We start from the raw sequence: 72089 nt of genomic DNA on the forward strand, positions 1-72089 counted from the left end.
GGGCTGCTCTGCTCTTCTGCTCTCTTCCACTGTTCTGCAAAGACTCACAGACTGACTGACTGACTGTGGCTGACTGACTGACTGTGGCTGACTGACTGACCCTGATCTTAGATGGTGCCCACCTTAAATACTCCCTCTATGTGTGAGCTCAGGTGACCAGCACCCAATGAGCTCCTAGCTTTACCCAGGCTGCTCCCCCTATCTGCCCCTACACTACTGGGATGATCCACCCCCCTCCCACTCCAGCCAAGGACAGACTCGGTCGTACCTGCACATTTCTAAGTGGGAGTACCGTTGGTCTGCCCTCCGGAAATGGGATGTGTGTAGTGCATGCAGCTGACTGAGCTCAGTTCCACACTCCATCCTTACCCGGGAGTGGAATATCACACCTCTGGGTTGAGGTGCAATACCCCTGTAGCAGCCGAATCCTCAGGGTGCTACATCTACTCACTAACCCTGCCTCAGCCCTAGGTTTTTATAGGGGAAGTTCTTCCCCTCCCAAGACTGGGCAGGAGGTGTGGCATGCACAGGATCCCTGACCAAAGGACCTCCCACCTGCTCTCAGACATAACACTACATTACTGTGGAAACCAGACCCCTGGGGTGCCACATATCCACCAGACTTCTGCACAACACAACTGATGGTCCCAACCCCATTTATAAGGCAAGAAATTCCACTTATTAAACCTGACAGGGTACACCTGTGAAGTGAAAACCATTTCCGGTGACTACCTCTTGAAGCTCATCAATAGAATGCCAAGAGTGTGCAAGGCAGTCATCAAAGCAAAAGGTGGCTACTTTGAAGAACCTAGAATATAAGACATATTTTCAGTTGTTTCACACTTTTTTGTTAAGTATATAATTCCACATGTGTTAATTCATAGTTTTGATGCCTTCAGTGTGAATGTACAATTTTCAAAGTCATGAAAATACAGAAAAATCTTTAAATGAAAAGGTGTGTCCAAACTTTTGGTCTGTACTGTATACAGACAGAAGTTTTAGTAGGGTAATGTCAGCTCGGCCTATGAGAACATAGAGTTTTTGGTGAGCATTCAGAGGTCTGACCCTTCTGAGTTGAGATTCAGTTCAGATATAAGGTGAGGTAAATGATTTAAAGAAAGTGCGAGATTACAACAATATTACTTTAGTCTCATTCCTTTTCATGTGCTTTGAAGTAGTGAGGCGGCTCACTGCGGAGAGAGGAATCCGGAGACTCAACTCTCATTTATTTGTTGGTTTACGGATCTGAGTCACGCGAACAGACGGCACAGCTCGCTGTCAGTGAATTATCTGACAATATTTGGCTCACGTTTACATAAAAAGACACCCTTCTGGACTAATCAAATGGTAAAAGGAATGAAGCAGTCAAATTGTGAATATCACACCAGATGCGCATATCCATAGATGCATCAGTAACAGCATTTATCTGGATATTCCCATATATCTGTCTAGATTATCATGTCTAATTAACATTATTGTCCTGCTAAATGCTTAGGATTTAAATCAATACTACCTAAAAGGGTTTTCCAGTTTCGGAAAACATCTTTGCCTCTGCTGTAGTTTTCTTAAAAGCAAAATAAACTCCTTTACTCACCTTCCCCCGGTCCAACTCTGAGTCTCTGTTGCTATACCCAGTCTATGTCATTGTCTGCAGTGCTGACATCACATTGACAACGCTGTAGCCAATCTGTGAGCTCAGTGACTCATGCCGTCTACGCGGGAGAAGCCTCTGAGTTCACTGACTGGCTGCACTGCAGTCAATAAAAGTCACCGGTAGCAGCAGCAGCCATCTTGTGACCGCATCTTCACAGAAGTGTAGGTCACAAGATCTCAGCGTAAGTCTATAAGGTCCTTGTTCTGGCCTTGTTCTAGCTCTCATAGACTTACATTGAGAAATGACCTCTGGCTCACCCAGCAAACACTGGAGCAATCCGGCAGGTCACAACCTACAGAAGACTGACCGGAGCAGCGCCGATAATGAAGACGGAGGCTGGTAAGTATAAGACTAAGGGCAGGAATCTTACATTAATGGCACCACTAAAAGTGTGAAATAAAAAAGACTGCTGGAGTGGTGCTTTATTATAATACTAACTGTAGGATATGATATTCCTATGTCACCGTACTTAAGAGATGTCTGTGATGGCCCATATGTCCCTGCACAATGAGTGGCCACTTAGCCAATCATACAAGTGTTTAGTATGCTTTGTAGGTCATGTTTTTCAATATCTCTGCTTGTAGTCCATGAATGGAGCATTCAAAGTTACCTCCCAGATGCTGATGCTCATGTGATGAAAAGATTAAAGAAGTCATCACCCAGGTATCACAAGCGAGGACCTTGCAATATAGGATGTGGATACAGTTGAAAGTGTGCTGCCTGACAGGAGGGGCCCATTGCTAGAGCTGGCACAAGCCCCCCAATTCATGGGCCTCATAGCGGCTGCGTAGTCTCTATTAGCGGTACGTCACTGCCATCAAGATACACACAGAGCTAACATGTAGTCTATATTACTGGGGAGACACTTGTAAACGCTATGGGTTCATCAGGTAAGGTTGGTTTGCTAAGCCATAAGTCAGGGTGAAGAGCATGGACCGAAGTCCTTGATGTAGCTAAGCTGGACAAAGAGCGTGTGTAACAGGACCAGTACAGTCATGGCCAAAAGTATTGAAAATGAGACAAATAGTAATTTTTCCAAAGTTTACTGCTTCATTTTTTGTAATGGCAATTTGCATATACTCCTGAATGTCAAAGAGTGATCATCTTAACAGCAATTACTGTACTTGCAAAGTCAATATTTGCCCAGAAAATGAACTTTAACCCCCAAAACACATTTCAACATCATTGCAGTCCTGCCTTAAAAGGAGCAGCTAACATCGTTTTAGTGATTGATCCATTAAGACAGGTGTGGGTGTTGATGAGGACAGGGCTGGCGATCAACCAGTCATGATTAAGTAAGAATGACATCACTGGACACTTTAAAAGGAGGCTGGTTCTTGGTATCATTGTTTCTCTTCAGTTAACCATGGTTATCTCTAAAGAAACACGTGCAGCCATCATTGCACTGCACAAAAATGGCCTAACAGGGAAGTGTATCGCAGCTACAAAGATTGCACCTCAGTCAACAATCTATCGCATCATCAAGAACTTCAAGGAGAGAGCTTCCATTGTTGTCAAAAAGGCTCCAGGGCGCCCAAGAAAGACCAGCAAGCGCCAGGACCGTATCTTAAAACTGTTTCAGCTGCGGGATCGGACTACCAGCAGTGCCGAGCTTGCTCAGGAATGGCAGCAGGCTGGTGTGAGTGCTTCTGCACGCACTGTGAGGCGGAGACTCTTTGAGCAAGGGCTGGTTTCAAGGAGGGCAGCAAAGAAGCCACTTCTCTCCAGAAAAAACATCAGGGACCGACTGATATTCTGGAAAAGGTACAGGGAGTGGACTGCTGAGGACTGGGGCAAAGTCATTTTCTCTGATGAATCCCCTTTTCGATTGTTTGGGACATCTGGAAAACAGCTTATTCGGAGAAGAAGAGGTGAGCGCTACCAGCCAAGGGAATCGGCTCACTCACAGTCTTGCCTAAAACACAGCCATGAATAAAGAATGATACCAGAATGTCCTCCAAGAGCAACTTCTCCCAACCGTCCAAGAGCAGTTTGGCGCCCAACAATGCCTTTTCCAGCATGATGGAGCACCTTGCCATAAAGCAAAGGTGATAACTAAATGGCTCATGGAACAAAACATAGAGATTTTGGGTCCATGGCCTGGAAACTCCCCAGATCTTAATCCCATTGAGAACTTGTGGTCAATCATCAAGAGACGGGTGGACAAACAAAAACCAACAAATTCTGGCAAAATGCAAGCATTGATTATGCAAGAATGGACTGCTATCAGTCAGGATTTGGTCCAAAAGTTGATTGAGAGCATGCCAGGGAGAATTACAGAGGTCTTGAAGAAGAAGGGGCAACACTGCAAATATTGACTTGCTGCATTAACTCATTCTAACTGTCAATATAACCTATTGGTACTCATAATATGATTGCAATTATATTTCTGTATGTGATATAAACATCAGACAAACACTAATAAAAACCAGAGGCCAGCAGATCATGTGAAAATATAATTTTGGTGTCATTCTCAAAACTTTTGGCCATGACTGTAGAGCTAGTTATAGGCTGGCGAATAAGTGGATCTAGATGCAGGAGAGTCAAATGTACAGGCAGCACAGGAACAGCAGAGTTGATTAGGCAGTCTGGCACCTTAGTTCAGCAGAATTGAGGTTGCAGACAGCACTAAGAAAAGCATAGATGAGTTGGTTATCAGGTACCTTGATAACTGAGTTGAGGATGTGGACAGAACCAGGAATTGCTGGACTGAGTTTGTAGTAGAAAATGTTTGTTGGCAAGCAGCCAGGATCAGCTGAGAAGATTACAAGACACATGGCTGAAGCAAAACCAAGTAGAAAGTGAGTCTTGACTCTTTGTGGTAGCCGAGTGCACTACTAATACTAATACTCTGAATACTCAAGCGGGGCACATCTCTATAGATAGGCCTATCCACAAACTTCACTAATTTAACTCTGCCCTGTTCACTCTTCCTACATCTTCCTCAGAATCTGGTCCCTCCTATTCATTTGTCTCCACATCCTCCATGAACCCAATAGCCCTTAGTAACTATACTTAGACGATACTGGCTGATAATCGGATCATGTGGCTTATTATAAAACCCCTATTTTTTATAATGATGGCTGGACCATACATGATAAGAACGTTCTACCTATTGTGTCTCCCCTATTTCCTTATATATTTCATTATAGATTGTAAGCTTGCGAGCAGGGCCGTTACTCCTAATGTAACTGATGAATTATGTGCTACTCTGTAAAGTCTTCATTGTCTGTAAATGTCCCCATTCAATTTTAAAGTGCTGCAGAATATGTTGGAGCTATATAAATAAAATTATTATTATTATAACAAAATTAGAAATCTTGCAATTTTTACGGTGAGGCACTGGGTCTTTTTTAGATTCTTACTTCCTGTCCTTTCAGGATATGTTTTCAGCAGGCTCCTAATCATCAGAGGCAAGATTACAATGACAGGTAACACCACTATACACAACTGATAACACAGGATGCACCATTCAGAATAAGCAATGTCACAGCTGGCCTGCTCCCACTTCCTTCACATTAATCTTTACACACGCTCATTAGATGCCTCAATACAAAACATAGGGTCAGAGTATGTTCCTAATGTGTATGTGTTTATTTCCAGAAACAAAAATAAGTTAAAGTATAAAAAAGTGTGTCCATTCTGAAAATTGCAAGATTTTTGTTTTTAATACAGATTGTGATATAGGAAAAAAACATTGACAAAATAAAAAAAAAATTGAAATCAAAAACCTGCTTTAAACAATAGGTTATTTTCCTCCTGATAGATTCCCTTTAAGAAGGGCTGAAATTATTTCTGCTTGTTTGCTTTGTCCAATACCATGAAATAGAGGTGAGAAAGCTTTTAGCCAAAGTGAAGGAAAGGTTATCTTAAGACAGCAGGACAGAATGTGTGGCATCAGGGTCATTCATCCATTTCCAGTGCGGCCCATCATTCACCTAAGATAAATAAATGCCTGCTGCAAAAAAAGGTCATTTATTAAAAGATAATGGCTGTACAGAATGTAGCTGTTCTCCTATACTGTGCCTGTCGAAGCAAAACTCCTGCTAAATACAACTCTCTGTGAATATGGTGCTAACCGCTATTCAGCATATCAACAAGAGACCAAGTTAAATTGTTTAATAGAAAAGCAATCGTGTTCACTCATAAATCCTCCAAAAATCCATTGAAATTTGTTAAAAGGGAATTTGTGTCTGGAGTTGATAAGTTCAGGTATTCATACATTTATTGTTATTGTCACAATAATATAATGTCTTTTCCTTGGAATTAGGATGAACCCATTGTGATTTCATTAAAATGTATATGGGATCCATTTTTTCCCTCTGCATTGTTTTTTAAAGGGCTTGTGCCATCAGGAAAACTCCTGCCCATATACCCCATTCAGGGCTTCCTGAACCAAAGCAAAGAGCAGCTAATCACTATCAGATCTTAATTAAGAGGACACAACACGTCCAAATATTACATGAACAGTAGAGTTGAGATTCATGCTGCTTTGGTTTGGTGTCCAGACCTCCGTAGCAGCAGGGACCAAGGCAGATTTTTACTTGTTCAGCTCTCATCCTTGGCCCAGCATCTCTGGTGCGTACTACACCCTGCGATATTATGACATCGGGATGCAATGCATGTCTAGATGTTGTGTGTATAAGGCCTAATGACCAAGGTGTGGAGCCAAGTAAATGCCAGAAGTCCAGGATTCTGGTCCGATGATTCCTCCGCAGTAGTGAAGGCTGCCTTGTTCCGGCTGCCACAGAGGACCGGACTTAATGTCCAGAACAGCACAAATCTTAGTGCATCTTAGTACCATCTCTTCCATAAAGGTAATCTATTAGTAGGATCAACCCTTCTAAGCTGTCTAGATGGGCATGAAGGTCAATGAAAGGTGAATAAAATGCGCTCTGAGGTTTTTTTCCCAGAAAATTCCATGTTTTTCTTAATGTATAAATGAGCTATTAAGAACCATGGGGCGGACATAGATCTATCTGAGAATCTGTCTCCAGAGCTTATTGTAAATGAAAGGAGGCATTGCCAGTGTGAGACATGTAGATCAGAAGAGCTGACTGTCAGTCATTACATGTCTCTTTTACATATTTTTACACAGTCTACTTTCACTCATCTCTACTCCCAGATTTCCATCAGTGAGAATTAATCCATTGTTACATGTGGAGCACGACATTGATATTACAGCATGATGTATTTCTATGGTGTTGCATTGCAACAGAGCAACCTATCACACCTGCAACACAGAGTTGCAAATGTTTCCAATTGTGTTCAAATTTCTATTGCGTCACAAGCGGCTCACGTGTCATAGACTTCAATGCATGCTGCATGCGTTTTGTCTGGGATTTGGCTAATTGTTTGTTTTTTTAACAGCAAATTCGCAATTTTAAAATACCACTCCAGCTTTTATTTTTATTACAGAGCTGGAGTGCTGCTTCTAATTTAAATTCCCTGACCCTAGTCTTATACTTACCAGTTCTCACCTTCTATCGCTGCTACTCAAGTTGGTCTCCAGCAGATTGTCACCTGCCAGATCACTCCATTGTGTTTGCTGAGCAAGCTAGAGGTCACTTTTCAATGTAAGTCTATGAGAAACTCGTTCTGGCTCTCATTGACTTGCATTCAGAGCTTGTGACCGTTAACTTTGACTTCTGGTCAATCAGAAGATGGAGCCTCCGGGAGCAGAACGGCAGTGATAAAAGTTGAAGACATGGCAGGTGAGTATAAGACGATGGGCAGGGACCTTAGATTAATAGCACCACTCCAGCGCTGGAAACAAAAACCGCTGGAGTGGGGCTTTAAGATATGTGCGCAACAGGACCCAGGCTGTCGGTAGTCTGTGACGTGCTCAATAGGGAAGGTCTGGCTGACGTTGTCCCAAATAAAGCTGACATTTCTGAACCAATAGAAACATTATTTGTTTGTAGGAGGTTGATGGCACCTAGGAATCACTCTCGCTGGCTGGCTGCCATTTTGCTGTTTTCGCTCAAATCAAATCTCAAAAATTTTGGCTTCGCTAGAATCTAAAATTTGTAGAAAATTCATAACAAATTATTTTTGTTCTTAATTAATTGACTTCGCTCAACTTCAGTGTTTTTATTTTTTTCTGTGATGACATAAACTTGCACATTCCAATTAGGTTGGGGCTACACGGCAACATATGTTGGCCGACAGCAGTCCCCTGACAAATCGCACAACCAGGAACATTTGTGCAACTTGTCTGGGACTTGCTGTCACACAACTACTGTATTTTAGAGCTTTGACTTAGCTGTCAATAAAACAGCCAAGTCGCACACAAGTTGAATGTCGCGTGTGAATTGCATTGAAGACTATGGCAATTATGTTGTGTACGACTTGCAATCAGCGACAGAAAATCCAACACATTTGGAAACATGCAATTTCTTGTCGCAGTTGCAGGATCTTGCGAGTCGCAACTCGACACCGTAGGAAATCATTGCAACCAATGTCACAATGTGCCGCTGCAATTTCAGTGTCGAGTGACATATGTTGCTGTGTAGTCCTATCATAAGGCTAAGGTCACATGACCCTATTTTGTGAAATGCGCCTCATGGAGACTATGTGGCAGCAAACAAAATTCCTAAGACTCTCTACTATTATAGAATGAACCAGTAGGAACTTAGTAAACCATTATATGGTGGTACGTGTTTTTTTCTTTGATTTCTGTATGAATCTTTGTAGAAAAAAAATCACTTTATGTAGATATACCAAGGAACAGTATGGCTGTATTTAACGTCCAAATCATACAAGACCCTAAGGCTGCATTCACATGCAATTGTCACGCTGCAGATGAAGACGCCAACAGCCCAGTGCCGCTGAGGTCTTTCCACTGTTTTCCTAGACAGTCACATATTCTTGCAGGGAAACAGTTTCACCTGAAGGACCACACGGTAAACTGAAATGGCCCCATGGTTTTGTAGGTGAAACAGGTGTGTCTTTGCAAGATTAATGGGGCTTTCTGACCATGGGGTACTAATCTGCAGATCCTCCGGTGCCGAGAGAGGGCTGTCATGTGACCGCAAGTATGTAATCTGCATACTTCTGGCCACATTCCAACTAGATGTGTTCAGCCTCGCTCAATACACTTGTATTGTGTGCGCGCTGTGAAAACTCGCAAGTCTGCAGTCACATAGAGTCTGCAGTCATGTAACTCCAGGTCAAACAACCCCCTTTAAGCCCCCTGATTCATCATTGCCTTTGCGCCTGTTTTTTGTTTAGTTTTGTGTTTTGTGCCTTTTTTTCTCTGCCTTTTTTTTTAAGTCTATTTTGTATATGCTCGTCTTTCTTTTTTTTTTTCCTCTTTGTTCGCGAAGTTGAGAGACTCCAGATGCTTTTGGCTCATTCTTTAAATTTGGCTTTGCCAGTGTGCCAGTTTTTGGTGCTACTTTTGCGACATTTTGTGAAATGTGCAAATTTACCATACAGAAAAAAAGACCATTTTTTTGTTGTGCACAAAATTCATGAACCACATGTGCTGGTTAAAGAATTTGGCGCAAAAAAGGCAATGAATACCACTAGACAAAAAGGAAAAGTGACTTAAAAAAATAAACACAAATGTAGAATCGTGCATGGAAACAGAGGAAAGAACCACAAGGCTCTTGCGGTTTTCAGCTGCTGTGTGACCTCTGTGTATGAACACAGCCTAATGCTCCTTTATAATATAAATACCTACAGGATAGTAATTAATTGAAGCCAAATTTCAAAAACAAGGCAAACTTCAGATTAATATCCAACAGGAACAGAAGAATTTAGAGATGAACACACAAATCAGTTCCCTGTTCTGACTCCACAAGCAGCCAAGCCCCCAGAGCAAACACATCGGCAGATTGCTGACATTTTGGTGATTTATGGAATCTTCCTTATTGTTCAGGGTAATTCTGAAACAAAGATTTCCTTTTCCATGAGGAAATAATATGAGTAATTAACATTTTCAGGCTGAATTGCTTTACAATTTTTCTTAAGTCTCCTAGATGACTTTTTGTGCCACTGCGGATGAGTTTTTTTTTTCTTATTCTTTACCTTTCTACTATAAGATAGATATACTTTTGTGAAATGTCAGTGAAGTTAAATGGCATCATTTGTTCCATCTGATAAGGATAATTCATTCTGTAACATCGGCTTTCTTTACGTTTGATTGCTGTCGCAGTTTAAATGTGCTGAACCAGTAAATCATTCAAGAGAGCAAATACTTAGTTTGCATTCTTGATTATTTCACTTCATAAATAGCAACTGGAAGTAGAAAGCTATTATGAGGTAATCAAATCATGATTGCAAGTGATTAAGTTCTACTAAATGGACAAGTTCCCGGCATTTATCACTCTTTCTAAACTTCCAAATGCTTCCTCGTAATTGTTGGTGTATTATACGTGCCTCGACGTTGGTGTAACCATAGGCTGAGTGGTTTAACGACTGCTTTGCGAATAGTTCCTTATCTGCAGAAGTCTACAGTATCTCAGGCCAAAATACAAAATTAGTTTCCCCCTGCCCAAACATAAGTGTCAATTTAGAGGCATTAAAAAAATGCTACAAGGAAGAAAAAGAAAAATGAAAAATCAGTTAAAAACATATGCTGAAATAAGACAATAAAATATGAATATCATTAAAACAGTGTTAACTTGTACTGATTTACTATGTAATTAAAAATGGAAATGAAATACTGTATATATATGTATATATATATATAAATATTAGTTATCACTAGTGATGAGCGAGCGTGCTCGTTTAACCCTTTCGTCGAGCACGCTCGGGTGCTTTCCAAGTATCTTCGGCGTGCTCGTATATTAAGTTCGAGTCCCTGCGTCTGCATGATTTATGGCTGTTAGTCAGCCTCAACATGCCAGGATTCCCTAACAAACAGGCAGTCTCTGCATGTGTTGAGGCTGACTAACAGCCATAAATCATGCAGACGCAGGGACTCGAACTTAATATACGAGCACGCCGAAGATACTCGGAAAGCACCCGAGCGTACTCGGCGAAAGGGTTAAACGAGCATGCGCGCTCATCACTAGTTATTACCAACTGAAAGGGAATCGGGCAGTAGATTTTAGCACACTAGACCAAGACCATTTATAAATAAGTGTTTATAAGTCTACAGTCACACGACCATATTCTTTCCATCCGAAAATCGGTCTGATCATGCTAATCACATTCTGATCAGACTGTGATCAGACCGTGATCAGACTGTGATCAGAGTTTGATCAGAGTGTGATCCGATTTTCTCGAAGGTGGAGAGAAAAAAAGTTTTTCCATTTTCTCTATAATGTCAGTCTGTGAAAATTGGACCGCACTCGGATATCTTCTGTATGTGGTCCGATTTTTTTTTTACAGACCCATAGAGTTGAATGAGCGAGTGACATCTGATTCTTGGAGGCAAATCGTGCATGCTGTTGGTTCGAGACTAAAGATCGCACAGGTGCACAGACCCATAGAATAACATGGTAATGAATGCACTGGTCTGAGTTATACGTTCTGCACCCGCTCTTAGAGTGCACTGTATACAAATGACCAGAGAAGCATCCAGTTGCTTCCGTGCAAACCGAGGAAAATAGGGCTGAATTCAGATGTCCAATAAACATGGCTTATGTTTGGACAGTGATATACAGACTGGCAATGGGTCTCCGACTCACTGTCAACAGCCTCATGGTCATAGTATTCAGATAAGAACAGAACTGCTAATTTCAGGGAATTTGACTCAAATTTGATCATTCACGTATCGACTCGCTGATCCTTAGGACTAACTATGGCTTCATCTGCCCATGTTCCAGATGTCGTTGGAACTCTCTAGAGTCTTCTGTTATTTACATACATTGCGTACTATATTGTAACTTCAAAAAAAGCCAATATATACACTCCCTTTAATTAAAAAATTATATCTTTATTGAAAATATAAATCAACACAGAAGAAAGCACATTAAAATCAAAAAGCAAGATTGTACTGCAGTAAACACAGGTAAATATGCATACAGATATTATGTCAGTCCAAAAGATATTTCTGAATGTTACCTATTTCCTACTAATGACCCATATGAAGAAAATGCATTACATTTTATACATAGTATATACTTCAGATAGAAATGTGTATGAGAGCTCCATCTAGTGGCCAAAAAGAGTACATACTACAACAGGTAGGTAGAGCCATATAATCTCCATATCATAAAGTGCATGTGCTAAATAAAAAAGGCCACTACGAGGAGTGTTAAATAATAGCTAATCCCAATGAGCAGAAGCTCCAGTACCTCAAACAAGCATGTATATTAACAATAGGGTGCAAGTGCATGAAAACAGGTGGGTAGAGGAACAAGAAGCATTAGACCAGAAGGGAAAGGTTATTCAGCCAACATTACACATTGCAGAGGACAAAAAAAGACATTTCCATATTTACCACGTATAAACCCTTTATATTGTAACCTCTTTTCGTACATAAAGCAAGAATGGACCCTTTGCCAGAAGAAGAATAAATATATTCCCCAGCTTTCCTAGCAGTATTTTGGTGTAGTAGTTTAGGGGACAAGAATCCAGTAATAATTTTCCTTTAACCCCTGAAGTGTCCAAATTCCTTCTTTTGTTTTTGCTTTTTCCTCCCTTTCTTCCAAAAGCCATTTTTGTTCATCCGCATAGACGTCAGAGGGATTGTTTTGTTGTGGGATCAGTGAAGATTTGTTTAGCTTTAGCATACAATGCACTGTAACAGAAAAAAGTTCAAGAGAAATGGAGTGAAAAGCGATTTTTTTTGTTTGTTTTTACGTTGATTGTGCAGTAAAAATGACCAGGCAACATGATTCTGAAGATCAGTACATTGATTACACTTATATATATATAAAACATTCAGAAGTTTGTAAAAAATGTTGTTCCTGTGGCCAATTTCTAAGACCCATACTTTTTTTTATTTTTCTATCGCTAGAGCTGTATGAGGTCTTGTTATTTGCACAGCGAGCTGCAGTTTTTATTGGTACTATTTTGAGGTGTATGTGACCTTTTAATCTCTTTTTATTCAATTTTTTGGAAAGCGAGATGACAGGGGAAAAAACTAAGTCTGATGTTTGACTTTATTTTTCTTTACAGCGTTTGTTGTACTGGTTAAATGCTTTTATGTCGGTGTAGCTATAGCTCAACTCATTGATCTTAATCTGTAGAATACTGTCATAGGCTAAAACATGAAATAAGTTTTCCCCTGCACAAGAATGTGAGCTCATTTGGATCAAAACAACACATACTACAAGGAAGACAAAAAGGAAGAAAAATTAAATCCGCGAAAAAAATATCTTGGAAATGGTAATAAAATAGGAATAGAGTTAAAACAGTGTTAACTTGTACTGATGTATAAGGATGATTTATAGGTCCAAAGTTAGGTTCGTGTACCAGAACTTGACCTGAATTTGACCCCGAATCCAAAGCCCATAGAAGCTAATGGGGACCCAAACGTTTGTGCTGTAAAATGTTTGTAAAATAGTAAGTGCTGAAAAAGGAAGAAAAATGGGGGTAAGATCAGGACAATAGCCCTACAGACAAATGTGGATAGTTAAATGACTTAAAATAACATAGAATAAATAAAATAACAGTCTTCAACCAGGAGGCAGAGATCCAAGAGGTGGAGGTGGATGGGGAGGAGGTAACCAAAGCCAACACTGTTTTTGTTTTTTTGTTTTTTTTATAGAAATTGCTTAAAATAACATAGAATAAAAAAGAAATAAAAAAATAACAATGTTGAATCAGGAGGCGGAGGTCCAAGTGGAGGAGGAGGTGGACGTGGATGTGTAGGTGGAAGAGGCGAAGGAGGTAGGCAACACTGTTTTTGGTTTTTATTTTTTCTTGTTTTTTGGGGGTTTTATTTTTTAAATTGAGGAGGCCCCAAAACATTGGGAATTGCAAATAGAATGAACAAACTGCGATAGAGTATAACAACTGCTGTATGCGGCTGGTATACTTCTCTAGTCAGCCAAAGGTACGGAAAAGTCCTGTGGAATCCAGGACTGGTTCATTTTAATGATTGTGAGCTTGTCCACGTTGGCTGTGGACAGGCGGATGCGCCTGTCTATGATCACACCCCATGCCGTGCGAAACACACCTTCCGACGGTACACTTGTCGCAGGGCAGGTAAGCACCTCCAAAGTGTAAAGGGCAAGCTCAGGCCCTGTGTCCAAATTGGAGACCCAGAAGTTAAATGGGGCAGACCCATTACTTAGTATGTAGAGACGTGTGGACATGTACTCTTCCACGATGTTGAAACGCTACCTCCTGCTAATACGAACAGTATCAGATGGTGGTGTTGGATGTTTTGGCATGCTGAGGAAGCTTTTCCACATTTTGGCCAGGCTATCCCTCCTTTATGAAGTGGTGCCAGTGCTCCAGCTGCAATGGTGACTTCCTCCTCCTCTTCTGCTTTGTTCTTCCACTGAGCCCCCGCTGTCAGGTGAGGATGCCGTCATCAGTGCGCTTGTATTCCCGCATTTTCCTATCCCACTCCAGTGATGGAAGTAAGGATGATAAACCAAGGTGGCCACCCATTAATCAGCGCTGGTAACTGTCTGGGCAACTCGGCGGTCGTTGCACAGGCACAGCAGCATTTATTGGCTCATGTGTGCCAGGCTGCCCAGAGGCAACGACAAACAATCCTGGGAGGGAGGTATATCATCTTAGTCCTCTGTACCCCCCTCAGCCATGCTCCAGTGATGCCCATGAGCAGCTTTAAGTGCCATCCTGCGGTGAACACAGTTCCTCCTCCTCCTCATCATCCTCCAAAACTGTCCCCTGGCTGGACAGTTGTGTACCTGGCTTCTGTTGGTACTGGAACCCACCCTACGAGCCATGTGTGGATGACTGGCCTGGTAATGGTGTGAATGATCCCTGTTCCTCCTCCTCTTACTCCTGTGCCACCACCTCATCCATCATCGCCAGAAGCATTTTTTCCAGCAGACATAGAAGTGGGATAGTAACGCTGATTATGGCATCATCAGCGCTGGCCATGTTGGTGGAGTACTCGAAGCAGCACAACACAGCACACATGTCCCGCTAGCAAGCCCACTTGTTGGTCGCTAAGTGGTGTTGTCCCACAGAGCGACTCACCCGTGCGTGCTGCAGTTCAAACTCCACTATTGTCTGCTGCTGCTCTCAAGTCTCTCCAGCATATGCAAGATGGAGTTCCACTTTGAGGATAATTCTCATATAGCGGTGAGCAGGAAGGTAAAAGTGATGCTACAGCGCAGACAGGTGAGCAGCAGGGTGAGAACAGCGAAAGTGCACACAGATGGCCTGCATTTTCAGCAGCAGCTCCGAAATATTGGGGTAATTTTTAAGGAAGCTCTGCACAACCAAATTCAGCACATGCACCAGGCAAGGGATGTGCATCAAACCGGCTAGGCGCAGAGCTGCTGCTAGATTTCGCCCGTTATCGCACACCATTAGGGTGGGGTTGAGGTTCAGCGGCACCAACCATTCATCGGTCTGTTGTTTGATCCCTGTCCACAGCTGATCCGTGGTGTCGAATTTTTCCCCCAAATAGATGAGTTTCAAAATAGCCTGCTGTTATTTCCCCCTGGTTGTGCTGAAGTTGATGGTGCAGGTGTGTGAGGCGCCCCTGTGGGTCCAGTTGCCACAAAGGTACTGCATCTCACCCAGAGGTGTGGTACCCCACTCTCAAGTAAGGACGGAGTACTACTCGGGACCCACACACCCACATCCAATACACTCCACTTCAGGAGGGAAGGGCGAGATTGCTCCTAAGGGAGAGCACAGTCCCTGGTCCCTAGCTGGAGGGTGGAACTAGGTAGAGGAGGTGGGTGGAGGAAGTAGATCAGGGGAGAACAGACAGAAAGGATATAAGAAGAAGGGGTACCATCTAGAACAGGGGTCTCAAACTCAGCTGGGTATATGGGCCGCACATGGAAAAAATTTGAATTTGGGGGGCCGCATTCTTTGTTCAATGTGACATTTTTAGTGATACCATTTTTTTTGTATACACCTTTTGAACATTTTTGCCGTGTTTATTTTTTTATAGCTTGGGTCGTTATGGATGTGGCGATAATAAACGTGCACTTTTTTGTGTTTACTTTAGTTTACATATAAAACAGCATTTTTAGTGCCCAATATTTTTTCATGCTTTATTTTATTTTTTATTTTTTTTACAATTTTATTTCCCCCAATTGGCCACATACAGTAATATTGTCTTACAATTAGCATCATATAGTAATAATGGAAAACATCTTGCAGTAATGTTCCCCATCCAAGTCCCCATCTTGTACTAATGTGCCCCATCCAGGTCTCCATCCTGTGGCTATGTGCCCCATCCAGGTCCCCATCCTGTGGCAATGTTCCCCATCCAGGTCTCCATCTTGTGGCTATGTGCCCCATCCAGGTCTCCATCTTGTGGCTATGTGCCCCATCCAGGTCTCCATCTTGTGGCTATGTGCCCCATCCAGGTCCCCATCCTGTGGCTATGTGCCCCATCCAGGTCCCCATCTTGTGGCTATGTGCCCCATCCAGGTCTCCATCTTGTGGTTATGTGCCCCATCCAGGTCCCCATCCTGTGGCTATGTGCCCCATCCAGGTCCCCATCTTGTGGCTATGTGCCCCATCCAGGTCTCCATCTTGTGGTTATGTGCCCCATCCAGGTCCCCATCCTGTGGCTATGTGCCCCATCCAGGTCCCCATCCTGTGGCTATGTGTCCCATCCAGGTCCCCATCTTGTGGCTATGTACCCCATCCAGGTCCCCATCCTGTGGCTATTTGCCCCATCCAGATCCCCATCCTGTGGCAATGTTCCCGATCCAGGTTCACATCTTGTGGCTATGTGCCCCATCCAGGTCCCCTCTTGTGGCTATGTGCCCCATCCAGGTCCCCTCTTGTGGCTATGTGCCCCCTCTTGTGGCTATGTGCCCAATCCAGGTCCCCTCTTGTGGCTATGTGCCCCATCCAGGTCCCCTCTTGTGGCTATGTGCCCCATCCAGGTCCCCTCTTGTGGCTATGTGCCCCATCCAGGTCCCCTCTTGTGGCTATGTGCCCCATCCAGGTCCCCTCTTGTGGCTATGTGCCCCATCCAGGTCCCCATCTTGTGGCTATGTGCCCCATCCAGGTCCCCTCTTGTGGCTATGTGCCCCATCCAGGTCCCCATCTTGTGGCTATGTGCCTCATCCAGGTCCCCATCTTGGGGCTATGTGCCCCATCCAGGTCCCCATCTTGTGGCTATGTGTCCCATCCAGGTCCCCATCTTGTGGCAATGTGTCCCATCCAGGTCCCCTCTTGTGGCTATGTGCCCCATCCAGGTCCCCTCTTGTGGCTATGTGCCCCCTGTGCTGTTCTTCACACACATAAAATAGAAAAAAAAGATGATTCTCACCTGTCCTCCGTTCCCTCGGCGGCCTTCCTGCAGATGTGGCCCGCAGGCACCACAGAGTCCGACCCCTTGACGATCCCGACCTGGTCCAGGAGGAGCCGCCGACAGCAGCACTGCATTGCCGCACAGAGACTGTCTCCCAGCACAGCATTTTCAATGTCAGCCGCCGGCCAATCAGAGGCCAGCAGCTGACATCTGCATATGGCAATGACGTCAAACTCGCTGCGCCGACACGCAGATATCAGCTGCTGGCCTCTGATTGGCCAGTGGCTGGCATTGGAAATGCTGTGCTGGGAGACTGTCTCTGCGCGGCAATTCAGCGCTGCTGTCGGCGGCTCCTCCTGGACCTGGTCGGGATCATCAAGGGGTCTGTGCCTGCGGGCCGCATAAAGCAGCCTCAGGGGCCGCATGCGGCCCGCGGGCCGCGTGTTTGAGACCCCTGATCTAGAAGCAGTCAGTACAGAAAGGAGACAGTTGGGAGTGGGAGCTCAGAAGGAGCTCCGCTCAGCAGAGAGAGGAGTCGGGCCTATTAAGAGAGGCCAAGGAGGAGAGTGAGAGAAGACGGGAGCAGAGGGAAAGGCTCCAGAGACAGAAGAGATCCCAGGGGCACGGTGAGTGCAGGAAGCCACCTGTGCGCCCGAAGGGGACCAGCCCCAGACTAGTGGAGAACAACCAGGCTCAGCTAGCAAACCAGAGGCTGCAGCACTGGCTTGGGACACTGATTGTGAGGCGCAGGGCATGAGAGGCGAGAGCCAGCGCAGTGAGATGACCAGGAAAGGTACATAGAACGGGGTCCCGTCCGAGTGCTCCTGAAATACCTGAGAGTTTGCTGGATCACTACCCCAAAGGACACAGGACAACGTGGGCGGTTATAATCCGGAAAGTGTAACCTGAGGAACTTAACAACTGTGAGTATAACCTGAAGATTGCACCCCACTGTGTCCTTGAATAATTGCTGCGCCATCACCTGCATTACACCGCACCAACAACATAAACCTCCACAATTCTTCATATACTGACCTGGAGCTTAGCTCTGCCTGTGGAGAGCTGAACCAACTCTGCTGTGTCACCATCAGCTCAAGAGGATCTGCACCGCAGCGGCGGCCCCAAATAGCCGCATACCACAAGTGGCGTCACGAACATTATCTCTAAAAACTTTATTCCCCTTTTACTTTTCCTTTAATTGACCACCCTGGGCCACGGACAGGGTCACTGCCACCTTGACATCCCCAGCACCGACCGGCGCGGCTACCGAGTACCGCACGGACCAGGGAGCGCATCATGTGACGCTGACCGGATGAGCAGGTGGTGGAGGAAGAGGAGTTTGAGGAGGCAACATGTACAGAGAACGTCCAGCTATCCTAGGTCATGGTAGGACAATGTGCCAGAATGCATTCTGCCTTAGGCCCAGCCACCACTACATTTACCCAGTGGTTAGCTAGGGATATATAACGTCCCTGCCCGTGCTTATTGGTCCACGTATCAGTCGTTATGTGAACTTTGTCACTGATGGAGTTGCACAGTGCACACCTGATTTTGTTCACACATGGAAAAGTAGTGGCGACTGAGAAACACCTACTGTGGGATAGCCACCGCTTTGAAACAGTCCATCTCCATCAGCCAGAATGGCAGCATTTCAAAGGCCAGGAATTTTAAACTGCAGTGATTCAGGACTAGGGCACGTGGGTGGGTAGGAGGGTACTTATTCTTTCTCTCCAGTGTTTGGGGTATGGACAGCTGAACGCTTCTGACGCGCCCCCTGGGCCATGTTGTTAGGGATACCCGGAGCCGGATCAGATGGGGGTTGTAGTCTCCGAGTGGCTGTGACCCGGTCCGTGCCCAGGGTGTCAAGCTCAGAGTGTGGCAGTCCTACAGATGTTATTAGTTCTTTGTGTCGACTACGCCACCCGTTGATTTGCGGTCAAAAGGCCGCCGCTGCAGCAGGGTCCGGTGAGGCTGTTGGTATGTGTGCAGCTTTGGTAGTATAACCCCCAACGGGAGGGGTATAGCCTCAGGGGGTCAGCCGTGGAGGATGGTGGTTGTGAAGGTGCAGCAAAGAGACTCAGAGGCATAAAATGCAGTTCCAGGGTTTTACTTACTGGTGTTGCTCGGGTCACTGTGTACAGCAGTGACCACCCGAGCCGTGCTGCGTCCACCAGGTCCTGGACTCGGTCAACTCCCAGGCAACTCCGGAGTGTGGTCCTGAGCTCCTTTCTGACTCTCCCTTCTTCTGGCCGTTCCCACCAGGGATCCACCTAAGTCCGGCTCCCTCGGGCCTCTTGTTGGTCAAGCCTCCTCTGGGGTCCCTGACCCTATTCTTGGTCTGCCTTCCGGGTGGATTTAGTGGGTGGTCGTGGCAGATCCTGCCCACGACCTCCGGTTCCTGGCTAAGGTGTGCTGTAGCCTCTGCCAGCTTGGGATCCGGTACCCTTTTGCCGACCCTTCACCCTATTAGCTCTCTTATGGGCTCTTGGGGTCCCCTCTTCCTGCGCCTCAGGGTCCCTCTTCCTTCTCCTCTGCTCTGCTTCTCAGGCTCTCAGACAGACTGACTGACCGACGTCTCACAGACTGACAACTGACTGACCCTGATCTAAGATGGTGCCCACCTTATATACTCCCTCTATGTGTGAGCTCAGATGACCAGCACCCAATGAGCTCCTAGCTTTACCCAGGCTGCTCCCCCTATCTGCCCCTACACTACTGGGATGTTCCACCCCCCTCCCACTCCAGCCAGGAACAGACACTGTCGTACCTGCACATTTCTCTAGTGGGAGTACCATCGGTCTGTTCCCCGGAAATGGGATGTGTGTAGTGCATGCAGCTAACTGAGCTCAGTTCCACACTCCATCCTTACCCGGGAGTGGAATATCACACCTCTGGGTTGAGGTGCAATACCCCTGTAGCAGCCGAATCCTCAGGGTGCTACACTTCCATGGGACAGTGTGGAGATGCTTGGTGACACTGCTGTTGGTGGTGCTGTCACATGCTCTTTTTCAGGTGAGCCAGATGGCCCTGTTGATTGGGAATGGGAGGAAGAGGCCGAGACCGCAGCAGAAAAATCAGATCTTTCCCGATTTTTGAGGTGTGTACTCCACTGCACCTCATGCTTTGAATTCAGGTGCCGCATCATGCAGGTGGTGCTCAGGTTCAGAACATTTATGCCTGCTTCAGGCTCTGATGGCACATCTTGCGAATCACCCATCTCTTGTCCACCAGAATGACAACGTCCTCTTCTTGCAGCAGCTACATCACCACCACTACCTGCACCATGGCCACGTCTATGTCCCCTATTTGATACTCTCCTTATTTTTTGCATCCCAAAAAAGTGCACAGCAGAGAAGAGAAAATGCCCAGCAGATTATTACACTCTTAGGGTACTTTGCACCAGTCTGTGTTGGGGCACTCTGCACCAGACTGTGTTGGGGCACTCTTCACCAGCCTGTGCTGTGACACTCTGCACCAGCCTGTGTTGCAGCGCTCTGCACCAGCCTGTGTTAGAGTACTCTGCACCAGCCTGTGGCGGCACTCTGCACCAGCGTGTGTTGCGGAACTCTGCACCAGCCTGTGTTGGGGCACTCTGCAACAGCCTGTGTTGTGGCACTCTGCACCAGCCTGTGTTGCGGCACTCTGCACCAGCCTGTGTTGCGGCACCCTGCACCAGCCTGTGTTAGGGTACTCTGCACTAGGCGGTTACGGCACTCAGCACCAGGCTGTGTTAGGGCATTCTGCACTAGGCGGTTAGGGCACTCAGCACCAGGCTGTGTTAGGGCACTCTGAACCAGGCTGTTAGGGCACTGTGCACCAGTTGTTTGGGTACTCTACACCAAGCTGTTAGGGCACTCTGCACAAGGCTTTTAGGGCAATGTGCACCAGGTTGTTAGGGCACTGTGCTCCAGGCTGTTAGGGCACTTTGCACCAGGCTGAGAATAGAATGACGGCGCAACCCATATCCGGCATTTATACAGGCCAAGTCACATGGTGCGCCAGTCAATCAGAATTTCTTTTTCCTTCCCTTCTTCCAAGAGCCATAACTTTTTTCCTCATCCTCATAACCATGTGTGCTTGTTTTTTGCTGGTTGAGTTGTAGTTATTGTTTTGACTCATTTCACCTTAGCATATAGGGGATTTGTTTTTCTCTTCCCTTTTGTTTTTATAGTATTCATTGTGTGTAAAAAAAGAACTGGAAGCATGATTCTGCAGGTCAGTATGACTATATTTTTTAAGACCCATAATGCTTTTATTTTTCCATTGATGGGGCAGTGGAATCGTGGGGCTATAGCACATCAAACTGTTGTTTTATTATCATCACTTTGGGGTATATATGACATTTATATAATTTGTTATCCCAATTTTGTGGGGAGGCAAGATGATAAAAAATTGTAATCCTGAAATTAGATTTTTTTTCTTTGCAGCATTTATTGTATGGGTTAAATAATTTAATATTTTGAAAAATCAGACTTTTATAGGCACGGCAATACCTAATATGCTTGTGTTTTGTTTTTTTTCTTTGATTTTGAAGTTTTTAGTTTTTAAACTTTGGAAACTAATTTTTTCACATTCTTAAAAATTATAACTAGAATTCTGCAGAAAGAATGAACCATAAATGGAGTAGAGGTTTGCATGCTCAGCATCTGCTCATTTCAGCTCAGTTCACAGGATAAGTGGAGGTCCTAATAATTTGACCCTCAACATGTGCCGTATATGTAAGTAAAAGTAGAAGGACAAGAAGGACATTACATGGATAGAGGATAACTTACAATCTTAGTAACAGGATTGCCAACAATCCAAAAATATCTGAACAGTCAGTAAAAAATGCATCCTACTCACTGATTTTTTTGACGTTAGAGAAGCATCTTCAGAATACTATAATTGTAAATATCATCATTTTATCAGTCGGCACCCCAGCAATCAGTAAGTTGTTTGCTATCCTATGAATAGGGGATAGCTTATTATCTTGGTACAAAACATTTAAAGGGGTTATCCAGGACATGTCATTTTTTAACTATAGCCCTAAAAATTAAAAAGCAAGTAATAGCTTACAGAGGCAACTTTCTGTCTATTCAACCGGCTCCTGCCAGCAATTCAGCTGCCCCACATCAGCAGAACAGCTCCTCTACTTCCAAGCTGATCTGTCAACAGGACGTGACTTCCAACGTCATTCTGATTGATAGCCAACTTCAGAAAGTTAGGCAGTGGGAGCCAGCTGTCAATCAGCATGACGTCGGCAGAGCAGAGCGGATGAGAAACGACGTCAGCGGAAAGCACTGAATCGCAGGCAGGAGTGGTCTGTAACAACTATGTGCCAGCAGAGATCGGCGCCTATCACAGCAGGCAGGTAGTTAGCAACTACTTGACTGATAGCTCTTCGACCCATAGAGAAAAATTGTAATAGTCCTGGATAACCTCTTTAACCATTGTAACCAACTTGATAAGGCTGCATCTTCTTGTGACTGGATTTGTCTGAATCTTTCTTTCAATTACAAAGCCTTTTTCTGTGGATAATATATCTGAGCTTACTGAAGAATTTTCATACATGTAATTACTACAGCCTGGTCCAATTATTTGACACATGCCTCATTGACTTGCTGTAAGATAATCTAACACAATAGTGTGTTGATTGAGAACTCTAGCATGAAATCCTTCATTGATAAGGATATACAATACAACAAATGTTTCATCCTTAACAATGTCTAAAAATGTAGCTAGTTGTTCATTGTTGTGTGCATATTGTCTAGCTAAACCAGAGATTGTCAAAGTGAGTCCAATTGAATTAACAACAAATTTCTCCCAAAAAATGGATTTGTGCCAATTCTGCTATAATGAAAAGGGCAGGGAGGGGGTTAAAAAAATTAAACATATACTCATCTCTCCCTAACCCTCACCTTCCCTATGCATCTCTCCATCCACGCCTCATAACTCTGGTGGAGTTTTCATTCGTAGCAGGTCTTCTTCAGAGGTCCCACCCGGTCTGCGTTAGAGATGATAAAATCTGCAAAGATTCAAATTCAGAATTTAGAAGTTCAGTTTCAAACACAATGGCCATCATTTATGAAAAAAGCATATAAAGGTACAGCCATTATAAAAATTGGTGCTTTTTCGCCCTCTGACATACTGCTGAGTTAATTTTGTGTCTTTTTTTTCGTATTTGACACCGATCTTATCTGTGAGTTTTAAAATTTGGTGATGAAAAATAACACAAAAATTGCATAATCTCAGCACTAGTGATGAGTGAACGTGCTCACCACTGCTCGGTACTCACCCGAGCATCACTGTGCTCGACAAGCTCGGCGCTCGGCGAATATTTCCGGGTTGCTCGGGCGGGAACTACGGTCCCCTCCCTGCATGTTTTGCGCTCTTTAGAGAGCCAATGAACATGCAGCGATTGCATATAAGACCTGGCGCCGCTATGCTCTTCACAGTGTACCCCGGAATCAGGTAGAGTACGGAGAGGTGCTGCTGCGTCAGGGAGAGTTTTGCTTGTTTATATTTAGTATAGGTATTCCACTATATATATAAATATATATATATCCAACTGAACTAACAGTCCTTATGAGGACTAATCCAGCTGCATATAATCAGTGCTAGGCAGGCAGACAGTGTATGTGGCAGACTGCAGTGTATGATACAGCACAAGAGGGTCCCTGAGCGTCCTGTCTGTGTTATGATCTGCTACAAGCACTAAGGAAAGAAAGGAGATCTGTCCCTACAATAAAACTAAGCTAGATCCCTACGATGTAACGGGGAACCTGATCCTGCGATCAGACCCGCTAAAGTCCTCGGCTAGTCTGTACGAAGACCAATAGATGCAAGGGAGGGATCCCTACAAGAACTAGGAACTGGGATAAAGTTGGGCACCTCCTAGCAGAAATTGTAGCAGCAAAAGACAAACATACAACATAGAACATAAAGGTCCGAAGACCAAGCTAAACAGACTGAGAAAGGTAACTAAGCACCAGGCTAACTTAAGAGTAGAAATTACAATGAAGTCCAGCAAGGCCAGGAGGGCGGAGCAGGATTAAATAGGCAAACAAGGCCACATGACCAGCAAGATAGAAAAAACCTAACAGGAGAGTTCTAACAGTCTGCTGCTGCTGCTGTAATAATTACAGATATTTGTAGACATAGCCCCAGATATCAGGGGCCAGGGCAATTTTTTTTTTATCTTAATCCTGGTTATTTGCTTAAAAAGCAATCCAGAGAACACAATTTTTCTGCTCCATTTGCTTGTTCTCACTGCAGAATAAAACCTGATCTGTTCCATGATTCAGTGATAAAAATCCAGAAATTTTAACTGAATGTGGAAAATATTGGCCTCCTTTTCCATTCTGTTGCAGTGTGCCAGTATGTCTGTCAGGCATATCACCTATAAGAGTGTTCCAAAATCAGACATTTCTTCCATTTTCATTTCGTTGCAGTGTGTCGGTCAAGCTATTCACACTAGGTCTCTGTGTAGAATAATATTAGTAAATTACAGTCCTGCTATTTAACACCGTGATTCTCTGTCAAACATATCACCTATAAGAGTGTTCCAAAATCAGACATTTCTTCCATTTTCATTCTGTTTCAGTGTGTCGGTCAAGCTATTCACACTAGGTGTCTGTGAAGAATAATATTAGTAAGTTACAGGCCTGCTATTTAAAACTGTGGTTCTCTGTCAAACATATTACCTATAAGACTGTTCCAAAATCGACATTTCTTCCATTTCTATTCTGTTGTAGTGTGTCGGTCAAGTTATTCACACTAGGTGTCTGTGAAGAATAGTAATAGTAAATTACAGGCCTGCTATTTAAAACCGTGGTTCTCTGTCAGACATATCACCTATAAGAGTGTTAAAAAAAAAGCCATTTCTTCCATTTTTATTTCGTTGCAGTGTGTCGGTCAAACTATTCACACTAGGTCTCTGTGTAGAATAATATTAGTAAATTAAAGTCCTGCTATTTAAAACCGTGGTTCTCTGTCAGACAAATCACCTATAAGAGTGTTCCAAAATCAGACATTTCTTCCATTTTCATTTTGTTGCAGTGTGTCGGTCAAGCTATTCACACTAGGTCTCTGTGTAGTATAATATTAGTAAATTACAGGTGTGCTATTTAAAACCGTGGTTTTCTGTCAAATATATCACCTATAAGAGTGTTCTAAAATCAGCCATTTCTTCCATTTTCATTTCGTTACAGTGTGTCGGTCAAGCTATTCACACTGGGTCTCTGTGTAGAATAATATTAGTAAATAGCAGACTTGCTATTTAAAACTGTGGTTCTCTGTCACACATATCACCTATAAGAGTGTTCCAAAATCAGCCATTTCTTCCATTTTCATTTCGTTGTTGTGTGTTGGTCAAGTTATTCACACTATGTCTCTGTGTAGAATAATATTAGTAAATTACAGGTGTGCTATTTAAAATCATGGTTCTCTGTCAGACGTATCACTTATAACTGCGTTCCAAAATCAGTCATTTCTCGTGAACGTGGAAAATATTGTCCTCCATTTAAAATGGGCAAGGTGCGTGGAAAGGGATGGGGAAGTGGACGTGATGGTGATGGTGCATGCAGAGGCCGAGGACATGGCCGTGGGCAAGCTGAAATTGTGCCACAACACTCACATGTTGTCGCTCGTCCTTCCTGTCCCAATTATTAGGGGACTGCAGAACATCACTATTGAACACAGAGCAGTGTCAAAAGGTTGTTGGTTGGATAGCAGATAATGTTTCCAGTCACTTTGCCACCACCACCACCACCCTGTCTTCCATCCTCAGTAGCTGTGAGTCTGGACCACATATTCCTCACCCTGATCCTCCTTCCTTCCACCATGCCGAGTGTCCGGAGACAACTGATCCTATACTTGGACACTCAGAAGAGCTGTTTACTTTTCCATTTGTAGATTTGGGCCTCTCGCCCAGCCGGCTTCGAATGAGTCAAGAGGAGAGCGCGTGTAGCGATGTCAAAATATTGGAGCAGCCACAGTCACACGAAGGCGATGGTGTGAAAGTGCAATTACTGTTGCAAGAGGTGGATAATGATGATGAGACACAATTGCCACCTGTCCTTGAACACTCTCAACTAGCACCATCAGCAAGCACGTCCACGTCCTTGTCCCAGCACAGCATTCAGTTGTCCCTACCCCAGTCCTTGGAACGCAAGTGCAAATACGCAGCCCCACAGGCCACACTACTAAATTCACACATTTCGCGAATATTTGCTCTCAAAATGTTGCCTTTTAGACTCGTGGAGAAGGAAGTTTTCCACAACCTCATAGTGGCGGCCGTCACTCGGTACTCAGTCCTCAGCCGCCACTATTTCTCCCGGTGCGCCGTCCCCGTATTACACGAGCATGTGTCCCACAACATTAGACATGCCCTCAACAACGCAGTTACCGGGAAAGTCCACCTAACCATGGACCCATGTACAAGTGCTTGTGGGCAGGGACGGTACATCTCGATGATGGCACACTTGGTTAATATAGTGGAAGCCGGGACCCAGTCAGACCTTGGGACGGAACACGTCTTCCCGACGCCGAGGATTGCGGGCCCTGGGGCAATCAGGGTTGCCCCCACATTCTACAGCTCCTGCACCTCCTTCTCCTCCTCTTCAGCCTCTATCTCCGAAATGACCACATCAGTCGCAAGCTGGAAGCACTGCAGCACTGTCTCGGCCAAGCAGCAACAGGCTGTGCTGAAGCTAATATGCTTAGGTGACAAACCGCACAACGCTGAAGAGTTGTGGACAGATCAGAAAGAGCAGGCAGATCTGTGGCTGACACCGCTGACCCTACAACAAGGCATGGTCGTGTGTGACAATGGCCGGAACCTGGTGGCGGCTCTGAGGCTAGTCGAGCTCACACATGTATCAAGCCTGGCCCATGTGCTTAACCTCGTGGCTCAGTGGTTTCACAAAACCTACCCGGATCTGCCAGATCTGCTTGTCAAAATACGCCGCCTGTGTGCCCATTTTAGAAAGTCAGCTACAGCTTCCGCCGCCCTTGCCGTGCTTCAGCAGCATTTGCAACTTCCAGCTCACCGACTGATCTGCGATGTCCCCATGCTTTGGAACTCTACATAACAGATGTTAGGAAGAATTTGTGAGCAGAAGAGGGCAGTTATTGACTACCAGCATCAACAAGTCCGTCGATATTCAGGTCAGATTCCACACATAAAACTTCAGGAGTGGACATGGATGTCAGACATATGTACCATTCTCCAAAACTTTGAGGACTCCACCAAGATGGTAAGCGGCGATGACACCATAATTAGCATCACCATCCCACTTCTCTGTCTTCTGAAACGCTCTCTGCTCTCAATTAAAGAGGATGCATTGCAGGTGGAGCACAATGAGATGGAGCAAAGAACCATACAGGGTGATTCCACATAGCGCAGCCTCATCTCATCCCAACGTGGATTGGGTGACAATGAGGAAGAGGAGGAGGAAGAACAAGAGCTAGTTTCCTGCGCTAGAGACGGTACTACCTGCACAACTGTCATTCCGTCTGTTCAGCATGAATGGCCTGAGGACAGGGAGGAGGAGAGAGAGGAGGAGGATGAGGAGGAGAGCATGGTCAGTCATCCTCTTGGAGAGGACACAGAAGTCTTGTCTCTTTGCAGTCTGGCACAAATGGTTGAGTTTATGTTACTCTGCCTTTCCCGTGACCCTCGTGTTGTCCGAATTTTGGATGACAGTCATTATTGGTTGGTGACACTTCTAGACCCACATTACAAGGGGAACTTTCTGTCTCTTATTCCCGAGCAGGACAGGCCTAATAAAATGGGGCAGTACGAGAAGGCCCTTGTTGCGGAATTATTAAAAAAAATTCCAATCTAAAAAAGCTGGCGGCAGAGGTCACAGTTCGTTGGACGACCAAGGAGTACAGGCGAGAGAGACACAAATGCAATTCAGCAGAGGCAGAGGAACACTGTCAAAGTTCTAGGACAGTTTTCTCAGACCGTCCCATCGCACAAGCCCTGATGCGAGGGGTACTCTCCCAAGGAGGGAAAAGTTGCGGAAGATGCTGAGGGAGTACCTTGCCGACCGTACCAACATCCTCGGTGATTCCTCTGTGCCTTATAATTATTGGGTATCCAAGCTGGACACGTGGCATGAACTGGCTCTCTATGCCTTGGAGGTCCTGGCCTGCCCTGTTGCTAGCGTTTTGTCAGAGCGGGTTTTTAGTGCCGCTGGTGGAATTATAACCGATAGGCGCATCCGCCTGTCAACTGAAAATGCTGACAGGATGACTCTTATAAAAATGAACAAGGGCTGGATTGGGCCAGACTTCTCAACACCACCGAATGATAGCAACGTAACATTAACTCAAATACAGTGTCTTTTTTTTTGGGAGGTCTAACTATATTCCCATGCACCTCTGTCTTCACACCCTGACATGGGTACAGGCTTCCTGATTTTGTCTATTTGCTCTTGTCCTCCTCCTTCTCTGCATCCTCATCCTCCACCACCATATAACCACCATATCAACATATTTACGTCTCTTGCAAGGGGCATTGGAGCTCCTCCAAATTTTTGGCAGCCGTTGCTTCACTGCATAGGCAAACAGTATGGGAGACCCACTTCCTAATAATGAGAATATTGTTTTCAGGAGGCCCTCCGACCTCTACGTCTCTTGCATGGGGCATTGGAGTTCCTCCAAATTTTAGCCAGCCATTGCTTCGCTGCAAAGGCAAACAGTATGGGAGACCTACTTCCTAATAATGGGAACATTGCTTTCAGGAGGCCCTCTGACATCATGTCTCTTGAAAGGGGCATTGGAGTGCCTCTAAATTTTTAACAGCCATTGCAGTCACTGCATAGCAAACAATACGGGAGACCCTCTCCTTTCTAATGGCAATATGTCGTTACTGTGGCCCAACTATATGTGTCTTTAAATTGTTAGTAGGGTTTTTCCTAAATTTTGGCAGCCGTTGCACTCACTACATACCCTATAACTGATAAAACCTATAAAAGGACGGAGTAAGACACCCAGAGAAAATTCCTAAATGATAACAAAGGAGATAACGCTAAAACATAATTGTATTAAGTATTCATGATAAAAGACACAAAATCTTAAAAATAGCAGGTCAAATGGAGAGGGGTACACAAAATCAGAGTGGTAACCATTTAGGTCCACATGGGGTTATCAATAGAATTACATAATTAAGGGTATGAAATACAGTATGCTAGGCACATACATGATTCAATCATAATACATTTTAAAGTCTCTAATTTTTGACCACTGGGACAAAATTAGAAAGTAAGAAAGTGAAAAAAATGCTGGTCCTAAAACATGAATATTCACCAGTGAATACCAAATGCAAATAGCCTGGAAACAATAGGGGAAAGTTAAAATAACTATCCATCCACCAGCCTATACGACTCACCCATGTTTCCAATCGATACCCGGTACCACGCTGGAACCCGACGCGCATTTCGCGTGTGCTTCCTCGGGGGGCTGTGGTTTGTGTGTGTGGGGGCGCTTGTTATATAGCCATCTAATCAGGTGTAATCAAGGCACACGCCGGTAGCATGGCGCATGCGCGGCGATGTGCTTCACTTCCGTCGCGTCATTTCCGGCCAGTTCCTGATGGGAGTGCGGGTGGGAACAATTGTTCCAATGACGTCAGTGACCAGCACTCACATCATACAGAAGCCTTATGGAATGCAGTCGGAATTGAAGTTCATCGTGCATGCGCTCCCAGCAGTGGCCATTTATGAAGAGGGACAGGTAAGGGCAAACAGTGAAACTACAAATCAGAAACAAAACTAATTAATAGGTAAAGTAAAAGAAAAAATTGAGAGAAGCCAAAGGCTTCCATGTATAGATAATTGAATAAATATATCAATAATACTAACACTTATATCTTATGATACTACATACATATCAGTGATTAGAACTGTAGTAAAAAAATAATTAATTACTAATAACCAGAGAGTCAATAGTATAATTCATAGTATCAAATAGATGGAATGAAGAGTTGTCCCTTGATTTTCTAAAGTCCTGACGATAGTCCAGGTGTATGAAAACAGTAGCCCCAGTGAAGAACACTACTTATAAAGAAATTAAATATTAAAACACACATACTTAAAAACAAAGGGAAAATCTATAGGAACGAGGCGAAACTAAGTTGTTCGTTCAAACCCGAAGGGGTCATTGTATCCAAATTAACTATCCAGCGACACTCCAGCTGCGCTAGAATCCGTTTATAATTTCCACCACTTGTGCCAAGGTGCACCTTGTCAATTCCTCTAAATTTGAGGTCAGAGGGGTCGCAATTATGGCACTGCCTGAAATGTCGCAGGTTAGTTTTCAATGTAGTTGGGTCAGGTACATCTCTTGCTGCTACAATATCCCTAATGTGCTCCCTAACTCGGACTCGAAGTTCTCTAGACGTTAGTCCTACGTAACTAAGGTTGCAGGGACACCTAGCTAAATAGACTACATCGGTGGAGCTACAGGAGATGTACTGCGTGATTTTGAAATCCCTGGTCCCATCCGCAGATGTGAACGTAGTAGCGCGGACAATATTTCTACAGGCCAGACAAGACCCACAGGGATAGCATCCCAATCTCTGCTTCCCAGCCCCAAAAAGGGTGGGGGTGGGGGCGACATAGTGGCTTCTAACCAAGGAGTCCCTCAAACTCCTACCTCTCCTTGCTGTCATCATGGGCCTATCTGGCAAAATTTTGTTTAATACTGGTTCTGTTTTGAGGACGGACCAATGGTTAGTAAGAATTTGTCGTATCTCAGACCAGCGATTATTGAAAGTGGATATGAACCTAATAGGTGGATTTCTATCCGGTTGCCTGTGGGGGTTGGTAAGTAACACACGTCATGGAGTCCTCCTTGCACGCAAGTAACCCTTTCTGATACTACGATTGCTATAACCGCGTTCACAAAATCTCTGACCAAGATCGCAAGCCTGAGCCTCAAAAATCCCATCAGTAGAACAGATGCGTTTCACTCTAAGGTACTGTCCAACAGGAATGGCCCGAATTGTTGAGGATGTATGTGCAGATTTTGCATGTAATAAAGAGTTTACCGATGTTTCTTTACGAAAAACATCCGTTTGTATTTGGCCATCCTGTTGGACAATAATCCTAATATCCAAAAAGTCAATCTGATATTTCTCACACTTATATGTAAGTTTGATATTACGATCATTACGATTAAGTGTGGTGATGAAATCGTGAAGCCCAGACTCGGGACCCTGCCAGATGATGAACACGTCATCGATAAATCTGTACCAATACTGCGCATGGGACGTGGCGCCCGTACCGTCCCCGAAGATCTCCCTCTCCCAGTAGCCAAGAAAGAGATTAGCGTAGGACGGCGCACACACCACGCTCATCGCAGTGCCCCGTTTTTGCAGAAAAAAACTGTCTTTGAATGTGAAGAAGTTGTGAGTAAGTATGAATTGTAATAGCTCAAGGATCAGAGAGCGTAATGAAATGTCCAGGTCACTAGCGCCAAAGAAGAACTCCACGGCATGCAATCCATCCCTGTGTCCGATACTGGTATACAGCGACTCTACGTCAACTGCAACCAGTGGCATGTCAGCCTCAAGACACAAGCCATCCACCTTCCTCAGGACGTCACCAGTGTCTCTGACATAGGAGGGCTGTGTCTCCACCAAAGGGTGAAGGTAATATTCAATGAATTTACAAACTGGGTCACATAGCCCTCCAATGCCAGAGACAATGGGACGTCCTGGAGGTTCCAAAGGATTTTTATGTATTTTTGGTAGTAAATAAGAAGTGGAAACTATGGGGTACTTAACACAAAGCCCATCAAAGATCTTAGGAATAATTCCCTGTGTATATGCCTTATCTAAAATTTCAGAGTAAAGCAGAGAATGTGGCCAGGGGATTATTAGGGAGAGAGGTATATGATTTGCGATCCCAAAGTTTTCTAAAGGCTTCCTTCTCATATTTTGCCACAGGCCAGACCACCACATTGCCCCCCTTGTCCACGGGCTTAAAGACTATATCCTTTAAGGATTGCAGTTCTCCAAGTGCCTTCCGCTGTATATGGGTCAAGTTATAATTTCTAGGCCCCCCAGACAATGTCCTAAGGTCTTTCATAACTAATTTGTTGAAAATCTCCACCTGTGGACAAAGGGAAAAGGGGGGGAAGGTGGTGGATCTGGCCATGACGGAGGTAGGGAAAGTACCTGTAGATGTCGGGGCACCCTTTCTCTCCAACTCCTCCAAGATGGATAGAGCCTCTCTTTCCATGGTAGTGTTCAACTCAACATCTCAGGTGGGGTTGGTGTGAAGTTTGCGCTAAATTATTTTCCTCAGAAACAATTGTACGTCCTTCAAAACTAGAAAAAAGTTGTAATTATTAGTAGGAACAAAAGTCAGGCCCAGTGATAAAATCTCTCTTTGAGTGTGAGAAAGTATATTACTAGAGAGATTAATTACCTCCAAATTACTGGATTTAGATTTTTTCTCCATAGACTATGGGGGGGTTAATTTACGTTTAGAATTAGATTTCCCCTTCCATTGTCCTAGGTATCTCTCACCCATAGGTTTCACAGTGATAATGCCAGTCTGGTTGTTTCTAAATGGTTCTTCATCCATTGACGATAAGGATGAGGTTGAATTTCACCGGTTACCTAGAGATGGTTTACTAGTGCCCTTCTTACCTCTCCATTTATAGACCTGTTTTTGATTAAAATCAGACAGGTCTCTTTGATATTTTTTAGTTTTAGAAGCCACTATGTCTTTTTCCCATTTGAGAAATTCGCTGTCCAGTTCCTGATTAAATTTTGTCAATGCTGCTGGAGTTAGTTTGGTGACTAGGCCATCCTGGAGCTGGACAATCTCTGCTTCGATTTTAACCAATGATGATTCATTAGATCGAACAAGGAGATCCATGTATCCCCTTGAGCAAGTGGAGGATAATTTCTCCCACTGTTTCTTCAGTGAATCATCCTCAAAATTAAAAGCTGGGAAAACCTGGATGCGAAGGCCCCGCGGGATTAGTCCTTTCGCCATGTACCGTTCCAAGAAGGCCTTGTTCCACCAAAGGAGGGTTTTTTTAATCAAAAGGTCCTTCAGTTTATACATCATATCATCATTTTCCCTAGAGTTTAAAACCACAGTGGACTCCTCTCCAAAGACCTTGTTAAGTTTAGTGAGCCAGGTCTGCTCACGTGCTTTATGATCCATATGTTCGGATCCAGAAGCTGTGAAAAGACACAGTATTATGCAGACATATAAATATTTGAACTGAACAATATGGTAAAGGGTTCTAACCATATATAGTCAATGTGGGCACTCCCAATACATATAAAACCTACAAAAGGACGGAGTAAGACACCCAGAGAAAATTCCTAAATGATATTATTGATATATTTATTCAATTATCTATACATGGGAGCCTTTGGCTTCTCTCAATTTTTTCTTTTACTTTACCTATTAATTAGTTTTGTTTCTGAATTGTAGTTTCACTGTTTGCCCTTACCTGTCCCTCTTCATAAATGGCCACTGCTGGGAGCGCATGCGCGGTGAACTTCGATTCCGGCTGCTTTCCATAAGGCTTCTGTATGATGTGAGTGCGGGTCACTGACGTCATTGGAACAATTGTTCCCACCCGCACTCCCATCAGGAACTGGCCGGAAATGACGCGACGGAAGTGAAGCACATCGCCGCGCATGCGCCATGCTACCGGCGTGTGCCTTGATTACACCTGATTAGATGGCTATATAACAAGCGTCCCCACACACACAAACCACAGCCCCCCGAGGAAGCACACACGAAACGCGCGTCGGGGCTCCAGCGTGGTACCGGGTATTGATAGGAAACAGTGGTGAGTCGTATAGGCTGGTGGATGGATAGCTATTTTAACTTTCCCCTATTGTTTCCAGGCTATTTGCATTTGGTATTCAAGGGTGAATATTCATGTTTTAGGACCAGCATTTTTTTCACTTTTTATCTTTCTAATTTTGTCCCAGTGGTCAAAAATTAGAGACTTTAAAATGTATTATGATTGAATCATGTATGTGCCTAGCATATTTCATACCCTGAATTATGTAATTCTATTGATAACCCCATGTGGACCTAAATGGTTACCACTCTGATTTTGTGTACCCCTCTCCATTTGACCTGCTATTTTTAAGATTTTGTGTCTTTTATCATGAATACTTAATAAAATTATGTTTTAGCTTTATCTCCTTTGTTATCATTTAGGAATTTTCTCTGGGTGTCTTACTCCGTCCTTTTGTAGGTTTTATATGTATTAGGAGTGCCCACATTGACTATATACCAATTATGGTTAGAACCCTTTACCATATTGTTACACTGGAAAGAATGTTCCTTAACATATTTCCCAGGAAAATCCATTTTGGTTTCGCTTTTGTATGTTTTATTGTGAGTCCGTAAAAGTGGCTTAATACCTCTGATAACATTGTTGACAGCATTGACCTGGGCGTCAGAAATGCTTCCAGGGGTCTTCCCCATGCTGTTCCCATGTCATTTGAGCACTGTTCCCATCGATTTGGGCAATTTTTAGGCCCTCTGCAGACCGCCGGGGGGAGCCACCGGAAAAATGCTTGAGTTTCCCATAGACTTACATTGGGCTCGTTACTCTGACAGAGCACTCGAGTATTCCAATTTGCTCGACTCGAACTACGAGTACCCGAGTATTTTAGTGCTCGCCCATCACTACTCAGCACCCATCCAGATTGTAAAAAACGCAAGATTTAAACCAAAAAAGCTTGATAAATGTGGTCCAATGTTGTGAAGATTTTGTAAAGATCATTAAACTGTAACTGTCATTTCTGTACTTTTCATACTAAGCTATCATGTAAGTATACATGAGAAACAACATTATTACTGGCCATTAAATTAAACCTTTCATCAGATTCATTTTTTACTCTTATTTATTTTACTCACTTATATAGCGCCATTAATTCCATAGTGCTTTACAGACATTATGGGCACTGTCCCCATTGGGGCTTGCAATCTAAATTTCCTATCAGTATTTCTTTGGAGTGTGAGAGGAAACCCACACAAACACGGGGAGAACATACAAACTCTTTGCAGATGTTGTCCTTGGTGGGATTTGAACCCAAGACTCCAGCACTGCAGGGCTGCAGTGCTAACCACTGAGCCACCGTGCTGCCCAAACCAAAGCTAGCCTGGCTGCATGACTGCAGCCAGATATATTTTTCTTTGAAATATTCCAGCATTTCAGAGACTGTATAGTTAGAAGATCCATCGCCCGGGCCGGCATCTCCCAGTGATCCCTTCTGTTATTGCCTTTATGCACGTGTATGGTGGATGTTGAGTACATGTGTATTGAGCAGGCTTAGGAACTAACCAAAATTCTGATAAAATTAAGTCTTCATGAATAAGGCCCTGTGTGTTACCTTAAGGCTGCTCGTACAGATACAGGTTGCCAGCTCCATTGTCAAGAACCACAAAACATTTTACAGCAAATTGCTGTTTTTCAAGGTCATTAAACATATTAAAACCACAAGTACAAGTGCAGTAAGTTCACCATATCCTCCGCTAGACAACAGCAGAATTATCAGCTTAGCCACCAAAATAATTTGATAATACAACATGAAATAGGGGACTAAAGAAGAACTGAATTAAATGAGTGGACTGATCAGTGAAGGACTCAAGTTAGAGTCAAATTTCCTGAAATTCGCGATTTTACGCAAATTGAAACATTTTAAGATTTGATTCATGGTTCGCAAAAGAAAATAACTTGCCCGGAACCATTTCCCACACTGCTGAAGCATCAGGGGGCAAGCCTCCCTATAATACTCTGCAGATATGACATCTTATAGGTTATCATACCTTGTACAGTGGTGGTCAAAACCTAGGCCATCACAGATCAGCGGTTTCCAGTGAAACACAGTTTGTACGGCAGAATCATTTCCCATCTCCAGAGTCACTGGTAAAGTCTTTCTCCTGTAGAGTGTAAGCTTTTATGGTCAGCGGGGTTCTCTCTCTCCTGTAGAGTGTAAACTCTTATGGTTAGACGAGTCCTCTCTCCCTTCTGTAAAGTGTAAACTCTTATGGTCAGCAGGGTCATATCTCTGTTCTTTAGAGTGTAACCTCTTACAGCCAGATTGGACCTCTCTCTCCCTTCTGTAGTGTGGGAGCTCTTATGGTAAGTGGGGTCCTCTCTCCCTTCTGTAGAGTGTAAGCTCTTATGATCAGCGGGGTCGTCTTTCTCCTGTAAAGTCTAAGTACTTATGATCAAGGAATGTACTCTCGCTTTCTCTCTAATGTAGAGTGTAAGATCTTATGGTTGGCAGGGTCATCTCTCTTTTTCTCTTTTCTCTTTCTTCCTATGTGTAGTTTCCTGGTAATTGCAAGTTTTCTAGTATTGAGATTTGGCCAAATTTATTTACCGCAATTCAGATTTTTAGGAAAATTTGGCAAAGTTGGCAAATTCAAATTTCAAAAGATCTGCTCACTTTTTAATATTTATCTTACTGTAATTATGGTCTAAAAACGTATACGTTTTATTAGTACACTCTGGTCATGGATACAATTGCCGATGGTTCTAGAAGGTGAGATAGCAGCTCAATTATTATTATTATTATTTATTATTATAGCGACATTTATTCCATGGCACTTTACATGTGAAAGGGGTATACAAAACACAAGCAATTACAATAATTTTGAACAATACAAGTCAGCGACTAGTACAGTAGGAGAGAGGACCCTGCCCGTGAGGGCTCACAATCTACAAGGGATGTGTGAGGATACAGTAGGTCGGGGTAGAGCTGGTCATACAGCAGTATGATGGAGTGGTGGTTACTGCAGGTTGTAGGCTTGTCGGAAGAGGTGGGTCTTTAGGTTCCCTTTGAAGATATCCATGGTAGGCGAGAGTCTGATGTGTTGGGATAGAGAGTTCCAGAGTAGGGGGGATGCACGGGAGAAATCTTGTATGCGATTGTGGGAAGAAGAGATAAGAGGAGAGTAGAGAAGGAGGATCGGAAGCTGCGTGCAGGTAAGTATCTGAGACTAGGTCACAGATGTATGGAGGAGACAGGTTGTGTATGATTTTGTATGCCATGGTTAGGGTTTTGAACTGGAACCTCTGGACAATGGGGAGCCAGTGAAGGGATTGACAGAGAGGAGAGGCTGGGGAATAGCGGGGAGACAGGTGGATTAGTCGGGCAGCAGAGTTTAAGATAGATTGAAGGGGTGCGAGAGTGTTAGAAGGGAGGTCACAGAGCAGGAGGTTGCAGGAGTCGAGGTGAGAGATCATGGGGTGTGTGCACTAGTGTTTTTGCAGATTCGTGGTTGAGGAATGTGTGGATCCGGGAGATATTTTTTGAGTTGGAGTCGGCAAGAAGTGGAAAGGGCTTGGATATGTGGTTTGAAGTAGAGATTAGAGTCCACGATTACCCCGAGGCAGCGAGCTTGCAGGACTGGGGAGAGTGGGCAGCCATTGACAATGATGGATAGGTCAGATGGGGGGGTTGAGTGAGACGGTGGAAAGATGATGAATTCTGTTTTATCTATGTTAAGGTTTAGAAAACTGTCAGAGAAGAAGGATGATTTAGCGGACAGACATTCTGGTTAGTAAGGAGGAGATATTGGGTTTAGAGAGGTATATCTGTGTGTCATCAGCATAGACGTGATACTGAAAGCCATGGGACTCTATGAGCTGTCCAAGGCCAAAGGTATAGATTGAGAAGAGCAGGGGTCCTAGGACTGAACCATGGGGACACTGACAGATAGGGGGCGAGATGAGGAGGTGGTGTGTGAGTGGGAGACACTGAATATCCGGTCTGTTAGGTATGAAAAGATCCAAGATAGGGCCAAGTCTGTGATGCGAGATAAGAGAGTCTGTAGTAAGAGGGAATGGTCCACTGAGTCAAAGGCAGATGATAGGTCCAGAAGGAGGAGGACAGAGTAGTGTCGCTTTGACTTGGCAGTTAGTAGGTCGTTGGTGACTTTAGTCAGGGCAGTTTCAGTGGAGTGATGCGGTTGGAAGCCAGATTGTAAGTGGTCAAAAAGGGAGCAGGAGGAGAGGTGGGAGGACAGTTCAAGGTGGACGTGTTGTTCCAGTAGTTTTGAGGCATAGGGGAGATATGTGATATGGGGCAATAGCTAATCAGAAAGGATGAGTCAAGGGAGGGCTTTTTGAAGATGGGTGTGATCGAGGCAATCTTTGCTCTCAATGAGCAAAGATATACAGTATACAGTGGGTACGGAAAGTATTCAGACTCTTTTACATTTTTCACTCTTTGTTTCATTGCAGCAATTTGGTAAATTCTTGAAAGTTCATTTTTTTTCTCATTAAAGTACACTCTGCACCCCATCTAGACTGAAAAAAAAACAGAAATGTAGACATTTTTGCAAATTTATTAGAAAAGAAAAACTGAAATATCACATGGTCATAAGTATTCAGACCCTATGCTCAGTATTGAGTAGAAGCACCCTTTTGAGCTAGTACAGCCATGAGTCTTCTTGGGAATGATGCAACAAGTTTTTCACACCTGAATTTGGGGATCCTCTGCCATTCTTCCTTGCAGATCCTCTCCAGTTCTGTCAGGTTGGATGGTGAATGTATGTGAACATGAACAGCCATTTTCAGGTCTCTCCAGAGATGCTCAATTGGGTTTAGGTCAGGGCTCTGGCTGGGCCAGTCAAGAATGGTCACAGAGTTGTTCTGAAGCCACTCCTTTGTTATTTTAGATGTGTGCTTGGGGTCATTGTCTTGTTGGAAGGTGAACCTTTGGCCAAGTCTGAGGTCCAGAGCACTCTGGAAGAGGTTTTCATCCAGGATATCTTTGTACTTGGCTGCATTCATGTTTCCTTCAATTGCAACCAGTCATCCTGTCTCTACAGCTGAAAAACACCCCCATAGCATGATGCTGCCACCACCATGTTTCACTGTTGGGATTGTATTGGGAAGGTGATGAGCAGTGCTTGGCAAATCAAAAATTGCATTTTCTGTATTCTCACAAAAAAAATTAGACTTAGTGACTCCTAAATGAAAGTAATCTCATGTTGTTGAAAATGATTAAAACAGATTCAGACTAAGATCCAAAATTCCAACTCTGTCCAAAATTCTGCTAAAAATAAGAGCCAGAGACAGAATAGGAGGAAGGAAGAAATTCAGATGTTAAAAATGCGAAGGTAATGGCTTTATGAGGCTAGATGTACGGCACATTACAGCTGTCTATTGAAGTCTATGGATATGCAGAGCTAGGAGAAGGAGGAAAAAGAGTGAGAGGAACAGTGTGACAGATGGTGTTATTGCTTTTTACTAAAGGGTTATCCAGGAATTTGCTTATTTTCCATATGGGGCTAAGAACTTACAGGCAAGTAGTTGCTAACGTCCGCTCTGCTCTGTTTCAAAGTCTCAGGTAACCCCTTTAATGTTTTATCCTACCCCAGTGCTGGATTCACAGTTACACCACTCAGTATTGCTGTATTATGTTATATAATGATAGAAATAGTGTTAATCCTCAAGTAGATGACAGATTATTCTGAAATGTCACATGAAATGACAGGTATGCTACAACTATCTGTACATTAGCTTTACGTAATGCTCACAACATTAAACAAATAGCTCAACTTTTTGACATTTTTACAGATTTACTATTTGATGCAGTGAGCATCCTTAATAATTAAACTAAATTCCATGCCAAGTCTCTCAATCATCATACTATTGTCCTAGATGATTTCACAACAAGTCCAGATAATTGAACCAGCTTGTTGTAATTATGTGGATGAAATTTTTTTCAGAAAGATTGAAACTACACAGGCAGGCTGCCATAAGCGGACTAAACACCACATAACCACACTGGCTTATGGCCACTTAATGATGAAGCAGCACCAAGTAGCCATTGTCTCTCACAGGCCATGTATAATAGCCGTAGAGTACATACCCACATAAGTAAGGCTATGGAATTAAAAAGGCCAATTTTCTGACAAATGCATTTACAAGAATATGCACCGGAACCAGTTTGGTTAAAATGGGTTAAATCAAGCCAACTGGATAAAAGGAGAATGGATTATATGAATTGGCCACCCTGGTCTACAGATCTGTCTGTTATTTGTCATCATTTAGGTGTGAATGAAAAGTAATTAATATACAGTATATTTAATAACAAAAACACTACACTTAGTAAATGTACACGTAGAAAGCCACACAAGTGACTACATATATTATTTATATAATATTTTTAATATTTTGTTTGAAAGAGAAGCAGCAATGGCAATTATCAGAGAGAAGAAATCCTGAAGAAAATATTAAAATAATAATATCATATTCAGCTACGTTGAATATTATACTGGAAATGGTCTTAAAATGTCCATAAATGTTCATAAATGTCAAACAGTCTACTTTTAGATAACAGTACTAGAAGATATGATTCTATGATTTTAATGCTGTTAAAATGATTTAAAGAAGTTGTGCAGGACGACGATACAGTGGGTACGGAAAGTATTCAGACCCCTTTAAATTTTTCATTCTTTGTTTCATTGCAGCCATTTGGTAAATTCTAAAAAGTTCATTTTTTTCTCATTAAAGTACACTCTGCACCCCATCTTGACTAAAAAAAAAAAGAAATGTAGAAATTTTTGCAAATTTATTAAAAAAGAAAAACTGAAATATCACATGGCCATAAGTATTCAGACCCTTTGCTCAGACACTCATATTTAAGTCACATGCCGTCCATTTCCTTGTGATCCTCCTTGAGATGGTTCTTCTTCTTCATTGGAGTCCAGCTGTGTTTAATTAACCCCTTTACAACCCAAGGTGGTTTGCACGTTAATGACCGGGCCAATTTTTACAATTCTGACCACTGTCACTTTATGAGGTAATTACTCTGGAACGCTTCAACGGATCCCCCTGATTCTGAGATTGTTTTTTCGTGACATATTGTACTTCATGATTGTGGCAAAATTTCTTCGATATCACTTGCGTTTATTTGTGAAAAGAATGGAAATTTGGCAAAAATTTTGAAAATTTAGCAATTTTCAAAATTTGAATTTTTATGCCCTTAAATCAGAGAGATATGTCACACAAAAGAGTTAATAAATAACATTTCCCACATGTCTACTTTACATCAGCACAATTTTGGAACCAAATTTTTTTTTGTTAGGGAGCTATAAGGGTTAAAAGTTGACCAGCGATTTCTCATTTTTCCAACAAAATTTACAAAACCATTTTTTTAGGGATCACATCACATTTGAAGTCACTTTGAGGGGTCTTTATGACAGAAAATACCCAAAAGTGACACCATTCTAAAAACTGCACCCCTGAAGGTGCTCAAAACCACATTCAAGAACTTTATTAACCCTTCAGGTGCTTCACAGGAATTTTTGGAATGTGGAAGAAAAAAATGAACATTTAACTTTTTTCACAAAAATGTTACTTTAGACCCAATTTTTTTTATTTTCGCAGAGGTGACAGGAAAAAATGGACCCCAAAATTTGTTGTGCAATTTCCCCTGGGCACGCAGATACCCCATATGTGGGGAAGAACCACTGTTTGGGCGCACGGCAGGGCTCGGAAGGGAAGGAGCGCCATTTGACTTTTTGATTGTAAAATTTGCTTGAATAATTTGCGGAAGCCATGTTGCGTTTGGAGAGCCCCTGATGTGCCTAAACAGTGGAGCTCCCCCACAAGTGACCCCATTTTGGAAACTAAACCCCCCAAGGCACCTATCTAGATGCGTAGTGAGAACTTGGAACCCCTAGGTGCTTCACAAATTGATTCGTAAAAATGAAAAAGTATTTTTTTTTCCACTTTTTCATTTTTACGAATCAATTTGTGAAGCACCTGAGGGTTCCAAGTGCTCACTATGCATCTAGATAGGTGCCTTGGGGGGTTTAGTTTCCAAAATGGGGTCACTTGTGGGGGAGCTCCACTGTTTAGGCACATCAGGGGCTCTCCAAACGCAACATGGTGTCCGCTAACAATTTGAGCCGATTTTCCATTCAATTTGTTAGCGGACACCATGTCGCGTTTGGAGAGCCCCTGATGTGCCTAAACAGTGGAGCTCCCCCACAAGTGACCCCATTTTGGAAACTATACCCCTCAAGGATTTTATTAAGGGGTATAGCGAACATTTTGAACCCAGATGTATGACACAGAATTTGATAACATTAGGTCATCATATTGAATAAGTTGTCATTACTCTTGAGCGCAAGTGCTCGCTACTTGAGTTTGCATCGGGTACTCAGGTATGCACCATGTATCACGGGTGCTCAAGTGAAATGCTCGAGTCCCCGTCCGCATGTTTCATGGTTATTAGACACCCCCAAAAAAACATGCGGGAATCGCTCGTGCATGGCAGGCAATCCCTGCGAGGTTTTTTTGGCCGCGAAGCATATGGGGCGGAGACTCGAGCACCAGCGATACTCAGTGCATACCCGAGCACCCGATGCAAACTCAAGTAGCGAGCACTTGCGCTCAATACTAGACGCCATATCGTCATCTTTTTTTTTTTTTTTTTTTTACATTGAAAAAAAAAAACAACCCCAACCCTAAAATTAGCACAACCCCAACCCCAGCCCTAGCGTTTATTTTTTACGCCGTTCCTCATGCGGTATAAGTGATGAGATTACTTTATTCTTCGGGTCGGTGCGAATACAGCGATACCAGAATCATATCGGGTTTTTATGATTGACAGCTGTCACACACTAAAAGACACATATTTTGTAAAATCTAGTTTTTGCATCGCCATATTTTGGCAGACAGAGTCATGTGATGGCTTGTTTTTTGCGGGATGAGTTGACATTTTTATTGGTGCCATTTTCAGGCACGTGACATTTTTTGATCGCTTTCTATTCCTATTTTTGGGAGGCAGAATAAACAAAAACCAACAATTCAGGAATTGTGTTTTTTTACATTTTTTTATTCTGCTCTGGGTGTGGTAAAATTGATAAGGTAGCTTTATTCTTTGGGTCAGTATGTTTACAGCGGTACCACATTTATATAGTTTTTCTATGTTTTGGCGCTTTTACACAGTAAAAGCTATTTTATAGAAAAAATTATTTTTTTGCATCGCTTTACTCTGAGAGCTCTAACTTTTTGATTTTTCGGATGATGGAGCTGTATGGCAGCTTGTTTTTTGCGGGATGAGATGACGTTTTCAGCGGTACCATTTTTATTTATATTCGTCTTTTTGATCGCGTGTTATTCCATTTTTTGTTTGGCGGTATGATGATAAAGCATTGTTTTTTGCTTTGTTTTATTTATTTTTTTTACCGTGTTCACTGAAGGGGTTAACTAGTGGAACAGTTTTCTAGGTCAGGTCGTTACGGACGCGGCGATACCAAATATGTGTACTTTTATTGTTTGTTTTTTTTTCATAATAATATTTATTGATGGGTACATTATATTTTTATTTTTAGTGGATTATTATTTTGTTTTTTTTTATATATTTTTACAATTTTTTTTTTTTTTTTTCACTTTCAGACAGTTTTTTTACTTTTTTACTTTGTCCCACTATGGAACTTTCACTTTTTTTATTCTGATCGCCTGCATGGCACAGGAATGCAGCACCATCCCTGTGCCATGCAGGCTGTCAGCGCTGGACAGGGAGAAGATAGTTTGTTGATGCACTGCGCATGTCCAAACAATCTTCCTGCTGTCTGGTGACCCGGATGTTGTCATGACGACATTGGGTCGTCATGGCAACACCCGGGAAGCCGCGGCAGACAGCGCTGGAGGCCGGAAGAGGAGGTGAGTATACCGATCACCTCCCCTTGCCTCCGCAATGCTGCGATCGACTTAGATATAGGTTTCGCGCCTGTTTTCATTCTCTACAATGTAAGTTTCTCAGCTGTTGGGGACCTTGTTCACTACATCTCTACTATTATCTTTTCAGGTGTCTTCTTGAGGGGAACAAAAGATGAAATTTTTCGGTTGGAGAGATGAGGGTTGGTGAAGGTCCCTAGACAATTTGGTGTGTACCCCACTCCCCTTCTATTGATGGTGTTCACCAGTAGTCACTCCACACTAACCTCTAATTTCACTTGACTAAAGTAATATCACAAGGCCAGTCTCTGATTATGAATAGATGGAGCCATTTTTTGCAGTTGGAACAGATTCTGGCTTTCTCAGAAGCTCACACATTGGCATCCTCTGGAAAACCAAATGACATTTTCCTGTTCCCTTGAAAAATGTTTGCTTTTCTAGCACTTTCTGTTGCTTTTCCTTTTTTGTCAGGTCATTGCACACTACGCATTATCATCATTTCCTTCTTTATTTCTGCACGATAAGTGCTATCCACACAATTACATTCTGTTTCAGATTGGGTTTTAAATCTCTGTGATAACTTTCCTCTCTGCTTTTTATTCTTTTAACTAGGCGTACAAACCACTGTCTCTGTAATAGGCACCAGAGCTGTAAATCATATCAACTTTAGACTCGAAATCTATAACTAGGACTTTACTTCAGTGATAGCAAAATTGCATAAAACAAAATAAAAGGAACCAGTCACGTTGAACTTGGAGTCTGATAATTCTTTTGATACATAGGAGTCAATTGGGTGGTCCTAATCACTTTTTGAAAGCTTCTCACAATCCTGATGCACGGTCCAGGACACTGCTCTCTGGCCGTGGACAGAAGTTACATGAATTTCCTGAGCTTTCAGGTTTCCCGGAACCAGTCACCTTGAACTTCGAGTCTGATCTGCAGGTATGACTGTATAGAGTAGGAGGAATGGAGCCAAAATTTGTACAGGTTTGTAGGAAAACATTCAGTATAATTCTTTTGATACATAGGAGTCAATTGGGCGGTCCTAATCACTTTTTGAAAGCTTCTAGGTTTCTGGGAGCGGCGCACAGGTGACATCTCGCCAGCCCACCTAATCATAAGTGAGTCTGGAACCCTGGGGGGATAAGGAAATCCAAGCAGCTCCTGTCCACAGACAAAGAGCAGTGACCCGGACCGTGGACCAGGGTTGAAGATGCGATTTGCTCATCTCTAAGGGTATCTGCATAGGTTAAGTATTTAGTGCAGAAATTTCTGCACCCTTTCTGCATCTCTTGGCAGGAAAAACACAGTGGCAAAAATGTGCATTTTTGCTGTGTTTTTTACTTGAGTTTTTGATGCAGATTTTTCCCCACTCATTAGTATGGGTGAAATCTGTAGCAAAAACGCTGCAATAATTGACATGCCGCAGATTTAAATCTGTACCAAATCTGAAAGTCACAAATAAGCAATGTGTGCATGAGACTTCAGGATTCTCATTCACTTTGCAGGCATCAGGAAACCCTTCAGGTTTTGTAACAAATCTGCACTAAAAATAAACATCAAGATGGTTGTTTTGTACACCAATCTTGATCCAGTGCCCTCTTATTGTGGCATAGGTACGGTAAATCTGTCAGACTATACTAGGTCAAGTCCATCCTCTTAGGCTCAGCCTACTTTTCAAAAAGAGGCCGGGTAAACACAAAAAGTCCCAAATGAGAATAGAAAAAATATATAATTTTATTAAATACACAAGTCAAAAAAGTAATACATGAAAGAGCTTAAAGGCACAAAGAGCCACATATGTGATTAAAAAACCAAGGACACCAAGAGACACCCCCATGCACATCTTCACTCTCTTTTCCCTACAGAGGAGGAACAAGAAGCGTTAGATACTTTGGAGGATTTGGCCCGTGAGAATACGGACACCGAAGGAGGTAAGATCCCCAGTTCCATCAGGCCTCGCTCCAAAAAATTCCCTCCACTTTCCACCTGTGCCAGTGTTGATATGTTCGTCCAGGTGGTGTCTAAGGAATTTAATAAGATTCCTCACTTTGTGGAACATGATAATCTATCTAGTTTTGAAAGGGAGAGGTTGAGGTTGCTTCGTGGGCTCCCCGGCGTGGTGCTCAAGCCAGCCGATAAAGGCGGTAATGTTGTTATATGGCCTACTACTCTTTATGAGAATGAGGCCTACCGTCAACTTTCTAATGAACTGTGCTATAAACGTTTGACATTTAATCCATTACAGTCATTCGTTGCTAAACTATCTAAAATTATTAACACGGCGATGGAGAATGGAGTTATAACAAAAGAGCTGGCTTCCGCGTTACAGGTCGTGGAGCCCTCGATAGCAACCTTTTACCTTCTCCCTAAGATACATAAGAATTTAGAGACACCACCTGGACGCCCTATCATATCTGGCACGGGTGGTTTTCTCGAAAATGTCAATTCATGGATTGAATCCAAACTCCAACCGTTAGTGGAGACTTTGCCCTCGTTCCTGTTGGATACTGGGGATCTGCTCAAAAAGGTGGACGGTCTTAGCCTCAGTGAGGATATGCTGTTGGTGACAGGTGACGTCGAGTCACTATATACGAGTATTAAACACACAGATGGCATTAAGGCCACTCATTTCTTCCTCACTAGTTCTAATTTGCCGGCTGATATTGTACTGCTTATTCTTGAGCTTCTCGAATTCTCGCTCACACACAATTTTTTTATTTTTAAAGGTTCCTTCTACCTCCAGCTCCAGGGAACGGCCATGGGGGCCTCTTTTGCACCAGCTTATGCCAACTTATTCCTGGGGCTGTGGGAGAGGGACCTTGCCCTGCACGATCGGCTGTCATCAATGGACCGCATCCCCTTTTGGATGCGGTACATTGATGACATACTGTTCATCTGGCAGGGAACTGAAGAACAATTACAATTTTTTATGCAGTCTCTCAACCTAAATGATCTTAATATTTTTATTACATTTCATTGCGATAAAAATAAAATTACGTTCTTAGATGTTACTATTCAAAAAGATGAGCGTGAATTCCTGCAGACTAGTATTTTCAGGAAAACTACGGCTACCAACTGCCTACTACATGCCTCTTCAGCACACCCAAGGTACATGATTCATTCAGTGCCTATTGGCCAATTTCTTAGATTACGTCGAATTTGTTCTGACGATCGGGAATTTATTAAGCAAGCTAATGATCTCAAGATACGATTTTTTGAGAGAGGCTATAGCAGACGTTCTGTTAAAAAGGCGTTCAACCGGGCACTATGGTCTAAACGACATGATCTACTGTATAAAAATACAGCTAAGACCAAACAGAAGAACTATGTGAGATTTATCACACAATATCACTCCCAATTTGCCCGTATGCGTTCTTGCCTTTCCAAGGCTTGGCCTATTTTGCAAACGGATCCTATTATTTCCAAGTTTATACCCTCTGCTCCCAACATCACTATTAGGAGGTCTAGAAATCTTCGAGACCTTTTGGTTCACAGCCACTATCAACCCACTCGGGGAAGGGTTTTTATTGACGGGTCTGGTCCTGCGCCTGGATGCAGGCCGTGTGGCCGCTGCATTGCCTGCCCTAATATTGAACATGCTACCCAATTCTTCAATTCTACTCATACAAGGACATATGATATACGCAAGTCGATCAATTGTATGTCTAGATACGTGATCTACTTTGCCACCTGTCCTTGTGGTCTCATATATGTGGGACTTATCTCCCGCCAACTTAAAATTCAAGTACGTGAGCATGTTCTGGGCATTCAGTCTGCGGCAGGCCACGCGGATGCTTCCACGCTCAGGACCATTCCCCGTCACTTTAAGCTTTATCACGATTGTGACAGTTCTGGGTTGAGAGTTCGAGGTATAGACTCTCTCCTCTCTACCATTCGTGGTGGTAAAATGAGCCAACGGCTGGCCCAATTGGAGGCCCGCTGGATATGGCAATTAGACACTGTACACCCTAAGGGCTTGAACGAGTCCCTTAGCTTTGTTCCCTTTTTGTGATTGCCTCCTGGTTGTGTTCATCCTCTCATCACTTCACCTATGTTGCCATTTATGTATTATGTGCTACTAATTTGTTTCACATTTTTATTCATTTTTAGATTTTTTTATTTCATCTATTTACGTGGTCAACACACTGTGGTCTCCATTCTAGCCTCCTTATTCGGTGCAAAATTCTACATCTGCTGCTTCTTTATTTCATGTTCCCTAGGCGGATCCATCGTCCGGTCAACTAAGTTATTTGTTATATAATTCTTCTGTATTTTTGTACATTATAGATATTGCTGATATCAGCTTTTTATCTAATGTATGGCTGTTATGAAAACTTATCCTTGACAATATTCTTGGCCATTTCGTCCCTACTATGACAATTTGGTTTTTATAATGGTATTTATATTGTTCCTTGATATAATAATTATATGCTATTGTTATTGCACCTGATTGTTAAATATATAGAAAAAAAAAAAAAAATTTTTTGCCATACCTATTTGGTGGGTGCGAACTTGATACTATGCATATTTTTGCTTTGTTTGCTTCTGGTGTATTGCCTTATTCCCCACTCCACCTCAGTGTTTGCTGGCTTGGTCTTATTTGCTACCTATTATGGGCAGGCCTCGCCATCCTACATACCTATCTGGGTTGCCCAGTGACCGTGAACGCTTTCGTGTCACGTCGGCGGCGCGCGCCGCGGCTCTCTGCATCTCTATGTGAGGACCTGCGGGCCGGTCAGCTGACCGGCACGTGGGTGTCACATGATGCGGACGCCGCGGTTCGCCCCGCCCACTATGACGCGAAAAGCGTCACTTTAGGTCCTTGGGCATACGTCTACATGTTCTTAGCAGCTGTGCACCATTAACTAATTAGGTGATTTGCTATTTATGAGGCCCCAGTGCTCTTTACCCCCATGCCCCCTGACGAAGGCCTGCCGAAACGCGCGTAGGGGTGACACCACTAGGCCCCCCTTCCCCCTTCTTTTTTCCTCCATCTGTTGCACCACTGGTATTTGCAAATTTGGGTAATTATTGGCTATTCATTTTTGATATTTTGCTTTTTACTTCCCATATGCTCTACTTGCTTTCTCCTTCTTTTTGCATACTCTTAGGTATCTGGGAATTGTCCCTTATTGATGCTATTATCTATATATGCCTTTGTGGTGCTACTTATATATACCTCTGATTGCTGTTAATATTGGGTTATTGTCTCCCCCCCCCGGGGGGGGAGGGAGGGGGAGAGAGGGAGGGGGTGTCTCTTGGTGTCCTTGGTTTTTTAATCACATATGTGGCACTTTGTGCCTTTAAGCTCTTTCATGTATTACTTTTTTGACTTGTGTATTTAATAAAATTATATATTTTTTCTATTCTCATTTGGGGCCTTGTTGTCGCTTTTCTTTTTCTCTCATTTTTTCATGTTTCTTTGCGATGCCCCTTATACCTATATTATTATATTCCTATGTCTGCACATTAGTATTCCATGATTGATTGATATGACTATGCGGGCGTTTCTGTGGTATATTCTTTAAACACAAAAAGTCGCAAAATTTGTGCACAGTTACTTCTTGCATAAAAATTGTGGTTTTTCTAAAATTTCCTGGCAAAAATTGCTTGATAAATTCCCCCCTAAATCTTTTCTTGAAGCAAGGTCAACTTCTTCTATGCTATTTTGGAGGACTGGAGTTGACTTTGAGGCTCTTATAAATATCTGCATGGGTGTACATGGAGGAAGGGAGTCATAAAAAAGAACCATTACTCACATATACTTCACTACTCACCAGAAAGCATATGCTTCACCACGTGCAATCCTACTTTGTGATATTGGTATCCTATGGACTATTTTGTATGCTTTCGAAATCCTGTAGTTGGCTAAATTAATCACATGAATCACACTGCAAAAATTTTCAAATTAGCAAGAGTGAAACATGCTGCTATATCATGGTTTAGTCTTACTTGCCCCAGGAGACATATAATGACAAATGAGAGAACTAATGATAGCAAATGTTGCAGTCCTAGCTATTTTGTATAGTAGTTAGCAGATGCATGGAATACTGCGTAAGGGAATATGTAAGAAGCACTAACTTACATTTTTATAACATACTACATACACAGCTAACGTCTAAAATGTACATTATATATATATATACATAACAAAATTACTTCCAAAAATAAAAATAAGGCATTTTTGCTAATCTTTTTGTCACGGCCACAAATTCACAATAAATGCCAAGCTACTGATAAAGCTATGACTGTGTTACCACTGGAGGCAGCCTAAATATGAACATAAAGAGATACCATGAAGCGTCTGCCACCGGACTCCAACAACAAAGGCAGTGGAGAAGCCTGAAGGTGAAGCCACCTGTTTTGCATGAAGACTCCCTGGTAAAGAAACTTTGACGCCCCCCTATATAAAGCAAAATAAATAAGAAAAAACAAAAATGCTCCTCCACACCTTGGGCTATGTTCACACGTAATGTTTTTGATGCGTTTTTTCACTTTTGCATTGCTTTCAACCGTGACAAATGCATTCACCGGGAAAGGTCATTTTAACATTTTACAACCTGAGATATCATCAGACACATCGTGTTTCATTTATGAAGGAGGGACTCTGAAAGTCACAAAGCCTATTTTTATAGGGCCATCAGCCGGCCTTTACTATTCTTAAAGTACCAGCAGTCGGCCCTCACTATTCTTAGAGAGACATCAGTCGGCTATGTTTTATTGTTCCCATTACTAAAGAGTGGGTCTCCTATACTGTTATTGCGTATGCAGTGAGTGCCAGGGCTGCCCAAAATTTGGACGCACCCCAATACCACTTTGAAAATTTGGATGCACCCCAATACCCCTTTGAAGAGACTTAGAGGGGGACCTCCTGAAAACAATGTTCCCATTATTAGGAAGTAGGTCTCCCATTGTGTTTGCCTATGCAGTGAATGCAAGGGTTGCCAAAAATTTGGAGGCACTTCAATGCCCCTTGGAAGAAACATGGAGGTCACAGGGCTTCCTCAATACAATGTTCCCATTATTAGGAAGTGAATGCAAGCGTTGCCAAAACTTTGGAGGCACTTCAATGCCCCTTTGAGAAGACATGGAGGTCAGAGGGCCGCCTCAAAACAATGTTCCCATTATAGGAAGTGGGTCTCCCATAGTGTTGACCTATGCAGTGAATGCAAGCGTTGCCAAAACTTTGGAGGCACTTCAATGCCCCTTGGAGAAGACATGGAGGTCAGAGGGCCTCCTCAAAACAATGTTCCCATTATAGGAAGTGGGTCTCCCATAGTGCTGGCCTATGCAGTGAATGCAAGGGTTGCCAAAAATTTGGAGGCACTTCAATACCCCTTGGAAAAGACATGGAAGTCAGAGGGCCTGACTGAGGGCCTCATAAAAAAATGTTACCATTAGAAAGGAGCGGGCCTCCTATACTTGTAATGCCCATGCACGAGCATCATAAATGAATTATGTGGGTGTTGCATCACGGACCACGGTCACCCTGGTGATATGGTGGTGGAGGATAAGGAGATGGAGGAGCACAAGAGCAAATAGCCAAAATCAAGAAGCGTATACCCATGTCTGGGTGTGAAAAGGTGCATGGGAATACACCTCCCAAGAAAAAACACTGGATTTGAGTTTATGTTACGCTGCTATCATTCAGTGGTGTTGAGAAGTCTGGCGCAATCCAGCCCTTGTTCATTTTTATAAGAGTCAGTCTGTCAGCATTTTCAGTTGACAGGCGGATGCACTTAACAGTTATAATTCCACCAGCGGCACTAACCCGCTCTGATAAAACACTGGCGGCAGGGCAGGCCAGGACCTCCAAGGCATAGAGAGCCAGTTCACTCCACATATCCAGCTTGGATACGCAATAATTATAAGGCACAGAGCAATCACGGAGGACGTTGGTACGGTCGGCAAGGTACTCCCTCAGCACCTTCCCAAACTTTGCACTCCTTGTGAGAGTACCCCGCGCCTCAGGACCTGTGCGATGGGAGGGGCTGAGAAAACTCTCCCAGAATTTTGACTATATTCCCCTGCCTCTGCTGGATTGAAGTTGTGTCTCTCTTGCCTGTACTCCTTGGTTGTCCAACAAAGTGTGTCCTCTGCCGCCAGCGTTTTTAGATGTGATTTTTTTTAATAGTTCGGCAGCAAGGGCCTTCTGGTACAGCTCCATTTTTGTAGACCTGTCCGCCTCAGGAATAAGAGATATAAAGAACTCCTTGCAGCATGGGTCTAGAAGTGTCACCAACCAGTAATGACTGTCACCCAAAATTTTGAGAACGCGAGGGTCATGGGAAAGGCAGCGTAACATAAACTCAATCATGCGTGCCAGACTACTAACAGGCAAGACTTCAGTGTCCTCACCAAGAGGATGACTGACCATGATCTTATCCTCCTCCTCCTCCTCTCTGTCCTCTGGCCATCCACGCTGAACAGACGGTATGACAGCTGTGCAGGTAGTACCATCTATAGAGCATGAAACTAGCTCCTGTCCTTCCTCCTCCTCTTTCTCATTGTCACCCAATCCACATTGGGATGAGATGAGGCTGGGCTGTGTGTAATCACCCTGTATGGTTCCTTGTTCCATCTCATCGTGCTCCGCCTGCAATGCATCTTCTTTGATTGTGAGCAGAGAGCGTTTCAGAAGACAGAGAAGTGGGATTGTGACGCTAATTATGGCGTCATCGCCGCTTACCATCTTGGTGGAGTCCTCAAAGTTTTGGAGGATGGTACATATGTCCACTCCTGAGGTCTTATGTGTGGAGTCTGAACTGAATACCGACGGCCTTGTTGATGCTGGTACTCAACAACTGACCTCTTCTGCTCACAAATCCTTCCCAACATCTGCAGTGTAGAGTTCCAACGTGTGGGGACATCACACACCAGTCTGTGAGCTGGAAGCTGCAAACGCTGCTGAAACACAGCAAGGGCGGCGGAAACTGTAGGTGACTTTCTAAAATGGGCACACAGGGGGCGTACTTAACAAGCAGATTCAGCAGCTCTGGGTAGGATTTGAGAAACCGCTGAACCACGAGGTTAAGCACATGGGCCAGGCATGGTAAGTGTGTGAGCTCACCTCGCCTCAGAGTTGCCACCAGGTTCCGGCCATTGTCACACACGACCATGTCTAGCTGTAGGTTCAGCGGTGTGAGCCACAGATCTGCATGCTCTTTCAGAGCTGTCCACAACTCTTCAGCATTGTGCGGTTTGTCACCTAAGCATATTAGCTTCAGCACAGCCTGCTGCCGCTTGGCCAAGGCAGTGCTGCAGTGCTTACAGCTTGTGACTGATGTGGTAATTTCGGAGATGGAGGCTGAAGAGGAGGAGGACGCTGAGGAGGATGAGGTGCAGGAGCTGTAGACCGTGGGGGCAACCCTGATTGACCTAGGGCCCGCAATCCTTGGCGTCGGGAGAAAGTGTTCCATCCCAAGGTCCGACTGGGTCCCGGCTTCCACTATGTTAACCCAGTGTGCCGTCAGCGAGATGTACCGTCCCTGCCCACAAGCACTTGTCCACGTGTCCGTGGTTAGGTGGACTTTTCCGGTAACTGCGTTGTTGAGGGCACGGCTAATGTTTTGGGACACGTGCTTGTGTAATGCGCGGACGGCACACCGGGAGAAATAGTGGCGGCTGGGGTCCGAGTACCGTGGGACGGCCGCCGCCATCAGGTTGCTGAATGCTTCCGTCTCCACGAGCCTAAAAGGCAACATTACAAGCGCAAGCAGTCATGAAATGTGAGAATTTAGTAGTGTGGCCTGTGGGGCGTTGGCTGCATATTTGCACTTGCGTTCCATGGACTAGGGTATGGACAACCGAACGCTGCGCTGGGACAAGGACGTGGATGTGTTTCCTGATGCTGCTACTTGAGAGTGTGCAATGACAGATGCAGGGCAGGAGGCATCTTCGCATGCACCATGGACAGGGGATTGGCTTTCATGCACAATAGCGGAAGAAGCAATGGTGCCACCCGCAGACACTGTTCCTGGACCCTGGGGTTCGGCCCACAAAGTCGGGTGCTTTGCTGCCATGTGCCTGATCATGCTGGTGGTGGTCAGGCTGGTCGTTTTGCCACCCCTGCTGATGCTGGCCTGGCAGGTGGTGCAACTGGCCTTTTTGGGGTTATTGGCAGAGTCTTTAAAAAACAACCAGACTCGGGAAGACCTAACAGCTGTACTGGCAACTTCCTTCGTGTTGATGTTACGGGGAACGGTTGCCTGCCTTCTGTCTGCGGCCACCACACTGCTTCTTCCTGTCTGTTGGGGTGCTCTGCCTCCCTCCCCCTGTGTGCTGCTGTCCTCGCTCTGCATGTCCTCCTGCCAGGTTGGGTCAGTTACTATATCATCCACCACCTCGTCTTCCACTTCCGCACCCTGGTCTTCCTCCTGACTTTCTGGCAATTGTGTCTCATCATCATCCACCTCTTGTGACACTTTCCCACCGTCTCCTTCGTGTGACCATGGCTGCTTAAATATTTGGGCATCGCTACATGTGATCTCCTCTTTCCCCGCTTCAAGTGGACCGGGTGAGAGGCCCGAATCTATAAATGGAAAAGTGAACAGCTCTTCAGAGTGTCCAAGAGTGGGTCACTTGTCTCCAAGCACCCGGCATGGTGGGAGGAAGGAAGATCAGGGTGAGGAATATGCGGTCCAGACTCACGGCTACTGAGACTTGACCATGTAGAAGACAGGGTGGTGGTGGTGGTGGCTAAGTGACTGGAAGCATTATCCGCTATCCAACCAACAACCTTTTGGCACTGCTTTGGGTTCAATAGTGGTGTGCTGCGGTCCCCTAGGAATTGGAACAGGAAGGTCGGGTGAGAAGATGTGGGTGTTGTGGCACAATTTCAGAATATGTATGGGGTCCAACTCCCCCTCAACAGATGATATCAATTGAGAGAAGGATCCTTTAGTTCTCCCTGGGAATAAGCTTAGTGTTCCTTTGTATGGGGGAAACGGAGGAGCTAGCCATCGTCTGAACGATTGTCTAGTGCATACAGGGCCTTTTCGAAGGCCTAGCAGATTGAAGGAGTCCATATTGTTAGATTTCTTAATCTTACTGCGGTTCGTTGTCTTGAACGGTATGTATTAATCTTCTATCTAATTTTACAACCAGTGTTGTCTCCTAGTACTTGCTGCACCATACCTCTGGGGGTTGGTTAGCACCAATCTTCTTGTCTATCCCCAGGTCTGCCATATTTCATTGTCAATCTATAATAATGAAAACACTATGGCTGGTGTCTGGCGTCTTGCTGATGGCTACAGAGAATGACCAGTAGCAATCTGGATGACACAAGTGTAAGTTCTACACAACCTTCCCTACTTTGGCTTTGCGGTGTGGCACTGCTAACTGCCCCGCCAGTTGCTGTATCTGTTATTGCTTGTAAATTCCATTGGAAGATACAGGTCATTCTTCATGGGAATGCTGTCCTAGCCCCCTGACGATACTGTGTACATTAGGGATATTCGTATGTAACCCTATTCTAGCACAGATGCCCTTGAACCCTGGATTCAACATCCAGCACAACCAGGTTCCTACCCTGGGAGTATGAATGTAACAATATATATCTTCTGTACTTTTTTTGCTATATAGTTACTGCATTTTTTATCATATATTGTGATACCACGATAACATCAAACATGGGAACCAGACGCCATTGCCAGTAGTGGACCCAGGAGCTAATGTTCCACCTGGCCTCAAGAGCTTCAAGCTAAACTTCTGTTGTCGTATCATAGTTATGAGTTTCCCTTCAATCTTTAGTTTACTGTGACCTTTAGATACTTTGGTTTCTTGTGATCCATAAATGCCCAAAGGAATTTCTAAAGCAGAAATCAAGAAATTACTTTCCAAAGGTTATGTACCATGCAAAATTCAAACAGACAGAGATGTGTAAAGCATGAAAAAACAATTCAGGTTCATTAAGCAATGCTAGAAGTAGCCAATTCTAATATCAAACCTTAGCTCTTGGTAAGCCAATATGTGCTATGATTCACTTGTTCTGCAATGGAGCCGTAGCAGCGATCAGTGAAAAGGCAATGTAGCAGACGCTGGAGCATTTACTTTCCATTGAAACGTGTCAGCAAAAATAAAATACTCTCATTGCATGCCAAAGATAAAAGACCTACTATGTTTTATATAGGACACATGACATTGCAAATTCTGTAAAATTGAATTCTTTCTGAACGGATTAGTCATTTATTTTTCACAACCCATGTCATGCTGTATATGCTGGCTTTGTGAAAAATAAAATATCCGAATATGCGTCACGGAGAATAAATTGCTCAGATGAAGTAAGGAAATGTACCTCTGTCCTCTAGAGCAGGGCATATTGTTTCTTTGCGTGTTCTGGCTTGTGCTCGGCCAAAGGTTCTTTGGCAAGAAGGGTATAAAGTGCCAAGTACAGCAATGTTTTATCAGTTGCTGCCACCTAGGGATTTATAGACATTCAGGTGATTAGTGAAATATCTGACTTAGCAAAATGTTTTATAGTATTTGAGATTAGGACATGAATTTTCTTGCGATATCCACTGCAAAGCCTAGTTAGAGGAACAAAGCTGGCTGAGATATCTCTTGGGAACATTTAAATAGCACTGAATTATTGTGGACTGGATATATACTATCTAACAATGGTAGCCGCCTGGATGGTGCAGGTGGCATGACTTCCAATCTCAGTGCCCTTGTCAGAAAGAGGACATCAAGTAATGTATAAGCAGAGACAGACATAGAGCGCCGGGGGAAGGGGTCATGTCTACAGATGAGCAAATTGATTCAAGGAGAATCGAATTTGTGTCAGATTTTTTGGAAATTTACAGATTCAGGCACATTCAATTTTCAATTTGTGTAAATCACAAAAAATAATGCTCAGCGCCATCTTACACATTACAGAAGATTGCATCAACCACAGAAAGCTTATTTGAGCTCAGAAGCAGCTGCTGGGGTTTCCCAATAATGTCTTGCTGCTACCACATCAGATAGTATAGCGTAGCCAATGAAGAGTGACATGAATGCCACTATAAAAGCTGAGACAGTAAAAGCAGCAGTCGTTTTATGATTTTACAACCAAGGGAGAGGACCTCAAAAGCTCACAGTTGAGCATTAGAAATAGGGAGATAGAGCCCTAAAGCTTTGGCAAAGTTCTCCAGACAGACTGTCTTGTATCAATGCAGCACTAAAATAATGAGCGTAGTAGTCAGTCGGCGAATAATACAGACATTCAATTCATAGGGAGACAAATAAGGGAGCTTACAGGAGCAGCAGCACCAGAAAGTGTGATTGATCAGAAATATGTAGCAGGCATCGGCCTTGCAAAATATGAATTACATATTTTTTCATGCACTAGATTGCATCACATAGACATGTACCTTGCTGCCAAGGTAGCATTTTTTGTTAGGGTCTTTTCGACAATGGGGGGAGAATAATGTTTAAAAAAAAAACGAAAAACAAATTAAAAAACTGTACACTTTTTGCAAGATGGGAGAAACTGGAGTGAAGACACCAAAAGTCGCAAAATTTAGCCATGATTCCAAGTTGTGAGATTTCTGTCGTAAAAGCTTTGAAGCTTTAAAAAAGCTCAAAGAGTTTAATGAGATGAGCTATTATAAGCAGGAGACCAGTTTGTTTTTTACTTTTTTCAGTGTATATTAGGAAGTTCACTATTAAGCATTTTATCAACTATCCTTTGGAAAGGTGATAAATGGTAAATTGGTGGGGATCACCAATGGGACTTACTGGGACTCTCATCCTGAAATCATGCAGTTTTCACTCATATCAAGCTGACACTTCCTGTTCAGCAGAGATCAAATACCAGCAATCATCTCATTATCATCACAGCCAGGAATGCAATGAAAAGTAGCATCTATATATGGATAACACTGGATCCACCATTCACTATAGGTGATGGGCACAGATCTTTCCCAAAACACTCTCTCCCATAAGTCAATTGTCAACTCCAGTCTATTGTTTCCTGCAGCCAGGTGGCAACTGTAAAGCAGGTCTCTAAATGTTGTTAAAGGTGTTGTCCAGGACTAAATTATTTTTTACTATGAGCCAAAAAACTAACAGGCAGGTAGAGACTGACTAGTTAGCAACTTCCTGCCTGCTGTATCCGGCAGTGGCTCAGAGCGGTCACTGACTGCTCCTGCCGGCGATTCAGCTGCTCCACATCAACAGAGCAGCTCTTCTTCTTCAGCTCCGCTCTGTCAATGGGGCATGACAGTCGACATCAAGCTGATTGACATCTGGCAGCAGGGAGCCAGCTGTCAATCAGCATGACATTGGCAGTCACTCACCGACAACAGAGCAGAGTGGAACAGAAGCCGCTGTTCTATCAACGTGACGTCAGCAGAAGCCGCAGAATTAACGGTAGAAGTGGTCTGTGACTGTTTTGTGTCGGCAGAGATCTGAGCTGGGCAGAACAGGCAAATAATAAGCAAATACCTGCCTGTTAGTTCTTAGGCCCACATTAAAGAATAGAGTCTAATATACAGTATATATTAATATGTATATATATATATATATATATATATATATATATATACAGCCTTTAGTCTGTGTCCATCACCTTAAGTGTCCATTGCTTAAGTGTGAGAAATATGAATTAATTCTGAATAATATGATGCATGCAGACTGTACCTTACCGGCCACCACCGCACTCTAATCAGCATCTCTGTTTATCCATTCCTCGTATAGGTACGTGACCCAACTTTGCCATCCTGATTTCCATGCAGCTTTCCCTATATCTCTCTGCTCCTACTATATACTAATGGTACGTGACCCAACTTTGCCATCCTGATTTCCATGCAGCTTTCCCTATATCTCTTTGCTCCTTCTATATACTAATGGTACGTGACCCAACTTTTCCATCCTGATTTCCATTCAGCTTTCCCTATATCTCTCTGCTCCTACTATATACTAATGGTACGTGACCCAACTTTTCCATCCTGATTTCCATTCAGATTTCCCTATATCTCTCTGCTCCTACTATATACTAATGGTACGTGACCCAATTTTGCCATCCTGATTTCCATACAGCTTTCCCTATATCTCTCTGCTCCTACTATATACTAATGGTACGTGACCCAACTTTGCCATCCTGATTTCCATGCAGCTTTCCCTATATCTCTCTGCTCCTACTATATACTAATGGTACATGACCCAACTTCGCCATCCTGATTTCCATGCAGCTTTCCCTATATCTCTCTGCTCCTACTATATACTAATGGTACGTGACCCAACTTTGCCATCCTGATTTCCATGCAGCTTTCCCTATATCTCTCTGCTCCTACTATATACTAATGGTACGTGACCCAACTTTGCCATCCTGATTTCCATGCAGCTTTCCCTATATCTCTCTGCTCCTACTATATACTAATGGTACGCGACCCAACTTTGCCATCCTGATTTCCATGCAGCTTTCCCTATATCTCTCTGCTCCTACTATATACTAATGGTACATGACCCAACTTTGCCATCCTGATTTCCATGCAGCTTTCCCTATATCTCTCTGCTCCTACTATATACTAATGGTTACATAGTTACATAGTTACATAGTTTATAAGGCCGAAAAAAGACAAGCGTCCATCCAGTTCAGCCTATTTCTTGTGCACTGCAGCTATTCCGCAGCGTTGATCCAGGGGAAGGCAACAAAAACCCATGCGGTATAGGCCAATTGACATCATTGAGGAAAAATTCACTTCCCGACACCAATCTGGCAGTCAGATTAAATCCCTGGATTAATTAACTATCACTAAGCATAAGATGTAATTTTATTGTTCTCAAGAAAGGCGTCCAGGCCTCTCTTGAACTCTTTAAGTGAGTTGGACATCACCACTTCCTCTCCCAGAGAGTTCCAGAGTCTCACGGCTCTGACCGTAAAGAATCCCCTTCTATGCTGGTGCAGGAACCTCCTTTCCTCCAGACGCATAGTGTGCCCCTTCGTCTTTGTCACCATCCTTGGTATAAACAGGTCATGGGAGAGATCTCTGTACTGCCCCCTGATGTATTTATACATGTTTATGAGGTCTCCCCTAAGCCTTCTCTTTTCCAACGTAAATAGGCCTAATTTTGACAACCTCTCTGGGTATTCTAGTCCCTCTATTCCCTTTATTACCTTAGTCGCCCTCCTTTGTACCCTCTCTAGCTCCAATATGTCTTTCCTGAGCACCGGAGCCCAGAACTGTGCACAATATTCTAAGTGCGGTCTTACCAGCGCTTTATACAGAGGAAGAACAATGTTTTCATCATATGCCCCTATTCCTCTTCTGATGCATGCCATGACTCTATTTGCCTTCGCAGCTGCTGCCTGACACTGGGCACTCCAATTTAATTTGCTATTAACCAAGACGCCCAGTTCCTTCTCCATGTCAGATTTCCATGTCATCTGGGCCTGGTGACTTGTCTATTTTGATATTATTTAGGCGTTTCTGAACTTCCTCCTGGGTTAGGTGGGTGATATTTAGCGGAGGGTTTACTTTATCACTCTGCATTTCCTCCGATAAATTGTTTTCTTTTGTGAAAACAGTGGAGAAGAAGATATTGAGTAGGTTTGCTTTACCCTCATCGCCCTCTATGATTTTACCCAGGTTATTTTTCAATGGGCCAACTCCATCAGTTTTAATCCTTTTACTGTTTATATAGTTAAAGAACAGTTTGGGATTCGTTTTACTTTCCTTGGCAATTAGTCTCTCTGTCTCCTCTTTTGCTATTCTTATTTGTTTCTTACAGATTTTGTTTTTTTCCCTATAAGATATTAGCGCTTCCTCGCTGCCTTTTTGTTTAAGTTTACCGAAAGCCCTTTTTTTGTTTTTCATTGCCCTCTTGACTTCCTTATTTAGCCACATTGGCTTCCTCCTATTCCTAGCCCTTTAATTCCCATAAGGTATGTACCTTCTACAGTGACTATGTAGGACTGTTTTGAAAATTTCCCATTTTCTATCCGTGCTTCTATTACTAAAGATACTATCCCAGTCTATAAGGTGAAGGGCATCTCTTAGCTGATCAAACTTTGCCCTCCTGAAGTTCAGAGTTTTTGTGACCCCCTTGCTGGGCACCCTACTGAAGCACATGTGGAATTGTATAATGTTGTGGTCACTATTTCCCAGGTGCCCCCCGACCTGCACCTCAGTTATTCTGTCTGGTCTGTTAGTTAATATTAAGTCTAAAAGGGCCGTCCCTCTAGTTGGTTCCTGCACAAGTTGTGACAAATAATTGTCTTTGATAATTGACAGAAACCTGATTCCTTTCTGAGATCTACAGCTTTCGGTTTCCCAGTCTATATCGGGGTAGTTGAAGTCCCCCATAATAATCACCTCGTTATTTTTTGCTACTTCGTCTATTTGTCTCATTAATAGACTTTCCGTGGCTTCTGCTATATTTGGTGGTTTATAACAGACTCCTATGATAATTTTATTATTGTTTTTTGCCCCATGTATCTCCACCCATAAGGACTCGACCTCCTCATTTCCCTCCCATACATCCTCCCGTATTGTAGGCTTTAGACACGTCTTTACATATAGACAGACTCCACCCCCTTTCCGACTTCTTCGATCCCTTCTAAACAGACTGTAACCCTGTAAGTTAACTGCCCAGTCATAGCTTTCATCTAACCATGTCTCGGTTATTCCCACTATGTCATAGTTACCTGTAGATATTTCTGCTTCCAGTTCATCCATCTTGTTTGTCAGGCTCCTGGCATTTGCTAGCACGCAGTTTACACGATTTTGTTTTGTTCCAATCTTCTCCCTGTGGATTGTATTAGAAATTTTCTTACCTCCCTTCCAAGTATCTTGTCTTGGACCTTCTTTGTAGCACTTCATATCTTTCATTAGTATGTTCTCTGGTTGCATGTTCGTGTCCGGCGTTTTTCTTCCCATCCCCTCTTCTTCTAGTTTAACGCCCTCCTGATGAGTGTTGCGAGTCTCCTGGCGAATGTGTGTTTCCCGGGTTTGTTGAGGTGTAGTCCGTCTCTGGCAAGGAGTACGTCATAGAGGTAATTCACACCGTGGTCCAGGAATCCAAATCCTTGTTGTCTGCACCATCGTCTCAGCCAGTTGTTCACATCAAGGATCTTGTTCCATCTCCTGATGCCATGCCCGTCTACTGGAAGGATAGAAGAAAAAACTACCTGCGCATCCAGTTCTTTTACTTTCTTCCCCAATGCTTCAAAGTCCTTGCAGATTGTCGGTAGGTCCTTCTTTGCCATGTCATTCGTGCCAACATGTATCAGAAGAAATGGGTGGACATCCTTGGAACTGATGAGCTTCGGTATCCTATCGGTAGCATCCTTGATCTTCGCCCCTGGGAGGCAGCATACTTCTCTTGCGGTTATGTCCGGTCTGCAGATAGCTGCTTCTGTTCCTCTCAGTAGTGAGTCTCCCACCACCACCACTCTTCTTCCCTTCTTGGCTGTCCTTTTTCTTGTCGCTTCTGGGTGTTTCTGGGTGCTCTTTTCTTTTTTGCTTGCTGGTAGTTCCTCATCCTTAGGTGTGCCATCTTCGTCCTCCACAAGTCCTTGGAATCTGTTTCTCAGTTGTGTGGTTGGTGGTGTCTCCATGGTCTTCTTGCTTCTTTTGGTCACTTGCCTCCACTTGTCTGCCTCTGGAGGTTCACTGACGCTTCCTTCACTTTCCATGACCAGTAGTGACGCTTCTGTTCTGTCCAGGAAGTCTTCATTTTCCTTGATGAGTTTTAATGTCGCAATTCTTTCTTCCAGTCCCCGCACCTTTTCTTCTAAAAGAGCCAGTAGTCTACACTTCTGGCAGGTGAAGTTGGTTTCAGCTTCTGGTCGATCTGTGAACATGTAGCACATGTTGCAGCTCACCATGTAGGTTGTCACATCTGCCATGCTACTCTTTGTCCCTGCTGACTTGATGTCTGTCTTCGTTCTTGTGATACCCTAGGATAAACAAATTAAACAAATTTGCGCGCCGTCAGGCATGCGGTTTGGCGATGCTTTCCAAGCAGCTAGTCCCGGCTGTACCCAACGATCTTCTAGCTGAAGGAGACTCTTCGCTTTTCCCAGAAGGCACCTGGAATATGCAAATTGTCCTCTTCAAGCTTCAATCCCTGGACCCAACTTTGCCATCCTGATTTCCATGCAGCTTTCTCTATATCTCTCTGCTCCTACTATATACTAATGGTACGTGACCCAAGTTACACCCCCCACCCCCCACTTTCATTTATGACCTTGTTTACTGAACCTTTGAGTATCCTACATCTGGTTCAGCCTTAATCAGCTGACCAAGATGAGCACAGACCACTCCCATCTGGTTCACAGCTGAATGCATTCAGTTACAAATATATTGAGAACCAGGAGTCTGTGTCAGACTTTAGTCTGTGTCCATCACCTTAAGTGTACATTGCTTAAGTGTGACAAATATGAATTAATTCTGAAGTGAACTGAAGGTAACTGGATACTAAGTCACAGTAAACAATGTTTGTGTTTGTTTTCACTCTCACCCCCTTAATCCTTCGCTTCTTACAACCACCCCTAATCCCTACACCTAGTAAGGAACTCTTCATCTCTCCCTCCATTCTCCCCACCCATCTCACCTCCTCCTCAGAGCTATTCCTCAACATACAATTCTTTGCCTCCAAACACAGACAGCCACCTCATGCCCTCTCCTGCTCCCACCTACTAACGCTTTCTCTGCTCCTCCTTACTGCCGGCGACATCTCCCCAAATCCTGGCCCTCCTCACCACATCCCCACAGTAACTTCCACCTCCTACCCACGATCTATCCCAAACTCTCGTAACCCTTCTAACCTTATACCCATCCGCCCAGCCCCCGCTTCCCCAATCCCCCTAACAGGAGCTCTATGGAACGCTCGCTCCGTCTGCAACAAACTTTCCTACATTCACGACCTCTTCATCACCAACAAGCTTTCCTTCCTTGGCATCACTGAAACCTGGCTCACCCCCTCTGACACGGCCTCTCCTGCTGCACTTTCGTACGGCGGATTCCACCTCTCCCATACCCCCCGCCCCACCGGCAAGCACGGTGGAGGAATAGGTTTCCTCCTCTCAGAAAACTGCTCCTTCACCCATATCCCAGTGCCGCCTTCAATTACTCTTCCCTCTTTTGAAGTGCACTGCGTGCTCATCTACTCCCCCTCCAACCTCCAACTGGCTGTCATCTACCGCCCCCCAGGATCAACCACCACTTTCTTTGACCACTTCACCACTTGGCTACTTCACTTCCTCTCCCTTGATATCCCCACTATCCTCATGGGCGACTTCAACATCCCCATTGACACTTCCCTCTCAGCTGCCTCTAAGCTTCTATCCCTCACTTCCTCCTTTGGTCTTACCCAGTGGTCTTCCACACCCACCCACAAAGACGGCCACACGCTGGACCTCATCTTCACCCGCCTCTGTTCCCTATCTAACCTCTCTAACTCACCTCTCCCTCTCTCTGACCACAGCCTACTTACATTCTCTTCTCTCTCCTCCCCGGGGCAACAATCCCCACTCCACAAACTTGCATACCCTCGCAGAAATCTCAAACACCTTGACCTACACTCACTCTCTGAATCCCTTCTCCCTCTCACAGACATTAGTTCCTTACATGATGCAGATGTTGCTGCCACTTCATACACCACAACAGCTGCAGCTCTCGAATCGGTCGCCCCCCTCACACATACCAAAGCTCGCACAATCAACAGACAACCCTGGCACACCAGCCTAACTAAAGAACTGCGACGGGCCTCCAGGGTTGCTGAGCGTAGATGGAAAAGGTCCCACTCCAATGAGCACTTCATCGCATTCAAACAGACCCTCACTACCTTCAAGTCCACACTCACTGCAGCAAAACAAATATACTTCTCATCTCTCATTTCCTCCCTGTCTCACAACCCCAAACAACTATTCAACGTCTTCAATTCCCTCCTCCGTCCCCCAGTGCCTCCTTCCTCTCCTCTTATTTCAGCCGAAGCCTTTGCCTCATTCTTCAAACAGAAGATTGACACCATCAGACAAAGCTTTTGCCTAAAGTCCCCACAGCCCCTCCTCACACCTACTCAACCCTCTTCCTCCAAAACCACCTTCTCCACCATTTCTGAAGATCAACTTTCCTCTTTACTCTCCAAATCACACCTCACCACCTGCAAACTTGACCCAATCCCGTCCCACCTCATCCCAAACCTTACCACTATCTTCATCCCAGCCCTAGCCCACCTCTTCAACCTGTCACTAACAACTGGTGTCTTCCCCTCATGCTTCAAACACGCCTCAATCACACCCATCCTCAAAAAGCCCTCCCTTGACCCATTCTCTCTGACTAGCTATCGCCCCATATCACTTCTCCCCTATGCCTCCAAACTACTGGAACAACATATCCATTCTGAGCTGTCCTCCCACCTCTCCTCCTGCTCCCTCTTCGACCGCCTACAATCTGGTTTCCGACCGCACCATTCTACTGAAACTGCACTGACCAAAGTTACCAACGACCTACTAACCGCCAAATCTAAGCGACACTATTCTGTCCTCCTCCTCCTAGACCTGTCATCTGCCTTCGACACAGTGGACCATTCCCTCTTACTACAGACTCTCTCATCTCTCGGCATCACAGACTTTGCCCTATCCTGGATCTCCTCATATCTAACAGACAGGACATTCAGTGTCTCTCACTCACAGACCACCTCCTCATCTCACCCCCTATCAGTCGGTGTCCCCCAAGGTTCAGTTCTAGGACCCCTGCTCTTCTCCATCTACACCTTAGGCCTGGGACAGCTCATAGAGTCCCATGGCTTTTCATTATCACCTCTATGCTGACGACACACAGATCTACCTCTCTGGACCTGATATCACCTCCTTACTAACCAAAATCCCACAATGTCTGTCTGCTATTTCATCCTTCTTCTCTGCTAGATTTCTAAAACTTAACATGGACAAAACAGAATTCGTCATCTTTCCGCCATCTCATTCAACCCCCCCAACTGACCTATCCATCATAGTCAATGGCTGCCCACTCTTCCCAGTCCATCAAGCTCGCAGCCTTGGGGTAACCCTGGACTCTGAACTCTCCTTCAAACCACACATCCAAGCCCTTTCCACTTCCTGCCGACTCCAACTCAGAAATATCTCCCCGATCCGCACATTCCTCAACCATGAATCTGTAAAAACACTAGTGCACGCCCTCATCATCTCCCGCCTTGACTACTGCAACCTCCTGCTCTGTGGCCTCCCTTCCAACACTCTTTCACCCCTCCAATCGATCCTAAACTCTGCTGCCCGACTAATCCACCTGTCCCCCCGCTATTCCCGGCCTCTCCTCTCTGTCAATCTCTTCACTGGCTCCCCATTGCCCAGAGACTCAAGTTCAAAACCCTAACCATGACATACAAAGCCATTCACAACCTGTCTCCTCCATATATCTCTGACCTAGTCTCCCGCTACATACTCGCACACAACCTCCGATCCTCACAAGATCTTCTTCTCTACTCCCCTCTAATCTCCTCCTCCCACAATCGCATACAAGATTTCTCCCGTGCTTCCCCTCTTCTCTGGAACTCTCTACCCCAACACATCAGACTCTCGTCGACCGTGGAAACCTTCAAAAAGAGCCTGAAGACCCACCTCTTCCGACAAGCCTAAAACCTGCAGTAACCACCGCTGCACGACCAGCTCTACCCTCACCTAATGTATCCTCACCCATCCCTAATAGATTGTGAGCCCTCGCGGGCAGGGTCCTCGCTCCTCCTGTACCAGTCGCTGTCACATTGTGTTCAAGATTATTGTAATTGTTCTTGTATGTATATCCTTTTTCACATGTAAAGTGCCATGGAATAAAAGGCGCTATAATAATAAATAATAATAAATAATAATAATAATATAAATTAATGTAGATAGATAGATAGATAGATGTAGATATATATGTATGCAATGAGAAAAAAAAGCAGATTAAAAAATTATAAGTATCTGGTTTTAGTAAAAACATAGTTATTTCATTCCCTTCTAGCTGTTGTTCTGTACACTGAACATCAGTTAGCAGGGGGTGCGACGTGTGATCAGCTATGTTTACCATATTCTATATATTATTAATGTTCAGAACGGATTTCTTCTACATATTTCATCTTCTATTCATTAGAATAAAACATAAAACACAAGTTATGTCTGCAACTATCCAGTAGCGCCCCCTTGGAGAGGACAAAAGAAAGACTATATAATTATTTAATATACTTTATATTATATTATCATTCATATACTTAGAGTAATTTATATACTTATATTTGATTACTCTATCTCTTAATTTTATTTGCAGACACTTTTCATTTGCATTTGACAAATGCAGCAGAGCTGAGTTTATTACCTAAGCCCTCCATATGCTCTAGATAGCTGCCGGCAGAATGATGGTGCCGCCGATTATTCGGTTGGCAGCTATCTTGACTTACTCCTTGATACATAGGAGTGCTCAATCCAGCTCCTCCGCTCCTCACCAACACTCATCTGATCCCTGCCACTCACACTAAAATCCCTGGGACTCTCACTACAAGAGGGTCCTGCACAAACGAGTGAAAAGTCATAACGTAATGATGTCATGATGTGTGCCATGGCTTTGCGCTCATGCAAAACCGCCCTGAGCCTAATCAGACCCCGAAGTCATGGCTCGGTTTCAGCATGAGCGGAGGGGATTGGAAGAAGCGACGAGGACCAGATCAGTGCCATTGAAGAGTGGAGGGGTCACAAATGTGAGTGGTATGGTGAGTATTACGTTTTTGTTTTGTTTTTTTAACCTTTTGTTGACCCATTACAGTTCAGAAAAATGGTGGGTGGCAGTCACCATTCTGCTGAATTTGCACAAAAGTGAATTACTAAAAGTTTTAAAATTCGAAAATTCAACGCAACTCGATAATTATTAGGCAAATATGTGGTCAAGCAGTTCAAGGGTCAAAACCATTAAGGTATTCCGAGGTATACAACATATTAACCCCTTTACCCCTGATTATACTTCATAATAGTGATAAAATTTCTTCGATATGACTTGTGTTACTTTGTGAAAAAAACTTTGGCGAAAATTTAGAAATTTTTGAAAATTTAGCAATTTTCAAACTTTGAATTTTCATGCCCTTAATTCAGAGAGTTATGTCACACAAAATAGGTAATAAATAACATTTCCCAAATGTTTACTTTACATCAGCACAATTTTGGAACCAAAAATTTTTTTGTTAGGAAGTTATAAGGGTTCAAATTGAACCTGTGATTTCTCATTTTTCCAACAAAATTTACAAAACCATTTTTTTAGGGACTACATCACATTTGAAGTGACTTTGAGGAATCTTTATGACAGGTAATACCCAAAAATGACACCATTCCAAAAACTGCACCCCTCAAAGTGCTCAAAACCACATTCAAGAAGTTTATTAACCCTTAAGGTGCTTCACAGGAATTTTTGGAATGTGAAAGAAAACAATAAACATTTAACTTTTTTCACAAAAATGTTACTTTAGACCCAATTTTTTTTATTTTCACAAGGGTAACAGGAAAAAATGGACCACAAAATTTGTTGCGCAATTTCTCCTGAGCATGCTCATACCCCATATGTGGGGAAAAAAACACTTTTTGGGCACACGGCAGGGCTCAGAAGGGAAGGGGCTCCATTTGACTTTTTGAATGTAAAATTTGCTTGAATAATTAGCGGACACCATGTCACGTTTGGGAAGCCCCTGATGTGCCTAAACAGTTGAAACCCCCAAGAAGTGACACCATTTTGGAAACTACACCCCTCAGGGAACTTAACTAGATGTGTGGTGAGCACCTTGAAACCCCAGGTGCTTCACAGAAGTTTATAACATTGAGCCATAAGAATAAAATGTTCACATTTTTCCCACAAAAATGTTTTTCAGCCCCCAATTTAGCATTTTCACAAGGGTAACAGGAAAAATTTCACCATACCATTTGTTGTGCTATTTCCCCTGAGTAAGCTGATTCTCCATATGTGGGGGAAAACTACTGTTTGAGCGCACGGCAGGGTTCGGGAGGGAAGGAGCGCCATTTGACTTTTTGAATGAAAAATTTGCTTGAATAATTAGCGGATGCCATGTCACATTGTGAGAGCCCCTGATGTGCCTGAACAGTGGAAACCCCCCACAAGTGACACCATTTTGGTAACTAGACCCCTCAAGGATTTTAAAAAGGGGTATAGTGAACATTTTGAACCCAGAGGTCTGACACAGAATTTGATAACATTAGGTCATCATATTGAATAAGTTGTCATTAGTCTTGAGCACAAGTGCTCGCTGCTTGAGTTTGCATCGGGTACTTGGGTATGCACCATGTATTGTGGGTGCTCGAGAGACACCCAAAAAAAAACATGTGGGGGTCGCTCGTGCATGGCAGGCAATCCCCGCATGTTTTTTTTAGCTGTGTAACAGCCGCAAAACATATGAGACAGAGACTCGAGCATGTCACTTGAGCACCCGCGATACTCGGTGCATACCCAAGCACCCGATGCAAACTCAAGTAGCGAGCACTTGCGCTCAACACTAGTCGCGATATCGTCATCATTGTTTTCTTTCCTTTTGAAAAAATCTCAACCTCAACTCTAATACAATCCCAACCCTAGCACAACCCTAACACAACCCTAACCCCAGCACAACCCTAACCCCAGCACAACCCTAGCCCTAACACAACCCTATCCCTAGCAGAACCCTAACCCTAGCACAACCTTAACCCTAGCACAACCCTAACCCTAACACAACCCTAATCCTAACCATAACTCTAATCCTACAGTTTATTTTTTACGCCATTACTCGTGCGGTATAAGTGATTAGACAACTTTATTCTTCGGGTCGGTTTGATTACAGCGATACCAGATTCATATTGTGTTTTTATGTTTTGCAGCTGTCACACACTAAAAGAAGCTTTTCTTGCAAAGACTAGTTTTTGCTATCATTTTTCCATATTTCGTCCGACAGAGTCATGTAGGGGCTTGTTTTTTTGCGGGACAAGTTGACGTTTATATTGCTACCATTTTCGGGCAAAATACATTTTTTGATCGCTTTCTATTCCAATTTTTGGGAGGCAGAATAAACAAAACCAACAATTAAGGAATTGGTTTTTTTATGCCATTCCGCGTGTGGTAAAATTGATAAGGCAGCTTTATTCTTCTGGTCAGTACATTTATAGCGATACTACATTTATATAGTTTTTTTATGTTTTGCCGCTTTTTCACAATAAAAACTATTTTATAGAAAAAAAAAATTTTTTGCATCGCTTTATTCTGATAGCTATAACTTTTTTATTTTTCGGCTGATGCTGCTATATGGTGGCTTGTTTTTTGCAGGACAAGATGATGTTTTAAGTGGTACCATTTTTATTTACATTCGTCTTTTTGATCGCGTTTTATTCCATTTTTTGTTTGGCGCTATGATCATAAGGCAACGTTTTTTGCATTGTTTGTTTTTTTTTCGTTTTTTTACCGTGTTCACTAAAGGGGTTAACTATTGGGACAGTTTTATAGGTCAGGTCATTCCAGACGCAGCGATACCAAAAATATTTATTTATGGGTACAGTATATTTTTATTTATTTTTATTATTTTTTTTTATATATTTTAAAAAAAATTTTACTTTCTGACACTTTCTTTCACTTTTATACTTTGTCCTACTATGGGACTTTCATTTTTTGCAGGCTGATCGCTTGTATAGCATAGGGATGCAGCAGCATCCTTACGCTAGGCAGGCTGTCAGTTCTGCACTGGCACAAGTTAGATAGATCGTGCACTGCGCACGATCTATCTAACTTCCTGATGCCTGGCACCATGGCAACGATTGGGACGCCGCACACACAGCGCAGGGTCACCGATCCAAAGTAAGAGACGCGCTCTTACCTCTGCCTGCTCTCGCAATGCTGCGATTGACTTCGATCGCAGCATTTTGGGGGTTAATGTGTCAGGAGTGGTGCGGTACTGCTCCTGCCACATAGTACTGGGTGTCAGCTGTCAAAATTAGACATTATTAAATAAAGGCCCAGTATGGGGGGCATTATTCAAGACTAGGATGGGGGCTCAAGGGGTGCCATAATAACATTATTATAGGATGGGGGACATTATTAAATGAAGGGACCGGGATGGAGGACATTTTTTGTAGAAATGGGACAGGATGGAGGACATTATACCAAGAAGGAGCCCAGGATGGGGGACATTATACCAGAAAGGGGCAAAGGATCGGGGACAATATTAAATAAAGGGGCCCAGGATTGGGGACATTAATATAGGAAGGGGCCAGGATGGGGGCCATTATTAAAGGGAATCTGTCAGTAGGATCAACCCTCCTAAGAAGTCTGTATGGGAATGCAGGTTGTAACGGGTCTGGGAGGCGGAACCTCTGAGCTACTATACAAGGGGGCGGTCCTTGTAAGGGAGCGGGTGGCGACCAGGGTAGACGGGCAGGCAGTCACAGCAGGTGACTGGGACAGTCTCTGAATGAACGGACAGGAGGTCACGGCAAGTGACCGGGGCAGTCTCTGGATGAACGGGCAGGAGGTCACGGCAAGTGACCGGGGCAGTCTCTGGATGAACGGGCAGGAGGTCACGGCAAGTGACCGGGGCAGTCTCTGGATGAACGGGCAGGAGGTCACGGCAAGTGACCGGGGCAGTCTCTGGGTAAAGGATAGGTACGACCTGTGGCGGCAGATGATAGACGTGAGCTCCCAGGTGAGCAGGCGAGAGTCTCTGGATAATCGGGTGGTCACAGCATGTGACGGCGGAGCCTCCAGGAAGACCAACAGACAGGTAGCAGATGAGCGCTCCCAGGTGAGCGGGCAGGAGTCTCTGGACAGGCGGGTGGTCACAGCACGTGACGGCAGAGCCTCCTGGTAGGCTAGCAGACAGGCAGCAGATGAGCGCTCCCAGGTGAGCGGGCAAGCTGGTCCTTAGACAGACTGACAGGAGTTGGAAGGCAGACCGTCGGACCTCAGGCAAGCAGGCAGGTAGAAGATGTGCGCTCCCAGGTGAGTGGGCAGCCTGGTCCTTAGACAGACTGACAGAAGTTGGAAGGCAGACCGTCGGACCTCAGGCTAGCAGGCAGGTAGCAGGATATCAGGCAGGAATTAGACAGCAGACTGGCAGGAATCTGGCAGGTATCTGGCAGGTAACTGGCAACGGGACCTGAGGGCTGAAGCAGAGTAGTGAACAGTGCTACAACATTGCTCGGGCACCTCCATTTTGGAGGAGGTGCCTTTTATATGGGAGGTACTCCGGCAATTGGCCGGGGACTCCTTAGGACGGCGCGCGCGGTCCCTTTAAGAAAGGGGGAGCGCGCGCGCGCCCTAAGCACACTGCCGGGGAAGGAGCGCGTGCCGGAAGCAGCGGGGAGAGAAGCGCTGGAGGACGCCGCGCCAGGAGCGGGGAGGTGAGAGGGACGGCGTCTCTGCCTAGAACGGGGCAGAGACGCCGATGCTACAGTACCCCCCCCCTTTAGGCCCCCTCTTT

At 43.9% G+C, this 72089-nt stretch overlaps 1 long non-coding RNA gene across 1 annotated transcript; it reads right to left on the bottom strand.

The window, feature by feature from the left end:
• Positions 1-11647: 11647 nt before the first annotated feature.
• Positions 11648-56049, bottom strand: LOC141264484 (uncharacterized). The gene is made up of 3 exons (XR_012319964.1): positions 55969-56049; positions 22880-22986; positions 11648-12350 (listed from the first exon to the last, which is right to left on the bottom strand). It is a non-coding gene; the product is annotated as an uncharacterized lncRNA (long non-coding RNA).
• Between the last annotated feature and the right edge of the window lie 16040 nt (positions 56050-72089).

Source organism: Phyllobates terribilis, unplaced genomic scaffold (genome assembly GCF_046119375.1).
Source record: "Phyllobates terribilis strain yellow unplaced genomic scaffold, ASM4611937v1 Scaffold_4__5_contigs__length_816908805, whole genome shotgun sequence".
Taxonomy (NCBI): domain Eukaryota; kingdom Metazoa; phylum Chordata; class Amphibia; order Anura; family Dendrobatidae; genus Phyllobates; species Phyllobates terribilis.